The sequence below is a fragment of the Oryx dammah genome, unplaced genomic scaffold, assembly GCF_014754425.2.
Source record: "Oryx dammah isolate SB20612 unplaced genomic scaffold, SCBI_Odam_1.1 HiC_scaffold_23, whole genome shotgun sequence".
Classification (NCBI taxonomy): Eukaryota; Metazoa; Chordata; class Mammalia; order Artiodactyla; family Bovidae; genus Oryx; species Oryx dammah.
Window position 1 is genome coordinate 118,497,922 of NW_024070207.1, and position 52,735 is coordinate 118,550,656.

The 52,735-nt window shown below is 40.6% G+C and overlaps 2 protein-coding genes across 2 annotated transcripts; one reads left to right on the top strand and one right to left on the bottom strand.

The window, feature by feature from the left end:
* Positions 1 to 461: 461 nt before the first annotated feature.
* CA5B (carbonic anhydrase 5B) lies at positions 462 to 31,613 on the bottom strand. Its single transcript, XM_040266570.1, has 8 exons — positions 31,501 to 31,613; positions 18,892 to 19,086; positions 11,192 to 11,389; positions 8,432 to 8,550; positions 7,288 to 7,383; positions 6,692 to 6,754; positions 5,513 to 5,668; positions 462 to 2,757 (listed from the first exon to the last, which is right to left on the bottom strand). The coding sequence occupies exons 2-8, from the start codon at positions 19,031 to 19,033 to the stop codon at positions 2,578 to 2,580; spliced, it is 954 nt and encodes a 317-aa protein (XP_040122504.1). The 5' UTR covers positions 19,034 to 19,086; positions 31,501 to 31,613; the 3' UTR covers positions 462 to 2,577.
* LOC120881713 (F-box only protein 27-like) lies at positions 26,387 to 27,265 on the top strand. Its single transcript, XM_040265363.1, has one exon. It carries the CDS (start codon positions 26,387 to 26,389, stop codon positions 27,263 to 27,265), a length of 879 nt encoding a protein of 292 aa, XP_040121297.1.
* Positions 31,614 to 52,735: the final 21,122 nt, after the last annotated feature.

Sequence of the window (52,735 nt, forward strand, 5' to 3'; positions counted from 1 at the left end):
AAGTAGAATAGTTATCAAAATTTGAGTCTTCTAGTGAATAGAAAAACACCTAAAGTGATTACAGTACTGTGTTTTTGCTAATATTGTGCCAAAAGAATGTGTTCCCCCCGCCCCATCCCCCTACCCTGCCACCCTCCACTCCCCTGTAATCAAGAGAAGGGCATCTTCCTAAACTTTTTTGAGGTGGAAGCCTGGTTTTAGAATAACCAACCTCACCATAACCCATGTAGCCCTGGGAAAGGAGAATGGGGCTGGCAGCTTGCCCTACTGGTGATGTCAGCAGACTGTGCACTGGTTCCATAGAAATTGGAGCACTGGATGGATCTTTCCATTCCTGCTTCTCTGGTAAATCCCTCATGAGTTTTCCAGTCATTTTTTGATCTGCATGTTGTCTCACTAATTTTATAAACATCTTACATACGCAAAGAAACTAATAGGAACAAAAAGTCATTTAACAAATATTAACATTTTAAAGAAAAGGTTTTATTATATTAAGTAATGAAAATGAGCAGCAATTGTAATACAAAGAAGGACATGGTTGAGAGTGAAAGAGGGTACTGTTAAAAACTACACCAGAACACTAGATGTATGTTAATCAGGGGTGGCCAACCTGGACACACCCTATGAATATCTTCTATATCTCTAAGATGGAAGGGCAGGTCAGGCATTCTGTGCATTGGTTCTTCCTCCAATTTAGAAGACTCACTGCAATAGAATTTTACACCAAGAATTTGCAAGAAAGCTAGGAGGGAAGCCTGTACATATCTCATGTGTGTACCTGTTAAAGATAACTATGGTTTGCAATGGCTTCCCAGGTGATTCAGTGGGTAAAGAATCCACCTGCAATGCAGGAGACACAGGAGACGTGGGTTCGATCCCTGGGTCGGGAAGACCCCCTGGAGGAGGGCATGGCAACCCACTACAGTATTCTTACCTGGAGAATTCCATGGACAGAGGAGCCTAGCGGGCTACAGTCCATAGGGTCGCAAAGAGTTGGACACAACTGAAGTGACTGAGCATGCACGCAGGCATGGTTTAAAACAGATAAGAATAAAGTTAACATAGCTTTTTCCCCATATTAATCTTGTAAAGAATTTTATTCATTTCCTAGAGCATGTATGCTTCCATTTTCCAGAGAAAGCATGCACTGTAGAAGCAATGCCTTCACCCTCTTCCTTTTTTAAGAGCAGAGATATGCCCCTAAACTTAAACATACAACTCCAACCCTATTTTTTTCCCTACTGAATTTATTAGTTACTTTTACTTGTGGTAAAATACACATTAAAATGAAATTTACCATCTTAACCTTTTTCATTGTATAGTTCAGTAGTGTTAAGTATATTCATCCAATCTTATCTTACAGATCAGATGACTAGCATACTAATGAAACAAATATACTAGTAAATGCAGTATTGAGTTTGAATACAGGCTTATAGGCAATTAGAAACATTCCACATATTTACAAGCAAGGGTGACACTGGATTGGATTCCTCACAGTATGTAGAATTATCTAGGTTTTACCTATCTGATGAGTTTCTTTCCTTCTTATTATAGCAAAAGTCTTCTAAACCACTGTATAAATTAGGATATTTATGTTATCTCCTACCTTGCACAGAACCTCAACTAATGAAATAAAATACAGTTCAGATAGTTTTAAAGGGAAGTCAAGATAGTTTTTTCATTGTGGAAAATATGATTGTATTCTATGAATCAGTGTACATACAATGCAAAATAATATTGTAAACCATAGACTATTGTATTACTAGTCTTTTGAAAAATATTTCTGTAAAATAGATCATGAAAGCATTTCTAGGCACTCAAAGCATTTTCTTTAAAATGTTCTGCATATGCTTTTCTTTTTTCTTTTTGAGATGAACATATTTGTGGTTATATTTTCCTCAGAATGCATATGCTTTCTATATGATCAAGCCTTTAAGTAGAACATCTGGCTTTCAGAAATACAAAAGAATTTCCAGATATAAGTATACACTTGTGTTTTTAGGATTACAAAATATTTTTTATATATCATTAATTGATAGTAAGTAATCATATCATGTGTTAGTGATGACAGCTAAAAGTTGAGGCACATATATCCACTGAGAAGGCCTTATAAAAGAATACACAGTTATGTTTTAAAACCAAATATACCTAAAACATAGCCAGTGTTCAACCAAGAAGTGCCAATCTGGGTCCTGTGGCTGTTTCTGAAAACCCTGCATTCTGGATGGTCAGTGTCTGTGCCTTACCAGTTGTTAAATCTTTTGATTCTCATCCCTACTTATAACTCTAGAATCACCAATTGATAAACATAAGACAGCTCAAAAATGTTGCATGTAAAAAGATATTACAGTTACCAACAGGTTGCTATCTCTTACTGGTACTTCAGTGATAAACATCAGCAGCAATAAAAGTAAAAATTTGTTTACTAAAGAGCTTCCCTCAAAGACTAAGGAACACTGCCATACGAAGAAAGGCTCGTTTATAATTGTTAAATGCAGGCATTTAGAAGAGTCTAGTTAACAATATTTAAAGAAGTAGTATATATTTAAGCAAGATAACTACCTAGATAATGGCATCTTAGGGAGTCACTTGGCTGGTGGAAGGCTTGGGTTTTGCCTGTATGTTTAGCACATAGTCATGACGGAAGGATGAGCGGACAGTGCGGTTCATTAGGGGCTGAAGGGGGCGGAAGTTGTCCACCATTCTTTTCTCTTTCTCCCCCTCGGAAGTGAAGAGCAGGGTTCGAAATTGCTCAAGCTAGAAACGGAAACAGGAAGCATAAATATTTTCAATAGAAAGATAGCTTTACTTCATGAATAAATTGCTTTCATTTTTACTACTTTCATTTTAAACTTGTATATATTTATATAGCTAAAAGAACAGAAGGAATTATGTGCATCTGTATAAATAAAAGACCAGAAGGATTTATCCAAACAATGATTAACATGTAGTGGTAAGATTATAGGCAACTAGGATTATTGATGACAGCTAACATTTTTTCTTACTGAATTTTCTGTGTTGAAATTTCATTTGAAAAGTTCTCACATGGGCCACTGACCCTCTGATTTATTTTATTTTTCAATGTTATATCAATTTTTAAATATGAAGGATAGTAATAGACTAAATGCATAGGTCCCCAAGACCAGTCTTATGAGCAAACTCTGTATTGTCATTTATTTATAGTGGTTTTCACTACACAAATTTTTTTTTTAAATTATGTTGTCTACTAGGTGCTATCTCTGTGACTTCTGGTTTCAATATATGGTTAGAAAAGCTTCCTCCATTTGGACGTATGAAGAGATTTTCCTAGGCTTATCCTAGTACTTTTATGACAGTATTTTTAACACTTAATATGTCTGGAATATATTCTTGTCTAAGGTTTGAATGGTTGATCCAACTTTTTGTCCCCAAGTGTCTGCTCAATTATCCCCATTGATCTTACTGAATAATCTCATCTTTTCCCCCTACTGAGCTGAGATGCAACCTTTATCATAAACTAAATTCTCATATCTACATATGAGACATATTTCTGACATATTTCTGAATCTACATTTTTCATCCTATGATTGATCTCTTTATTTGTGTACCAGCACAACACTATTTGGGCTTCCTCAGTGGTAAAGAATCTGCCTGCTGATGCAGGAGATGCCGATTCAATCCCTGGGTTGGGAAGATCCCCTGGAGGAGGAAATGGCAACCCACTCCAGTATTCTTGCCTGGGAAATTCCATGGACAGAGGAGCTTGGTGGGCTATAGTCCATGGAGTCACAAAGAATCAGACAGGACTGAGTGACTGAGCACACAACACTATTTAACTATTGAGGCTTTGTAACTTGGTTGATTTAATTATCTTTCATTTTCTCTTTCACAATTTCCCTGGCTATTTATTTATACTTTTTTTTTTCCACGTGAGGCCAGAAGTAGCCTATTTTTAAAATCCTATTGGTATATTTATTGGGATTACATCAAATTTATGGAATTCATGGACAATAACAACTTAAGGAGAATTGACATTACAGGTATCTTTATGATATCTTCCTATTCAATCACATGGAAGTAATTTTTTATCAGTTCAAGTCTATTATGTCTTTCAGGAGTATTTAAGTTTTCTTGTTAAGCTGATTCCAAGATATTTTGTATTTTTTCTTTCCATTATAAATAGCATTCTTTCTTCCATTATATCTTTTAACTGACTGTGATTTCTGCATGTCAAAGGTACTGATTTCTAGAAATTAATATTTTGTACTCCACTAATTACTGAATTATCATATTTTTGTAGTAGTTCCTTTTATTGTTTCTCTAATTTATTTTTTCTTTTCTTGTCTAATTATACTACTTCCAGAATAAAACTTAATTTAAAATTTAATATAGTAATATTCTTTTCCATATTAAGCATCCTACTTACTTTAGAACTGAGATCAATCTATTTTATCAAATTAGAGAAGTCTCTATACATTCCTATTTTATTGAAAATTAAAAAGAAAAACATGAATGTTGAATTTTGCTAGTGCATTTTAAGAATCTATGGAAATGATAATTTTTATATTTAGATTCATTGATATGATAAATAATATTCCTAGTATTGAACCATCCTTGCATTACTAGAATAAATACTACTTGAACAGAGTATAATATATATTTCTTTTAGCACACTGCTGGATTCTGTTTCTGAAATACTATTTTAGTTTTTGTGTTTGTTTGTTTTTTAACCACAACCTCTGTGTTATGTGCAGGATCCTAGTTCCCTGACCAGGGATCAAACCCGAGTCCCTTGCATTGGGGGTGTGGAGTCTTAACCACTGAACCACCAAGGAAGTCTCTATTTTAGCTTTTTTAAAAATATATTCTTCAGAGATATCAGTCTGTAAATTTTTTTTTTTTTTGGTCGTATCTTTGGTGGATGTTGGTGTCAGTTATCCTGGCTTCATAAAAAAGGTTTTCGAACTTTTGTTCTTGTGAAAATGCTTTGTGATGAATTAAAATCCCATAAAGCAAGCATAAGCAAATACTACTACAGTTCACTTATGTTATGAATTAAATAGGATTTGTGTGTTAACATAGTAATTAACACCTATTTAGTTTCTAGGGAAAAATAAACTCCAGGGTCAAAACAATTGACTTAAAATTTCTGGACACATGCTGTTGGCTTCTGTTTTTATCCTGAGGTTCCATAGCAAAATTCCCTAAAAAATTTTGAAGAGTTTTGAGTACATCCAAGGGTCTTGTTTACATAAAGATTCATATTTACATATAAAATATATAATACATAAAACACATGTAATTGTCAAATATGGAAGTAAAAAGCTTATGTTTCCTAAGTTTTAACTCTTCTCTCTAGCCAATTTGAAGCATTCCCTAATTCATATCCAAAATAACACAAGATGTTAGCACATTTTAATAAAAATATATAAGTATTACAAGATAGTAAAAACTGATGCCAATGTTTGAGCTCAGCCTTGTTTTAAAGGCACACACTAAAATTTCTTTATATAGAAATGTGGAAAGAACATACCTGATCATGATCAACCTCTACAGGCTGCTTCTTAATGATCCAAGTGACAGACTCAGAGAGTGGTGGTGTAGTCAGGGACCCCGAGTAGGTCCAGTAATCTGGGCAAGTAGGCATCAGACAGGAAGGGTCGAATGACCCAAATTCTGCAAGTGTGTCCTAGCCAAGAGAAGGAGTCATTGAGTCATCATTTCATGATGAAAACAACTCAGGAATCATATGATGTGGTGATGATTCTAGGGGAGTCTGAGGACCTGCAGTGGTCCAGATGGGCTCCCAGTACCTCTGGTCACCTTAGGACAAAATGATACTCTTGCTTTGTTCTTACAATTAACCATGTATTTCTGAGAGTCCTCAGTGGGAACAGAGCAAAAGCCATTTTCTCCCTCAGTTCTAGTGAGGTTAGCGCAGCCTGGCTCCCCTGAACTCTTTGAGAGGCATTAGGTAGTAGCTGGTGCATAAACATGGAGGCTCTTCATTTTCAAGAGAGACTAAAAGAATTCAACTTTCTAAAATGCAGTGCATTAGGAGGAGACAGGATCCTGGATTGAGAACGGGAGAGGGAGGGATAGGGACAGGGGAAGGGGGGAGAAGAGTGAGAGAGAGAGGAAGAGGAAAAAGAGGGAGATGGAGAGGGAAGGAGTGGGGAGGAGGTGGGGGAGAGAGACAGAGGCAGGGAGGGGGAGGGAACAGAGAGAGAATAGACTTCCAGAGAGTAGCCCCATCTGGGATTCTGAATATTGAACAATTAGTCTTTGGGGCACACAGAAATATCCACCCTGAAGGATGTGGTAATTGTTCTGTAAGACTGGACAAACCAAGTTTCTATCAAACTTTGCTCCCTGCCTGTGGGAGGGTAGCTAGACTCCAGAAGGCTGCCCTGAGGATTTGCACAAGGACTGAGAAGAAGCAGGGATTGGGGCCGAGAAGGGGACTCGTTCTGTTCCTGAGTCCCTGAGTGCTCAGTGGCATGGCAACCAAAGCAGAGCCCTTCTGTCCCTTGCAGAGTGTCCCAGGGCCAGGGGCTCTCTCAACAGAAGTGTCTTAAAGGGAGACTTTCAAAGAGAACCTCGGTTGCACTGAGGTGAGTTACATTTCCCAATTCAAAGTGCCCTATTATTGTCTCCACTCAGAGATTGAAACATAAAGCATATCTCAAGTGATTTAGAGGGGAAAAATTACCTTGTGCTTAATTGATGGCAAAATATTCACCAGTTTCTGTAGCTCTTTGTGATGCTTGCCTAGCTAAAGAAACAATGAGAAAATACTAAAAAAAAAACAATAGAAATCTCACTTTTGAACCTGCAACAAAATGTAAATTAAAATTAACCACTTGGTGATTATATGAAAACAAACCAACCATACTACTTAAGCTACATTTAAACTGGTAATTTAGAATGTTTTAAACATCACTGAATTCCATTAGACACGGAAAACTGAGTAGGCTGTTTGTTGACAGGGTCAACGTGCCTATAGGCGAAGGTGCCCTGCTCCATTTAAGCATCATTTCTTTAATTAAAATTAAAAATTGTTCCACAAATGAGCCACATTTCTTTTTTTTTTAAGTGGTCACATTTCCAGTGCTCAGTTGCCACAGGTGGCTTGTGACTACCGTATTGGACTGGGCATTGCTATACCATTTGAAATATATTCATAACAACCTTGTCTTTTAAACATTTTTATCTCAATATTTTTAGAACTTAAAATTGCAGTGTTGTATCTTTTCATCCTAGGATACAATATATCATTTAAAGCTAGTAGGATTTTTTTTTTTTTACCTTTAAAAATACTCCTATCACAGCCAAACCATTTTCTTCCAGTGCTGCATCCTCAAAGTGTTCAAACTTGACTGCATTCCAATGCACCAAGTGCAGCTGAAACACCATTAAAAGATGGTTTCACACATGATCGTGTAGGATTGCTCAAAAACAGCCTTATTCACATATGATATTTACTGTGCTTCCTCACCCAAAATAAAGCCACTGAGAAAAGCATATGACAATCTGGTGCAAAATAAGACAGAATTAAAGAACAGGAAGAAATATATACAGGGGCAGTAATTAATACTACTTTGGAATAGGCTTTATTTGGGGTGAAAATTTTGTATATACATATATGTGTATATATCTATCTCCAAGTGAGTAACATTTCAGTGAGGGAGCAACATTTGTCTATTCCCATCCTGATTTGCATGAAACACTCATACAAAATCTATTTGCATCTAAAGGAGAAATGTTTATGTTGAGAGAAATAGATTCTCCCTATGTGGACTAGGAGTTTAGGACAAATTTGTTCGAGGCATAACCACTTAAAATGTGTTTCTTTTTAAGGTACCATTTAAAACTAAATTAGGTGGAAAGTTGTTAAGAAGAAATTCTATGTATTTTGGCCCCTTTTATTTCCCTACAAATCATTCCTTGTCCATCATTCATGAATCCTCACCCTGCCTCCCAAGTGACACTCTCAAGGTCATGTTTAACTTTTTCCTCTCCTTTCCTGAAGAGGACCCTGCCTCCAAGTCATTTTGCTTTAATTTCAAAAGTGCTTGTTAAGTCGTCCTCTTTTTCTCTATTTCTATTGCCACCACTTTCATTTAGGCTCCCAGCATCTCTCACTTGGGTTAATTTGACCTGGTGACCCTGCACTGTGCCTGTGTTATTAATTTAGGCTATTGTATGAGCCTAGCTTAGAATTCTAGACGAATTCTTTTTCAAGACCTTAAGGTTGATTTCTGTCATATTATTTGAAATGAGGGCAGTTATTATTTTTACATGTTTAAACTGGGAATCATCAAATATGACCCTGAGAGAGTTAGCATTTATAGGAATTACCTGATTCTTCTTGATAATTTCTTAGAACTGGAAACTCAGAACTATTCCTTCTTCTCCACTGTTGTCACTGTTTCCAAACTTCTCAACTTACCTCTGCCGGGTAACATTTGCTGTCCACGGTATGCTCAGAGCCCCAGGCATCAATGGCCCCCCAATGAAAATGGAACTGCTTTAATCGGTAGTTGTGTTCCAGGGGTCCTCCCTCGATCACTGAAATGGCACATCCAACAATTCAGGGGATTTGATGTTTTTGATGTCATGGAGAAATGCAGGGGAAAAGTAGACTCTGTGGGTTGACCTTCTCATGAACTGTCTTAAATGGAGCACACTGTATTATATACCAGTGTTTACAAACTTGATTTCCATGCAGTTAATATATGCATAAGGGCAAGACCTGCACTCGGAATGACACCAGGATTTAACTATACTCCAAGCTGCACACAATTATTAAAGGCTAATTCTTGCCTTAGTTTTATGGTCTATATTTACTATGCCCAGTGTTTTTTATGCACAATAAAATACAGATTTCTCTCAGCATATTTATCTAACATAGTCTTATAAAACTGAAATATGGGTACAAAAGAAACTTTCTTTTTTATGCGCCAGCACTTTGCTTTTCAATATTTGAAGATAACAGTGTTTCTTTTCCTTACATTGAAATGGAAAAGGAAATTTGCAAATCAAAAACTATCACCTATCTCCCTTTGGACAGAGTGAACAATGTGAGTCATCCACATACTTTACTTTCTGGAACTACTGAAATCAGTACATTATAGGGGAAATGTTCAGATATGAGTTTGAAAAGTCATCCTTCCTCAGGCTTTGGGTTGTGCAATTTTTTTTTTTTTGCTTGAATCTGCTGAAGCTGTTAGTTCCTCATTTCTGGCATCTGAGCAGACCCTGGCAATGTCTGTTCATGGTTAAACCATACAACAACAGGAAAACCAAACCTTCCATCTCATCCATATTAATTATTTTAGAGTTTATTGCCTCATTAGTTGAATTTTATGTATGCAAATGACTGAGTACAGTCATCCAGAGGTCCAAATACACTGGCTATGTCATGTAATGGTCTACTGTTTATCTTACTGGCTTTCATAAATGTTTTACATAATTTCCTTTTTTGAAAAAAGAAAGAGTTTTAAAAAAAGGAGTTTTGTAAGGGTGAGCAAAGACACTAATGACTACTTTTCTTTGATGGCTAGGGGAAGTACAGAGAATAATACCACATGATTCACTAAATTAGTAAGAGTATGATACTAAAGTGTAGTGAAATAGACATAAAATTGTCTTCTAAAAAATTCTTATTTTTCTATGCCAGCTCCATATTGTGAGCATGAATTTGGCAAATGTTCAGTCTAATCTGTTGGGTGAAATTGAAATCCTGCCCGGCCACATGTGGAATCTTCTCAGACCGAGGATTAAACCCATGTACCCTGCACTAGCAGGCAGATTCTTAATGACCAGACCACCAGGGAAGTTCTAAGATATACTTTTAACTTTATTCATTAACACTTTCATGGATGCATTTCACCTTCATGAGAGAAAATCAGAGCTTCTCAATCTTAGCTCTATTGATTTTCTTTTGCAGTAAAGAATGATTTAGGCCTAATAAAAATCAAATTTAATTACTGTATCAGTATTGGTAATAGAAAGAAACAAATGCAATCTAGTGAGTGCATCTATTGATATTTGAAGCTGGATAACTCTTCATAAATGCTGGTGATTGTGGCCTCGACCCACGAGATGCTGATAGCACACTCCTCCCAATGTGACAACCAAAATGCCTATAGATGTTGCTGCGTCCCTAGTCCCTGGGGAGGAAGGGGCAGCAAAATTGCCAGTGGCTGAGAACCATTCCTTAAGATGGATCATGTGCTTAGTTGCTCAGTCATGTCTGACTCTTTGCGACCCCACAGACTGTAGCCTGGCAGGGTCCTCTCTCCATGGGATCCTCCAGCCAGGAAGACTGGAGTGGGTTGCCATTTCCTCCTCAAGGGGATCTTCCTGACCTAGGGATCAAACCTGTGTCTCCTGCATTGCAGGCAGATTCTTTACCTGCTGAGCCATGGATCAATCATTGCTTAAGATACATTATTTCAAGTAACAATTATTTCAGACAAATTAAGATTATTTGATACTATCAAATTCAGTTTGAAAAAAGAATCCTGCATAGTATTAATCACATGGTTTTCCAAAGACACTAAAAGTTTCAGGTAAACTTTGAAGTCATTAGATTAGTTTATATCTGGGTAGGCTGAAAAAAAGTAGATTTAAAAGCAATATAATATTTGAATTTTAAAATCTCTTTTAAATTGTGCTTCATTTGCACTAGGTAATATTGTTAAACAAAATTAACAAAACATGAGTTTCCATTTTTCTTACATACCATTGGTCTCTTAACTAGTTTAGACTGTAACCTCATGCACACATGAATATGCTTTATGCCCCATTTCAATGGTATTGTAGTCTCATCAGTTAGATCTATTTAAATAATATTACAATCTAAATAAAAATGTCTTATAAAGTCAGCAAGCAGAGAAAATTTGTACATATGCAATACACATATGCAAAAGAAATTTCTAGCAAGGGTTTAATTTCAAAGCCTATCTTTTTATCACTTAACAAATTCTCTCTATAGAGATATTTGTTCACTAATGAAAAATACTACCGATACTAGACGAAAACGTTCATAAAAAAGAGAAGGGGCTTCTTCCATACATTATGAAAGTAAGTCCAATGAGTCCCATACCACTGCTACCAAGAGACTTCCCGGGGCTGTGTGATGTGGCCTGTGCTGACATGAAGCTGTCCCTTTAACTCCAGATGAGACCACGGGTCTGGCTCTCACCTGATTTATCTGCAGAGTCTTCAAATTCCACGAGGAAAGAGTACCCGTTATTCCAGACGTGGAGGCAGGTGGTCGGGTCATAAGAGATGGTGAGCGGTTGTAAGCCAGGATCATAGACACTGTCCCTCCACCGGATGTTGATGGGCGACTGGCGCTCACCCGCCGGGGCCAGGTCCACTTTCTCCCAGAGGGGGTGCACTAGGAGAAAGCACATCGGGGCTGTCATTGAGAGGCCCACTAGCTGGGATCCTCACTGCGGGGATCATATGGGCCCACGTAGGCGTGTCCTCTGAGTTCACCTCTTATGGGAGCCAGCTGTGAGGATTAGGCAGACATCCTGCAAAGCCTGGCCAGATGTTAGCATTGCTAAGGTCCCTGGAGTTCTGTCTGTCACATGTGTAGCTATGATACTGTAAGCTCGGGTACACGCACACTCTGACTCACACGGCATCACTGGTGCTGATTTTTCTACCAGACTAAAGTGCCAGGTCTTTGTGGGAAGTCTCTGATAAATCTCAACAAATTTCTTATAATAAAAAGAGCTATGCACATGTGATAGACAGACTCCATGTGTATAATTCAGGTTGTCCAGATCTCTGCCCTTTAGAAGCAGCATGGATGGGCAGAACCAAGACCAACAGGAAAACCAGACAAAATATGAATTGGGATAAATCATGACCAATGCCCCTCTGTACCTCATCCCACCGCTGAGAACGAGCCTGAGGACTTGAGAAAGTGACAAGGCAGCTGCTGCCCAGTCAGACCCCTCTGTGCATGGCAGGGTCAGTGGTACTCCACTTGTCAGAAAAAACAAGCTTGCCTCCGGTTTCCTCTTACACGGGAGATGATTCTCTTCCTGAGCCTGCTGCCCCAAGCGGGATCCTACAAGTGGCCCACAGAATAGACAAAGAGCGTGCCAAGGCAGTTTCTAGACCAGTGGTTCTCACAGGAGGGAGCTATGGGGACCCCAGGGGACATCTGGCAATGTCTGGAGACACTTTTCAGTTGTCCAACTGGAGGAGGGTGCTACTGACATCTAGTGGGTAGAGGCCAGAGATGCAGCTAAACATCCTCCACAGTAGCAGGACGAGCTTTCACAAGAATTATATGCCCCCAAACATCAGTAATGCCTAGTTGAGAAAGCTTGGTCTAGAGCCAAAAGCAACAGGCAAACTCAGGTATTCCCCTTTTTCTGCTCAGCTGTTCACGCACTGCAGACCATCTCTTCTCTAGAGAGGTCTGAACCCAACGTTCTGGGTTTTCTCCCTCGGTATAAAGTAACTTCTGAAGAACAAGAACTTACTTGAGAGCAGGAGAACTTTCTGTTTCAGAAATCTAACGTGAAAAATGGAGGGAACTGGCACCATATAATCATATTATTATTGGATTGGAATGCAGATTCCTTGCAGGCAGGAGCCATGTCTTCCTCCCCACTGTAGCTCCTAATTTGATAAATGCCCTTTAATCTGAGCATGGATTATCCAAATGCTATTGTTGGGTTAAAAGCTACATTTGATTAGTGTTTACTTTGGTATTTTAAAGCTTCCAGAAACCCCCAGAACAGGCCTGAGTCAGTCTTAAAGCTGACCGCCAGCAGAGGCCTGACAACATTTCCCCTGAGATGCCCAGAGGGAGGCTGAGGCTTTGAGCATTCACACCCTTCAAAACCAGCTGGTGAGGCTCTGTCTCCCATGGAGACTAGGGAAGACAGGAATGATGAGCAGATGCCTAAGACGATGCCCTGTTTCACCTTTAATTGGCCCCCACTTTGTTCAGGAAATGCCTAGAATCTTCTCCCTCACCCACAGAAACAGCAGCCTGAGGAAACCAGGCCTGTTCCTTCAGTGGCTCTTTTATGGTCATAACACTCCTATCAACTCACGCCCTTCAGTTCACAAGTTTAGCTTCCAGGCTTTCTCCCACTCACCTCCTCCTTTAGGAACCCAGACCATCCCCCCACAACTATCAGGGACCCTTTGGTCACCGTCCTCTTAGTGAAGCCAGCTTTTGCCCAGGGGTAGTTTTACTAAAGATAAATTCACATTTTTGTTCTCTTCTCTCTTCCTGCATTCTAACAAAGTAAAAGTTAAAATGATTTCTCGGCAATTGCTCAGACTTTCCCTCCAAGTAGGAAGGTGATTATATGCACTAATGGAGCCTGTGTTTTCAGCTTCTTCTGTGGGGAAAATGAAATAAACAGAGCTAGTGATTCCGTCAACCAAGGTTTACGGGGTGACACCACAGTCATTAGGAACAGTTCACTAATGTGCTAACAGCAACACAATCCCTCTAGATCCCATAGTGAAGATGTGCTCACCTTTAGTCCTTATGTACCTGACTGGTCCTGGCTTTGCTTTACTTTGTGCTTGTACCACCTTCGGCTCCTGCCTCTGAGGTGTCCGTCTTTCAGCATCATGCCTGCCTTAGCCCCTTTATTCCTCCTCAGAAATCAACTTCCCCTCATTCAGTTCAGGTTTGGCTTCTATTTTTGGCTTCTCACCTCTTCAGCAAGTGTCATTTCCATACCTCTGATTATCCTCTTAAACAATCCCCTTATTAATCATTGCATTCTGCTCTTTTCCTTCAAAACGTTTATTACACAGGTATAATGATAATTATATGCATGTATGCATACTTATCTGCTGCCCCTCTAGTTCCCCCCTAGCTGGCTTTTAATCAGTGCTTCTGGACTGAATGTACAAAATAAAAACCATTCTGGGAAGGGTTTGAGAGGGTAAGAGGCAGGAAGGCTAGGGGCCCCAAAACGGAGGAAATAGGCTGCAAGTGTCAGACATTTTTTCTCTCTCTTAAGCAGCAGGAAGAAACAAACTACAAGAGTCAGATGTTTTTCCCTTCTCTATACAAAATTAAAAGGTGGTTTCCTTTAAAATTCTGTGTTGCCATGACAACACCTGGTTCCATCAGAACTTTTTTTAACTTTTTTAACTTTTCTCAAACCTTGAGCTAAGCAAACAATGTGTTTTTCTTATGGAAATGTTTTTCTTAAGCTATGTTAATGAACTATGTATTTATCTTAGACTCCCTCTTTCTTCAGGTCTATTCTGCTTAAGACTCAGAACCCACTTGACAAACCAGTATGTTTTACTCATGCAAATGTTCTCTTGTATTTACTTGGAAACCTGCCTTCATGTCAGTCGTTTTAAGGCCTGGGATGACTCACCTTGTGCCAGTGCTATCTCAAAATGGATGTTGTGGGTGATGTGCCTGATGCCACTCGGTTTTGAGACATTTCCTTTCTCTATTAGCAGCCTGCTAGTAAGTATATAACTTCCTGCTAAAGACTAGCAGCGGGGCACTCTTTCTGCCCCTTTCTGATGTCTCCGTCAGAAGCTTTCTCTATCTCTTTTATATGTTAATAAAACTTTATTACACAAAAGCTCTGAGCAGTCAAGCCTCGTCACTGGCCCTGGATTAAATTTGTCTCCTCTGGAGGCCAAGAATCCTGGCGTCTTTCAAGGCTCAGCAACAACCTTTCAGGTTCATTCCTGTCTTACCTTTATTTCCTTTTACTCTGCTGAGCACATTGTTTTTTCCTTAAGGATCTTTGAGGTTTATCTCCTTTGCCCAGCCCATGACCACCAGCCTAGTTTAGGCCCCTACACCATATACTTTTCCTCGAAGAAAGTCCTTTTGCTCACTTTTCCTCCTCTGTTACTGTTAGGGGAAGCACACTGATTGAAACTGGCCAGGCACCATAGTAACCATTTGCATAAGTTGTTTTATGACAGGAGATCCTGATAAGGAATATGGAACTAATAAGCCACCACCAAACGGAAGAATTCGGGAAAGGTTGAAAGGAGACACCGGGTGTCCGTCCACTTTCCAGAATCCCTCTCGCTAGCATCCATCTTGGCTGAGCGATGCGTGCGCCACCAGGAAAGACTCTGAATTAGAATGATTGGCCAAAGACCACCAGGAAACTAATCCTATCACTATAAAACCTGAGATTGCGAGCCATGCGGCAGAGCAGTTCTCCTGGGTTCCATTACCCTTATTGCTCTCCACCCAGGTGCCCTTTCCCAATAAAATCTCTTGCTTTGTCAGCACATGTCTCCTCGGACAATTCTTTTCCACGTGTTAGACAAGAGCCCAGTTTCGGGCCCTGGAAGGGGTCCCCTTTCCTGCAACATTACTACCCTCTACTATGTTTTGCCATCCATCAATTTTCCTAAATTACCAGCTTTATTATGTTGTTCCCATGTTAAAGACTATGTGAAGTTCAAACTTCTGTGTCCAGGCACCAAGGTTTTCATATTAGGAACCCACCATGCCCATCTAATTTTATTTCTCATCCTTCCCAAACTCCGGTCTTGCCACGCTATTCCAGAACCTTGCCAGGTTACTCCCATTGGTCAGTCAGTGAGATGTGCTGAAAATGTAGGGTATAGGATACCCCACTGGGCTTTGAAGACTTACTCATGTAAACTACCTCACTAATAATTTTTATATTGATTACATGTTACAGTGATAATATTTTGGATATATTGAGTATATTATGCACATGTGTGCATGCTCAGTTGTGTCTCTTTGCGACACCATGGACTCAAGGCCCACCATACACCTCTGTCCATGGAATTTTCCACGCAAGAATACTAGAGTGGGTTGCCATTTACTACCCCAGAAGGTTCTTTCCTGGGACCAAACTTGCATCTCTTGTGGCTCCTACATTGGCAGGCAGATTCTTTACCACTGTGCCACCTCAGCATTTGACCTGTTTCTTTATCCCTCACTTAGTGTGACTATTAAATCAGAAGAGTACATGTGGCTTGCATTATATATCTTTTGGACATTACTGCTCTATACCGTCATTAACCTTTTCTCCTGGATCTTGCCCTGTACTGTCCTTTTTCTTGAGATATGCTATTTCCTCATCAAATTGAACACCATCCTAGCAGGCCTAGGTCTACTGCAGTGAGGGTATACACAGGGACCCTCCATGTGACTTTGTTGAGGATGGTCACAGAATCACAGACTGCCTTGTTAGAGCATCAGGGCTGTAAGAGGCACTTTGACACTGAGCCCAGGTAACCACAGCATCACATGCAGTTACCCACAACAGACTAAGGCCCCTGTTTCCTGGTGGTCAGTTTAGGGCTATTTGCTAGTGCACTGTAGCTGCAGATACCCCTGAGGCTGTTAATTAAATCCAAAAGGTTCTTAATGCATCCATTGTTTCTCAAGATGATTTGAAAGTTAATGGAAAACAATACAGTCTGGGTATCCCAGCCCATATTATCAGGGGAATAATGGAATTCTTTGTGAAGACACTGCAAAACAAGCTTTTCTCCAGGCTTTATTAGTGTTCTTCAAAATTAATTAGAGAAATAATAGAACAGTTTTCTAACATAGTTCAGTTATAAAATAGACCAGTCCTGTCAAATAGAAGTTTCTCTGCTAATGGAAATTTCCACAGGTGGCCATACAATCTGAATACATTATTTACATGTAAATATATACATGTGGCTAATAGCTACATTTTATACATTGCTATTCTATTCCAATTTGTTTTAAAAATAAATGTTCCTCTTCTGTCTAAAACTAGGGAGATCACAAATGTTAAGAATCAATAGAAGAGTAACAAATCTGTACCATTTTCATTCTAGATGGTACTTTTTATATTTCATTAAATTAAAAATTAGTATTATTAAACCTATTTCCCAATGGTCTAAGATCTCATACCTAAATGTCTTTTATCAGACAAAAAAATTAGGCTAAATTTCACTAGATGATACATGAAATGTAATTGATTTTCTTTTCATTTTGGGTAATTGGTGCAGGCTTTTGTCTTTATTTTATCATATTACCAGTCTGCAGAGTTAGGACTGTCAACATTTACTATCTGTAACTTGAGAGCACAGCAAATAGCAGTTTGAGTTGACACCAGTGATTCCCTGGGGCTGATGGGGAATGAAGGTAGAGCACGGGGCACAGGCCCCAGTGAAATGCTACTCCTCAATCTGCCATCACCCTCCTCCTCAGTCAGTCCTCGCTGTGCTCCCCAGATCCTAAAAATGGTCAGACATCTGAGGGGGCTGCTGAGCATATGACATGATGATGGTGGTGATGACATAACAACTGTGGTACTAAAGGTAGCTGCCAGCACTCAATTCTCACTCTGTGGGAGGCGCTCGCTAAGGACTTTGAACATTATCTTTTCTAACCCTCAACGATTTTGGATCATTCTTGGTCACTGGGCCTTATGTTGAGGTACTGAGTTTCTAGGAATAATGAGTATTGTCCTTACAGCTAAGCAGATAAGGGACCAGGACATGCTCAGTGGCTCAGGGCAGCAAAGACCAAATATTATCCTGGGTGAAACAAGAAGGGACAGTATAAACGTCTAAAGCAAAACCAAATTATGACTGTCATCAGTCTGTCTTAGTAAGCTACAAACAAGAACATGTGATACGGGAAATTAATCAAGGGTAGCCCCTCATCCCTACATCATTACCACTTTTTGTTTTTGTCGTTACCAAAAGGAGCAAACTGTTTTATGGGGTTTTTTTTTTTTTTTGGCCCCACCACTCGGCTTGTGGTATCTTGCTTCCCCAGCTAGGGATCAAACCACAGCCCTTGTCAGTGAAAGTGTGGAGTCCTAACTGCTTGATTACCAGGGAATTCCCTAGGAGCAAAGTATTCTAAAGACATGAGCATATTGAATATTAGACCCTTAACTTTCAAGTTTCTGTTAAAAAAAAAAAACCTTTCTGTTAGTAACTAGATAAATATGACTAATTTTTTTCCATTTTTAGCCTTAGACCACAAAGTGCCAGTGTTGAGAAGAAGCCATTCTGGGGAGGATGTGGGCTTGCTGGTAGGAAGCCACACCCAGCAACCAGAAATTTATTATGACTCAGGCCAGTTCAGTCTAATGAGAACATAGTCAATGATGGAAGAAACAAAATAAACTTAGAATAAAAAAATATATATGAAGCAGTTTCAAGGCAGTGGATTTAGCTAGATTGGCATTGCTCATAAATTCCTTTTTAATGTGCAAATAAGGTCAGAGAGAGTAAACCCAAGGAAGAAAAGTTGAGAAACCTACAATCTGGCAGCAAACCAACATTGGAAAACTGTGTGAATTCACTGTGAATGGTGGAAAATATAGAAAATAACTATTTGGCAGATACACTTAACCAGTGCATTAACTCGTGTCTCCACCATCACACGCATTGTCCTCTCCTGTCGTCCCAGGGGGTCTGTGCCAGTGTCACTCCTCCGGGGGACCTTTAGGGGGGTCTTGAGACAGTTAGAGATGCCATGCAACATCTGCAGCGCACAGTCCAGCCCCAACAGCTCGGAATGAGCCACCCCCATGGCAGCAGTGCCGTGGAGTCAGGGAAGACCATCTGCCACCTCCCCTGATCTGCGGGGTCACAGCGAAGCACACATGGGCCAGTTGGTCAGCGACAAGTAACTCTTCTGCAATTTCTAATGAGAGATGGAACGTTCCAGAGTACATCATCATGATGTGTACCTCAGACTTAGGTCAGCTGTAGCTCAATAAAGTTAGGGGAAAAACTTTCCATATTTTAACAAACAGAAATAATGGGGTATTCTCCTCAAGGCATCTAATCCCAGTCTGGAATGCCACTGACATCAGAGCTGCACACACTCAACACACGTGACTCTTAGGAAACAACCAGGCTTCCGCTCTGTCCAGGCAGCCGTGTACTCACAGACTCGGTTCCGGGATTTGTAAGTGCAGGTGTAGAGGCTGCAAGGCCTTGCAGGCATGGACCTTGGAATCTGGAACCTTCTCCACAGTGTCTTGCATGGAGAGGCTTGAAGAATGACCCTCAGGTAACTCATCATCGCCATCTTTAGCTTAAAATCTTGATCAGCTCTCCAGTAGCTTGCAGAAACCTAATAACCTAGAGGCAGGACAGAAGAGGCAAAGCCATAAATAATAGAGGTCCCGATCATGTAGAAAACATTCAGATTATTAGTACATAGGAGGGGAGGCCAAATGAGAGTCAGTCATTTATCCACTCTTATTCTTCAAACACATTGTTCACCTCATTGGCAGGTCCAGATGACTGACTCAGGCGCCTTGCCTTTACCTTATGGTTACTAAATATTAGCGGTTCAGAGAAAGGACTCTCTTAATCCACAAAATGAAAGAGTGTTAACAATACAGCTTCTTAAATTAAAAACAAAATTTTATTCCTTGAAATCCAGATTAATAGTCCAGCATGGTACTGATATTTAGGAGAAACCAAAGATTAACGTTTCCTCCAGGCAGCCTGAATTAAAAAAAAAAGAAATCAATCTGCATCTGGACTGCTTAAAAAAAAAAACAAAAACAAGATATATCCCCCCAAAATACTCATGGGTAGTTTTTGAAACACTTTTAAATGCTAGTGTGTCCTTTAAAGAGGTAGGTCTCATATCCCTACATGTAAGACCTGAAGGACTCCCAAAGTTCTGCCTGATCTAAAAGAGAAACCTTCCTGAATATGTGAACCTAACCTAACCTCACAGCTTGGGAATTCTGCCAGTAAACATTTTCGTTTCAACATTTTTTTGCTCTTAAACACTCTGTTGGGTGCTGGGAGGTAGTAAAGATGAAGTAGATCATAAAAAAGAATGAAGTTCTTGTACATGCTATAATGTGCTGAACCTCGAAAACAGTGTGCTAAGTGAAAGAAGCCAGACACAAAAGGTCACATATGGTATGATTTCATTCGTATGAAATACTCAGAATAGAGAAATCTACAGAGACAGAAAACAGGTTGAGCAGAGGGGGAAATGGGGAGTAACTGATGAATCGGTATAGGGTTTTCTTTTGGGTGATATAATTGTTTTGGAACTAGATAGAGGTAGTTGTTACATAACATTGGGACTATACTAAATGCCTCTGAATTGTACATTTTAAAATGGCTAATTTGGGGAATTCCCTGGTGATCCACTGATTAAGACTCCTCACTCCACTGCAGGGGACCTGGATTCAATCCCTGGTCAGGAACTGGGATCCCACAGGCCATGCACTGTGGCCAAAATATTGAAGATAAAATAGCTAATCTTATGTTGTGTGAATTTTGCCTCAATTAAATAATGCACATCATATGGGAAGGAAAACTCATACCAAACCAGTTCTCAGCAGGTATTGGTACCTCCCGAGTCTGCTTTCTCCTGCCAAAGGAGACCTCTCAGCAATTTGGCCTTGACTGGGGTGCAAGGGCACCAAAAGGGAAACTGAGGGGACAAGAAGACACGTCACTTACTGACCTGCACTTTATTCATTCATACCATGTTTCCCCAAGAAGAGTGTTAGATACAGAAAAAGCACATGACCACAAGCGATGCTGAGCAAGGAGGGACACATTCTCATTTCATCCTCCCTCTGTTCATATACTTCACTGCAATTAATTAGCCATGAACTAGCCCTTCTGCCTGTACTGCTGCCCTTGTCACTGCTAGCTCCGAGCTGGAGGAGACAAGGCTACACCCAAGGGAAAGGAGAGAAAAATCACACCTAAGGTGTGTCCAGTGAGCGCAGGACACAGAGAACAGAGTAATTCCTGTCACTGCCCTGCAAAGCACAAGTGAGGGCTCCAGACAGATCTCTATAACTGGCTCCCCACAAACCATGTGCCCACACCCGTATTGTAGCATGAAGCACAGCATGGTGACAAGCCAGCCTTTCAGCCCGGGGCCATGCCCTCTATTGTACACATCACTTTGCCAGTGACCACACTGAACTAAGGGAGTGGAGGTGCATGGTCACCACATTAAAGGGGACCGATAGGGAGCTCGTGACTCCCAGGGAGGCTCCTCTCCTGCAAGCCGAACTCCCTACCTAGGGTCTTTAGGCCAGTTACACCTAAAGTGTGTCTGCGTTGCCAAAGGGTATTTGATATTCTGATATTCTCAAACCAAGTTAAAATCACTTTTGTTCATAGTTTTATGTGTATGTTTGCATATATACATTTTAAGGGTGTGGGTATGTAAAAATATACCTTATTTAAGATATGCAAAGTCTGACACGATTTCAAATAGAGACTGATAATGAAATTTCAAGATATTATCTTGATAGTGCCTTGAGTCAAATGAGTACCTTGTTTTCAAAAATCTTAATATTTGAAATATCATTAACTGAATTAACTGAGCAAGGTTAAAGAGTGGACGATTTGCCACATCAGTTCAGAATCTATTTCTACTTTTTAAAATTTTTTTATTTTGGAAAACTTCAAACTTATAGAAATAGTGAAAATACTGTAATAAAACTACCTATGAACTTGCTACTGCATTTCAACAATTATCTCTTGGTGGCTAAGCAAGTTTTATTTGTGCCCAACCTACCACTTCCCCTCTCTGAATCATTTGAAACAAATCCAAGAAATCTTAGAAACTTATCCATGATTTTATTTTCCACATGAAAGTGAAAGTGAAAGTCACTCAGTCGTGTCCAACTCTTGTGACCCCATAGACTATCCATGGAATTCTCCAGGCCAGAATACTGGAGTGGGTAGCCTTTCCCTTCTCCAGGGGATCTTCCCAACCCAGGGATCGAACCCAGGTCTCCTACATTGCAGGTGGATTCTTTACCAACTGAGCTATCAGGGAAGCCAGGGAAAATATCCTCCAAATTCAGTTTGTTCTCCATGAAAATTATCTGTATGAAATAGCCCTTGGCAATAGTTTATTGCCAGAATATGAAAACTATCAATTTTTCAAACTTAAAAATAGCACAAAAGCACAGTAAGCAGATACTTTCTCAGTGCCTACCTATCCCTTAAAGTAAACACTTCATTTCTCTCTTGATATCTCCACTCTAATCTTGGATTAGCACTCAGGTTTAGAACTTTATGCTTCTAATTTATAAGACTATGTCTAGCATGAAACAGCTGGAGAAGGCAATGGCACCCCACTCCAGTACTCTTGCCTGGAAAATCCCATGGATGGAGGAGCCTGGTGGGCTGCAGTCCATGGAGTCCACAAAGAGTCAGACACGACTGAGCGACTTCACTTTCACTTTTCACTTTCCTGCATTGGAGAAGGAAATGGCAACCCACTCCAGTGTTCTTGCCTGGAGAATCCCAGGGATGGCGGAGCCTGGTGAGCTCTCATCTATGGGGTCGCACAGAGTTGGACACGACTGAAGCGACTTAGCAGCAGTAGCAGCAGCAGCATGAAACAGCATAATCTATAATCACGGGTCAGCAGGGTCAAAGGAGTATATGAACGGAATGTTTAAGATTAAGACTGAAGGGAGTTCCCTGGCAGTCCAGTGGTTAAGGCTCCCAATGCAGGGGGCATGGGTTCAGTCCCTGATCAGGTAACTAAGATCTTGCATGCCGCATGGCACAGCCTAAAAGAAAACAAAACAAAAAAGATTAAGATTTAATGTACGTCCTTCAATTTATGCAAGAAAGAATCCAGAACCAGAGGAGCAGGAAAAACAGTCATTCAGTAACGCTGCACAAGAAGTAAGAGTTTCTGTGACTTCAAATAGTGTAAGGTCTGAGAAAAGCCCAGAAAATCCTGTTAAGTATTACATAAATGAAAATTATTATTACTCAAATTGAATTTGCTAAAATGCTACCCATGATATAAGTACAAAATTTAAGAAAAATTACAAAATTTAGAAACTAGAAAGTACAAAAATTAAGAAACTAGAAAGCAGCTTTAGATGATTTTTAATGTCATTATTTTCTTTTTAAGACAGTATCATGAAGTAATTCCAACTAAATAGGATTCTCTCTGATAAAATCAATTTGTAAAATTTCAAAATTGCTAAGAGATATGGGGAAACCTTGCCTTAATTCTGTGCTTCTTGCCATTGACTTCCATTCCTGTATTGAAGCAATAATGAGTGATTATCTCAGGCAAAGCACTGTGCTAGGTTAAGATAATAAAGTTATGTTTTCTCCTTATTCTCACAAGCTTGCCATCTACAAAGAAAAACTATTTAAACAAATAACTTTTCTTTTTAAGTTACTTTTCATTGTAGTAAAATATACATATTTATTGTTTTCACCTTTTTAAAGTCTACAGTTCAGTGGCATTAAATACATTCATAATGTTGTGTAACCATCACCACCAAAACTTTTTCATCATCCTCAAAAACAAGCTCTGTACCCATTAAACAATAACTCCCCATTCCTTCCCACATCATAGCCCCTAGGAACCTCTATTTTTTCTGTCTCTATGTATTTGCCTATTCCACAGTGGACTCATAGAATATTTTTTTCCCTGAGTCTGGCTTATTTCACTTAGCATAATTAAATACTTCTTAATCAAAGTCAGATCTGATGACAGCCCTGACTTAATTCAATGAGAACATAGAGGGTAGAGGCTTTAACTTTCAGGAACAGGTATCATCTGGAACCATGGGTCAGAGGGGACAGTTTTAACAGGTGAGGCAAAGGCAGAGAGATGGCTGGGGAGGAATGATAAGGACATTTAGGCGATGGACGGACTGCTTAAGAGCCAAGGCCAGAGAGGATGACTGGGGTTGAGTTGAAATGGGAAGAGCTTTGGGTTTGTTCAGTAATCAATCTCAGTGTCAGAAGAGGTGGGCAAACATGTGAAAAAGGACTCCTTTCTTGCTTACAATCTGGATAGTAATGCCAAGGAAGACAGTGCCAAGTGTAAGATACTGGTTTGTCCTTCAAAGGGAAGGTCGTGATAAGACAAGGCCACAGACATGCCTGATGACTGAGGGAATTGTACAGAAAAATGGGCACACACTTGGCCCTGCCTGTGGAGCTGGGTGGGGAATCTGAGGCCTGTTGGCATGGCACCTGGAGAAGTCTGGGTAACTGATCCTTGGTCTAGCTCCACAGAGAGTAATCAGGAAAGCACGAGGCCAGGGTGAGCTGACATCATAGGCTGGGGCTGACTGCTGGGGCCATGGCCATTGGGGGACTGCCCTGCATGCTACAGTTGTGCTATCTGTGAACAGCACTGAGGCTAATGACACGTGGCCCAGAGGAAGTGTCTCCTGTCCACTTCGAGACTGGCTGTCTAGGGCTAGCGGGAAACAAGAGCTCCAGACGATCTAACATCACCCTCACTCAGGGTAGTCTCCCCAGGGCCCACTCAGGGGTGGGGTGCATGTAGTAGTCTGGAGAGCTGAACCTCTGTCCCCTAAGAATGCTGCTGATCTCACTGAAGGAGAACACTGACTCTGAAGATTACCTTTTGTGTTTTTAGACAAAAACAAAACCCAAATCCTTTTTTTGGTAACAGAGCCAAGTGTATCAGAACTTCCCATCATCCCAAGTCTTCTATGAGTATTTTTCAAGGTGTTGGCTAAGCAGATACTCAGGGAACACAGTGGAAGGTAGAGCTGGATAGAGATTTGAGATTAATTAAGGGAATATTAATTTCCGAGAGACAAGGTGACTTTCAGATGTTATTCCCTGTGTACAGGATGAAGCACTGATGGTTTCTGATGACTCTGTCAGCTCGGCACAGGATGGATGGGACTGGGCAAAGAGGGGAGCCAGGAAAGCCATTCAATCCATCACTCTTATTCTGTCATTCACGAGGACATCAACCAAATATGATAAATAGCAACGTTGTGGACAATTAAACTAAAATATGTTCAGTGAAAAGTAGAGCAGGCTAAGGTGAATTTGTAGTGCCACAGGGGAGGGGGTGTTGGGTTTTAAATAAATTGCTCAGGAGAGACCTTATTGAGAAGGTGAAATTTGAGCAAAGACCTTATTGAGAAGGTGAAATTGCTCAGGAGAGACCTTATTGAGGAGGTGAAAGAATTAGTTATACGGCTTTCAGGAGGAGGGTTATTCCAGGCAGAGGAAAATGCCTGTGCAAAAACCCTGAGGTGGGAGCTTGTCTGGCACATTCAGGGGACAGTGAGGAGGCCAATATGGCGGGAGTGCAGCAAAGCAGAAGTGAGGCAGTAGGAGATGAGGTCCAGAGGTAATGAATGCTAGGCAGATGTCTAGGCCATTGTAAAGGTTCCCCACTGTGGGACCACAGTAGAGTTTTTGGAGTAGAGGAGGAATTTAATCTGATATACATTTAAAAAATGTCAGTCAGGAAAATGGAAAATGACCAGAATGGAAGAAAGAAGCAGGGGCCCCATTCAGGATAATCCAGGGGCTGCAACTAAGGATGCTGCAGTGGACGTGGTGGGAAGTGGTTGGGCATTGGCCGGATCTTGGGGACAGAGCCTGTAAGATGTGAAAGAAAGCAGTCAAGGAAGACTGGCACATTCTTGGCCTAAACAACTGCAAGGATGGAGTTGCCATGAACTGAGATGGGAAGGCTGTTTGTGGAAAAGGTTTTCGGTGGGAAATCCGTAGATCAGATTTGGGTATGTGGAGTTTGAAATGAAATTCCAGTAGTTCGACAGAGAGAATATGGTAGAATAGTCTAACTCATGGTACAACGAGGATGAATTCCTGAACAGAAACAGAACCTGGCACAGCGGGTGAGGGAAAGATGGTGCTTTTATTGCTAACCCTACTGGATTTGAGGTGCTGAGGCGGGGGCAGGTGAGAGCAAAGGTCTAGGGTCAGTTGGCAATGCAGCGCTGCTGCTCAGGAGATGTGAGGCTAGAAAGAAAAACAAAATCCCCTCCCCCAGGGGTAACAGGTGTCTAGAGGGAGACTAACAAAATGGAGTGATTAGGGAGGCCTAGAGAAAGGGAAGTCAAATGCAATCAAGGAAGGAAGGGAGCATGAAAGGTCAGGGGCAAGGAGGGTTCCAGGGAAATCCGAATAGAAAGAAAACTTAGCTAATGCTCAGTTACAATACCTGTAACAATACATGAGATTATTTATGCTAAAGCCAAAGGCCAATCCCTTCTGTTACATTAAAAGGTAGAATTTATTGAGAGGTGAGGTGGTTATTTAAATTTACCCGTGGGTCTTATAAAGCCCAAGCTAGTGAAACCACAAATGTTTAATTATCAACCATAATATGTAACAGTAAACTACTAGCAGACATTACTGGGTGTCACAGAAAATCTGTCCTTATTTATGTGTGTCCTTAAAGATGGGACCATGGGATGAAGGGGCCCCAGAAGAGCCTTTGTTATTGCTAATTATTTATGTATGTCCCTGGATCTTACTGTTACATCCCTTATCTGTTTTGCAGATTTGGAAATGTGTGACGGAAAAAAAAGATTCTGAAAGCCTTTAAAAAATTATTCATAGAGACAAGGTGAAGGCCCACTGGTGAGGAGCACTGGCTGAGATGCAGGCAGCCGCAGCCGCAGGGCCTGGCGAGGAGACCACGGGGGCCTCAGCCTCCCAGGGCCTGCCCGCCTGTGTTCTCGCTTCCGACCCCGAATCCAAGGAGGCGCCCGGCTTCAGCCAACTGCCCATCGAGATGCTCCTGGAAGTGCTGAGCTACCTTCCCACAAGGGTGCTGCTCGGGCAGTGCCGCCACGTGTGCCGGTACTGGCGCTACTTGGTGGACACCCGGGCCGTGTGGCTGAGCATCTTACCCTACAGCCACGCTAAGCTGTGGCCCGTCTTCCGATCCTGCCTCCCCCGAGACGACGACGACGACCCCAGGCCCTGCCTCCTGGGCCGCTTCTGCGAGCGCAGACCCTTAGGACACAATCTCTACCCAAACCCCCATGGCATAGACTCCTTCCTGCCTTGGAGGGCAGTCAACTGTAGAAGCTGGACAAAGGAGGAAAGCTGGGAGGACAACGACTGCAGGCTAGTTCTCAAGGACTCTTTCCAGCCTTTCTACAGGTGGTGTTACAAGAAGCAAGTGTTGGACCTGGAGGAGGAGGGTCTGTGGCCAGAACTCCTGGACAGTGGAAAGATTGAGATTTGTGTCTCTGCCTGGTGGGCAGACCAAGGAGCCTCGGTCTGTCTGTATGAGCTAATTGTCCAACTTCTAGATGCCAAGCAGGCCAAGCTACATCATTTCTCTCCTAGGCCAATCCATCAAGGTACAACCAGTATCCCTTTTAAGACCGACCACCTGTTCTGCAACCTCAAGAAGGGCATCCGTTTTGTGTCTCTGGAACACTGCATTTGGGACATGAGGTTCCTGCCTGAGGACTATGGAATCGTCGTGCCCAAGGCCAGTGTGATTGTACAGGTCCGTCAACTCTAGTAGAGGACTGTCCTTGTTAAACAACCTGACTGTGCCTTCCAGCACCATTGGCTGGGCCACCTCAATAATCAAGGGCTCGTAGTTCCTGGCATCCTGGGATCTCATGGGTCCAATCAAGGGTTCTACTGAGCCCTGTCTTTAAATGCTATGAGAAGCTATGAGAACATTTTTACATCAGGTCTACTGGCTGCTGCTGCTCTAATACAGCCCCTGTTCTACAGAGCGGAGACACACAGGTGAGCACGGGGAAATAGTGAGAGGGCTCCTCACCCTCCCCCACACGCCAGGCCCCTCCGACTCTGCCCCCGTACTCTCTGCCCTTCTGTTCCTGCTGCAGAGGCTTCATTGGTCACTTCCAAGAAGCCCTCTCCTCACCTCCGAACTAGAAGCTCAATCCCTGTGGCTGAGTAATTCCAGCCCCTAAACTGTGATTTCAAACCTGGGACCAAGACTCAAGAGCTGAAAGTAAAACTAGCTCAAAAAATGTTTGGAGGCAGAGGGTTCTGCCCACCCTGTGAGCAATGAATTGGTCCCCTATATACAACTGCTCTGAGTTGTATAGTGTATAAAATTATTTTGTTACTTTGAAATTCTTTTTAAATACAGAGAGAGGAATGTATCTGTCAATCATAGGTAATACAGTTTTGCCAAAGCTGAATAGAAATACAGTGTTAACAGCTTGATGACTACTCAGTTCAGAGTAAGGTGTTGTTTCAGTTGAGAGAAAATTGTACAGAAGAAAACAACTGTAGAAGGCATTCTCCAGCCAAGAGAATGGAAGAGTCAGAACCCGATTTCCCAAGCTCTAAAGAAATCATGGGATTAGAGATGATCAGTCAGGGTTAGAAGTTTAGGCAGGTGGTGGACGTGGGCACAGTGTCACAGTGACACCACATTTGAACATTCTGGTCATGAGGATAAGAGAGAACCTTGCAACAGCAGGATCCGGCTGTCCCCACCCCAGTCCAGGGGTCATGGCTGCCCCCTTCCTGCTGCAGGATCCCTAAGGAGCTCCAGGTCTCTGGATGGAAAGCAGATGAAGCCGCTGCTGCCTTTGATGTGCCCACCCTGAAGTGTCCCTCCCACGTGCAGTAGAAGCTGGGACACACCCCAAGGGGAGGGTGTTTTGTCAGTTTCATCCAAAGGGAAGTGTGATAGGTTGAAACTGGCCTGAGAGTCATGACCACATGTAGTGTGTGGTTCTGGAGTAGATATACTGGTTTGGACAGTGAAGCTCTGGAGGATATTTTTGGGTCAGCTGGAGGACTTTGGATAGAAGGAATAGGAAACAAGCATTTACAGGAAGGGAAAGGTGGACACCATTGCCTGAAAAAAGAACCATATAATTTAATTTTGATGTATATATACTGCAGTCTGGCGTGCTGCAGTCCATTGGGTCGCAAAGAGTTGGACATGACTTAGGGACTGAACAATATATACTTCTGTCTACACTGTGCATATATGCATTTATACACAGGTGTTTGTATATATGCCACATTAAAATAGAGTACGTATATATCCTTGTATTTGTATTCTTGATTGCCTTCTGGATATATACAGAAGAACTAAAGCACTGCAGGGTTACTGCAATGGTGATAGGCGCATAGTTGTGATTTTTGTAGTTATTGATTATGTTTATCTAAATTTCTCATTTTCTATAGTGTTATACACAAATAAGTATTCTCCAGTGCAATTTCACTTTCCATAAATAACCACATTTAGAAATCGTCTTTGCTGACAAAGTTGTTTCGTGTGTGTATATGATTCTAATTCTTTTTTTTCCCAAAAAAACTTTAAACTTTTTATTTTGTTTTGGGGTGTAGCCAATTAGCAATGCTGTGTTCATTTCAGGTGAACAGCGGAGGGACTCAGCCGTACATATACACGTATCCGTTCTCCCAATTCTAATTCTTTGTGTTAGTGATGGCCCTTAGTGTGTGGAAGAGGACTCTGAGGTTCTCAGTGCTCTCATCTGTTTGCACACATGAAATAGAGTCCATGATGGTCACATCCTCCGTGGCCATTCTCACCTCCAGTGTTCACTTGGGCCGTGATCACATTAAAAGTGGTGCCCCTTTTAATGTGGCACACCGTTAACCAGGATGCACTGGTAAGGAGCCATAGCTTCTACAATGCCACTTGGCCAGCCTGGAAGCGTTCATTTCTTAGTAGAGTTCTAACCATTTACGAAACTTGGTTCACCCTGAAATTTCCGTTGGAAAATTTTCACCGCAGAAACAGCTGCCAGTTTTTTATTTATTTTCTACAGTCCCTGTCTGTCCCTCTTGTATGGTCATTACTGTGCGTGCCAAAGTATCTTTCCATTTAAGTGTGTTTAATTTTGTCCTTATATGTTGCTTACTTCTCTTGGGCTGGGACTTCTTTATCTTCCCAGGGACCAAGTAGCCCAAAGTCACTGCTTTTTTTATGACGATCATGATTAGCTGTTGGGTTATTCTATGTAAAATAGAATTTTTCTCCTACAAGTCACTGGAATCTTATATTATTCTTAAATATATGATTATTCTTTTGTGTGTATTGTTTAGATTTAAGACAAACTAATAAAGAATTTTAAAAAGTTTAAAAATAAATAAATAAAGAAATAATTATTCATAAATCATGTATTAAACGACAGTAATTTGAACTCTGCCTGATTAAGCAATTTATAATACATGCAAAACAGCAAGAAAAAGGTACTGTGACTAAAGGTTATAATTACATTGAAAAAAAATTCCTGATTCTCATCAGATTCACTTTTCTGTTTCTCACCTCCTCATTTCCAAAGGAAGCAAGCCTTTTGCAGTTCCCTGACATAGAAATTAGGGGTTATGTTGCCATGTCTTGACTGAAAAAGCTGAGTTTCTTCTCACCCACTTCTCTGATAGCAGGATCCCAATCTGGGATTGCCAAAGGTTTCAGAATACATTTCTAGTAGCTGTTTTGTGTGCTGCAATTAACTTCCCCAGTGTGGCCAATGAGATGAAATGCATTTCCCTCCTTCCATCAGATTTCCAAAATACTCATTTCCTCATAAGTCACTCAGTCTTTATTGAGTTCTGACTGTGAGCAGTCACAGCCTTTTGCCTTGCTCCTAGGACAGCAAGGCAGGAGTGTACAGAGAGAATGGTATCCTGCTGCTCTTGACCTTTTGGTGAATTTTAGTCCTGGTACTATGTAAAAATTGTCTGAGTAAAGGAAGAAAGCTCCAGATAGCTGAAAGGTTTTCCATTCCTCCAAATGTGCAAAAACAGTGATCCTTCTGTAGGATGTGCAAGGGAGGGGGTAGGGTCTGGGACAGCTTCCCTCAGAGAAATCTAGCTACTCCCTTGCATATTCCAGCAAGGGTTTTAATAGCAGAGTGAAGATGGCCAGCCAGATGAGTAGTAAAGGAGGAAGAAGGGGAAGCAGAAAGCAATGTGGTTTTCAGTGGCTGGGTGAGAACAAGTTCTGTCCGAATTAAGGTGTACACATTAACTTCTCAAATTTCTGTTTCCCAGTGAAAATACGCCAGAGGGGAGGGCACTTATATTAACAAGTTGGCACCAGCCTCAGGGCAGTAGCATTTAACACTGAATTTTAACACTGAATGCCACAAAGACTCAAAACAGACATCAACAATGTTTGTACTACGGAGGTTCTCCTCCAGTTCTGGGGCGGGGCACGAAACAAAAAGGCAAGAGGGAATTGTGGAATGGAGAACGCTCAGATTTATCCACGTGACACAGCTGTGAGGCAGATACCCTGCCCTGGGGGTGGCTATGACTCCGTTCTCAGACCCGGACATTTGGGGGGCAGGGGTGGGGGGAAGGGGAGAAATGCAGGGAAGACCCAAGTCATTCCCAGTTTGCTGCGCCTCGGTTTTCGGAACTGCAATCTCAGATTTGTAGTCCTTATTCCAATTTCAAGCTATTTCACAGCAGGTTGGACTTTCTTGAGTTATTCACATCCAACCACCCCTAGCAAAACTCCCTCCCAAGTAACTACCCTTATGCCCCGACAAGTTCCCTGAGACAGCTGTTTACCCGACGACTGCAAATAATCCTAAAGGAGTTGCAGCCATCTGGTTGGTGACTCCCACAGAAGAGGTCTCCGGGGCAAGGAGAACAGGCGGGGGAGATGCCCTACGGGCCTCCGCAGTCCCTCGGCAACTGTTCGCAGGACCAACAGCTGTCCGGGCTCCGAGACCCGGCCTGCCTCCGGTATAGTCCCCAGTCTACGTGGCTACCCATCCTTACCTGAGCCTTTCCCCAGAGAACGAACCGTGCGGCTCGCTCCAGTCCCCGACTCGCAGCAGGAGCGCTTGGCCATCGTAGCCACGCCTCCATCTCGCCCACAGCCCTGACCAAGCTTGTACCCCTCTAGGTCACGCCCCATATGGGATAGCCACGCCCCTCCAGGCCGATCCTGTCCCTGCCGGTTGGCCTGGCCATGTCCCTCACTCCAAAGCCACTCCCTTTTCTTTAGGACCCCACCCTGAGTTCCGCCCGGGCCCTCCCCCTCCACCTTGGTAACGCCCCTGCATTCCGCTCTGGTCCCGCCCCTCGAGCCCTGCTTAGCGGTTCAAGCTCCCGTCTTGGAGCAGGACTTTGTTGCGGGAATTCGAGGTCGCGTAGGCGGCCCTCACCTTGAGTCTAGAGAAGCCCTCTTGGGTCCTGGGACTTGAGTTCTGGCAAAGTTTTGTCGCGTGAGGTCAGATGGAGGGTCTAAGTGCCTCGTCTAAAAAGTTGCTTTTCTCAAGTTTCTCCCATTTCCAAACATCAAGACTAGATATACTGAGAACAGGTGATTCAGGGAAACGCAAACACTGGACAGATCTTGCAACCGTGATTCTTTCCTCTAGCTTGCATTTCCACTTTACCCCAGTTTCTTTGACCCAGTTTTCATGTCCTCCAGACTGGAAGTAAGGAACCGTGCTATCCCCAGTCACTTTTCACGTTCTTTAAACCAGAACTGTCACCCACGTTCTTTCTAGTCCCTTGTGCATGCTTGCTAAGTCACATCAGTAGTATCCGACTCTTTGTGACCCTGTGGGCCGTAACCCACTAGGCTCCTCTGTCCATGTGATTCTCCACGCAAGAATACTAAAGTGGGTTGCCATGGCCTCTTCAGGAGATCTTCCTAACCCAGGGATAGAACCCGCATCTCTTATGTCTCCTGCATTGGCAGACAGGTTCTTTACCACTAGCGCCACCTGGGAAGCCCCTTCTAGTCCCTCATGGGACCTTAAAGGCTAGGAGATCAATGGAGTAATAGAACTCATGTATTTCCTGGTGTCTCTGGCTCCAGTGAGCTCTTGCTGTCTAGGGCCTGTCAAGACATCACATTTAGACTGAAACTCAGGTTGCCACCCTGAGTGCGTTGAGATTGTTCTGCCAGTCTCATTCTCTCCATTTACAACTCTGGGTCCACAAGGAAAGTGTATAGAGGTGATAACAAGCTTTCCCACCCCTGTACAGAAATGTTTGATTCATTCATTCAAATCATATTTATTGAGTACATGTTCCCCTCAAGGAGTTGCAGAATGAAGTAGTTCCAACTTGGATTGGGACATGACAAGAAATGATGAGAAAAAGGTGTGGCAATAAATTGATAGGTAGAAAAGGATTTGGTAATCACAGGTCTTCCTGATTTGATTAATAGAAATATTTTTGGGGAGCAAACATAGAAGCAAACTTTTATAGGACTTAGTACACTTCGTTACACAATAAATTCTCAGTAAATCTTCACTGAAACCCTTTTGTGTAGAAAGATAACATTTCCCCTTCTAACCAGTAAAATTTGCTACTTGTATATCTTCAAATATATAAGGGCTTCCCTTGTGGCTCAACTGGTAAAGAATCCACCTGCAATGTGGGAGACCTAGGTTCGATCCCTGGGCTGGGAAGATCCCCTGGAGAAGGGAAAGGCTACCCATTCCGGTATTCTGGCCGGGAGAATTCCATGGACTGTATAGTCCATGGGGTCACAAAGAGTCAGACACGACTGAGCAACTTTCACTATATCTTCAAATGCCAACAAATAAAGATTTTATTGGTTACTTTTTGTTCTCTTCCCACCCTCCACTGCATTTCTGGCTTGAAGATAGTGGGAATGTTCACAGTATTGTGCTAGAAGGAACACAGAGAAAAGAACACTTTTCATCTGAACGCTTTCATTAAGCTCACCCTGACCCTGAAAACTGTGTCTCATTTATAAAATACTTCAACTATCAGTCATTTTTTGCCCTAAAAAAGAACTCACAGAAACTGGTCCAAATACCAGCTGTACAAATTAATGAGTCGATTTTTATACAGTTAGTCATACTTCACCTCCTTCCACAAATGATTTGAAGTAGTTTACTAAAATATAGGTATTACTGGATAAATGAAATAGTTGAAGGAACCAGGGAAAGTGGAACTTAATGGAAGGAGAATAATGCAGCTGATGATAAGATTAGCTTTTAAGTGAATAGGCCATCAAATCCAAAATAGTTGTTTAAGATCAATCAGAGATTTGCCCCCCAAGCTTATGAATGGCAATAGAAACAAGGAAATAGCTATCATTTAAAGGTCTTCCAATGTTCACAAGACAAAAATCAACCTTTTGTTCTTTTAGAAATGCAGTGTTTCTTGAATTTTAGTCCTGGAAGAAATCCCATTTCTCTGTGTAGATGATGTAGTGACCTAAGTGGGAAATACGGAATTAAACACAGGTCCCCTCAATGTAAACTGTTGGCATAATCACTAAGCACAGTGCATTAATCAATCCTATGAACCATCAAAACTTTTCTGTTCATCCAAATATACAGACCCTTAATGGTCTGACTTAATTCAGGGTAGCAATTTGATAATTTCTCCCCAGGATGGCAAATATGTTTCAACTCATATGTCAACTTGGAGTCATTTGTAGTGGCTGCTTGAATAACTGTGTTGACTTTTGTGGCTTTGTCTAGGCTCAGAGGGAAGAAGTTTTGTGATTGATTAGCAATGTCTATCATGGGTGCAGAATAGGTGAGTGGCTGCATGCAAAACCCTATCTGGTGTCCCTGATTTGTAGAAAGGAGGTCTTGATCCAGGGCTTTTGTATCAGTTCAGTTCAGTTCAGTCATTCAGTCATGTCTGACTCTTTGTGACCCCATGAACCACAGCACACCAGGCCTCCCTGTCCATCACCAACTCCTGGAGTTTACCTAAACTCATGTCCATTGAGTTGATGCCATCCAACCATCTCATCCTCTGTTGGCCCCTTCTCCTCCCACCCTCAATCTTTCCCAGCATCAGGGTCTTTTCAAATGAGTCAGCTCTTTGCATCAGGTGGCCAAAGTATTGGAGTTTCAGCTTCAACATCAGTCCTTCCAATGAACACCCAGGACTGATCTCCTTTAGGATGGACTGGTTGGATCTCTTTGCAGTCCAAGGGACTCTCAAGAGTCTTCTCCAACATCACAGTTCAAAAGCATCAATTCTTTGGCTCTCAGCTTTCTTTATGGTCCAACTCTCAGATCCATACATGACTACTGGAAAAACCATAGCCTTGACTATATGGACCTTTGTTGGTAAAGTAATGTCTCTGCTTTTTAATATGCTGTCTAGGTTGGTCATAACTTTTCTTCAAAGGAGTAAGCGTCTTTTAATTTCATGGCTGCAATCACCATCTGCAGTGATTTTGGAGCCCCAAAACATAAAGTCCTATCACCTCACAGCAAATAGATGGGGAAACAGTGGAAACAGGGCTTTTGTATAGTCACTCCAAATCTGCAGTTCTCTAGACGTAGTCGCTCAGTCATGTCTGACTCTTTGCAACCCCATGGACTGTAGCCTGCCAGGCTCCTCTGTCCATAGGATTCTCCAGGCAAGAATACTGGAGTGGGTAGCCATTCCCTTCTTCAAGAGATCTTCCTGAACCAGGAATTGAACCCGGGTCTCCCTCATCACAGGCAGATTCTTTCGCCTGAGCCACCAGGGAAACCCACAGTTCTCTAGGGCTTTTGATAAATACCTGACAGTAGAGAGTTCAAGGTCCCTCTCTCAAACTCTGTCCCATCCACAGTGGTCTTCCCCTGTCCACTCCTATCTCAGAACATTTTCCTTCACCTTTCCCTTTGTTTGGACTATTCTTTGCCTAGATTGGCTTTTTCTCATCTTTCAGGGTTCAGCTAAAATGCCATCTCTTTAGAGGTGTCTCTCTTAACATCCATGAAAGTGAAAGTGAAAGTGAAGTTGCTCAGCCGTGTCCAACTCTTTGCGACCCCATGGACTATAGCCTACCAGGCTCCTCCCTCCATGGGATTCTCCAGGCAAGAGTACTGGAGTGGGTTGCCATTTCCTTCTCCAGGGGATCTTCCCGACCCAGGGATCGATTCCGGGTCTCCTGCATTCCAGGCAGACGCTTTAACCTCTGAGCCACCAGGGAAGCCCATATCTGATGTTATATCCAGAGCCTCTCAGTCTGTACTGGGTGTATGGATCGCCTGGAGATCTTGTTAAAGTGGAGACTCTCAGTGGTTCTGGGATGTGCACTGAAGTTTTGCCTTTCAAGGAGTCTCCCAGGAGGTATAAACTTGATATTTACAAAAGACACTTTGAATAGCAGCCTAACTTCTCCTTCTCTGTCACATTATTTGTTTCATTTTCTTCATGTTATATCTCACTATTTGAAATTATACACACACACACACACACACACACACACACACATATCTATCTGTTTGTGTTTTGGATTGTTTGTTGATTGTTTATTAAATGTAAATTCCATGAGAGCAGGGACTTTGACCAGTTGATTCAACTTTGTATCCCCAGCACTTAACACAGTACCTGGCACATCTGTGGATGCTCTTTCAGTGTTGCTGGATGAACGATGTTATTCAAGATTCACCAATTTCTTTATCTCTTCAGTGCCCATGTATCAACTACTGAGTGACTGTTTATTTATACACCAGGAACTAGATTATAAATGGAAAAAAGGCAGTGCTTCTCAGGTACCAGTAAGTGAACTGTTAGTTACTGGTCCAAACTGAGATAAGTAACTTGAACTAGAATGTAAATCTGATCTGTCACTAAGGACAATGTTTAGTTAGGATAACATTTTCTTTTCTTCACAGCAAGACTTTACTGATGAAGCAAGCAATGAATGAGTTGTTTTCCCTTCTGGGGCAAGTTCCTCTTCTCATTCTGGTAACTGTCAGAATTGGCACCTGGTGGTAGGATACATTTTGAGTAGTGCTGATATAGAGGAGAGAACTATGTAGTCTGTTATATGAAATGTATGATTTTCCATCTTCACAGAATTTATAGGCAGGTAGAAATACACATTTAAAGATAGAAGATTTTTAGTGACTTGCTATAATAAACAATTGTATGAGAGAACAGAGACTTGTGAGAGAGAATGAACACTTTTTTAGGAGAAAAAATTGCCCAATTTAGGAGCAAATGGGGAATTGTGGGACAGAACAGAAAATTGTGAGAGAAAGGGATAATTATAGAAGAGAATGGAGAAGTGTGGGAGACAATGGGGAATTTTGTAAGTAAAGGAAGAATTGTGGGAGAAAAATAATTATTTGATAGAAAAGAATGATGAAAGAAAGGACTCTGGGAGGGAGTGAAAGATTGTGGACAAGAACAGAGAACTGTGGGAGAGACAAGAAATTTGGGGTGACAAGGTGTAAGAGTTGAGTTTCTGTGTTACTTTGTTGGGCTACAGTGCTCAGTGTCACTCAAACATTATTCTGGATGCTTCTGTGAAGGTGGGTTGTGGAGGGATGATATTAACATTAACATCAGTGGACTCTGAGTAAAGTATCAGTCAGTTCAGTCACCCAATCATGTCTGACTCTTTGTGACCCCATGGACTGTAGCCCACCAGGCTCCTCTATCCATGGGGGTTCTCCAGACAAGAATAGTGGAGTGGGTTGTCGTGCCCTCCTCCAGGGGATCTTCCCAACCCAGGGATCAAACCCAGGTATCCTGCATTGCAGGTGTATTCTTTACCATCTGAGCCACCAGGGAAGCCCAAGAACACTGGAGTGGGTAGCCTATCCCTTCTCCAGGGTTCTTCCTGACCCAGGAACTGAACTGGGGTCTCCTGCATTGCAGGTGGATTCTTTACCAGCTGAGCTACCAAGGAAACCCCACATGCCACTAGGCATGGCCAAAAAAAAAAAAAAAAAGAATTTTGGCCTGGAAAAACAAGCATTATAGGACAAGAACATGAAAAAAATTTCAATATAACATCCAAGAAGCAGTGTAGATAATTGAATATCTAAGAGAAAATATCAGAAGACTTAGCCCATCCTTGCTTTTACTGCATGGGACTTAATATAATTTATTTGTCTTAATTCATAGACACACAGGTACACATGCACCCCTTTCAAGAAAATGTTCTTTAGATCCCCACTTTAGGAATACAACTTGGGCAAAATTGCAGTTACTCAGTTTGTTTAGTTTTCGTTTCCCAGCAGTAGTGATTAACTTTCACTGAAATAAAATAATGTTAGACTGTGAAAAATAAGTCAAAGTTTATAATAGTTGTGACTGTTAACCTATAAAATTTGATGAGTCTTTTGAATATCCTAGGATTGAATATCATGAGATTTTCTCATTGTAAAGTAGAGCATAGAATATAAGGATAAAGACAAAAACAATTTAAAAGTCTAGTTTATGACAAATGCTATCATAAAGTTGGTTTTCTTTTTACCCGTCTAGGAAGTTTTTTTCTTCTATCTAGAAATGAGAAAAAAATTATCATGCACCCAAGACACTTCATTTCCAACAATTTGGAGCTTAGAAATCCAGTTTATGATAAGAATTAGTCAATTCAGCAGTCAAATATTCATGGACCATGAGAAATGCAAAAAAAAAAAAGAACCAAATATAGTTCTTGCCCTCTAGGAAGTTTCAATTTTGTAGGATACAAAAGTAAATCATCTTGGCTATAGCTGCATGTATGAATGTGAAAAAAATACTATGAGAATACAGGAGGAAAGGATAAAAAGTTAGATTGGACTATTATAAAACTTTACCCAAAAAAGGATAAGAAAGGTTTCTCAAAGAAAGTGATAGTAGAGGTAGACCTGGAATTATGGCTAAGACATTTAAAGGTTAAAAAAAAAAGAAAAATTTCATAGTATTCAAATAAAACTGTAGTATAAATATGCAAAGAACAAAGGTAGCTGGTGCTGGCTGGTAGAATGGCTCAGAAGGGGGCAATAGTGTAGGTGCATCTGACCACTGGGTTCAGACCTCAGAGGCCAGAGAGTTCGGATTCTCTGGATTCTCTGTCACAGGCCCTGGTGCTAACGTTGTTGTTGTTTACTCGCTCAGTCATGTCGGACTCTTTACCACCGCATGAACTATGACCCACTAGGCTCCCCTGTTCATGGGATTCCCCAGGTGAGAATACTGGAGTAGGTTGCCATTTCCTTCTCCAGGGGATCTTCCCTACCCAGGGATCAAACCCGTGTCTCCTGCATTAGCAGGCGGATTCTTTACCATTGAGCCACCAGGGAAGCCGGATGACCTCAACATAAACGACAAAGAGAACAAGGAAGGTAGAACAGGACTCATGACTGAGTTTTTAGTGTGGCAGCTCATAGTCCCTCTAACAACCAGGGGGCGCCAGTGAGGCTCTGTAGGGAGGGGAAAAAGGACAAGAATTAGTAGAACAAAAGAATGAAAAGCGGAAGCAGAAGGGGAGTTTGAGCCTAATAGGTGACATTAACTTTATGCCACCCTCTCTGGACCTAAGTTATTGTTTCCACTTATAAAGTGACACCCTGGACTGAAGGATATTTCAGTTTTCATTCAGGTTTACTAATTCTGCAGTGTTCTGTGGGGTTGAGGTAGGTGCTATGTAATCTGAAAAACCAGTTCCTGAGGTAAGTGATGTGACCAGAAAAGCCCAGAAAAAGAAAGCTTTCTCAGGATGGGAGTGAGGAGGAGGTGGTTGCCCTGGTGGAGGATCAGATCCACAGGGTCTTAATCCAGGGGACTTTGGGAACAAGTTTTGACTTAGAACAGATGAGTGGATTCCAAGAACACAAGGAGCAGAAGAGCTGAGCACATCAGCTGTCTCCTTGCTCCCCGTTGTAGGTCTCTCAACCTTAATGCGCCTCCTACTGACCTCACTCTCCTTCCTTCTGGCCCCTTCTGATCTGCGAGCAGAGTAACACTGTTTCCTTCTACTCAGTTTTCCCAGGCTAGACATCCCTGTGGTTCTTGACTGCCTTCACATCCACACTCTCCATAATCAGTCGTAATCAGTGACTGTGAGGCCCTGTAGTTTCTGCCTCCTAAAGGTCTCTTGCATCTGTCCCCACTTCTCCACACCAATTGGCACTGTCATCACTGATGCACCACCACTTCCTCCCTGACTTGTTACAGCTGGCTTGTGGCTAACATCTTAGCTCTGGTCTCTCCCACACTATGCACCATACTGGTCCTATAGGCAGATCTTAGCATGTCTCTACTAACCTAAGCACATTAACTTGCTTTTCAGTGGCCACCAGATAAAGTCCACACTCCTTGGTAGAGTCTGTAAAAGCACTTATTACCTGGTCCCAACCCTTCCCTCCAGCTTCCCACAACCTATCCACACCATCCCATGCACATACAGACATTCTGCCCTGCGTCTCCACACAGGACCTTCTCTCTCTGGGTTCTTTCTCCTCTCTGATGCTGATCTATTGTACAAGGCTCAGCCTGAACATCGCCTCCTCCAGAAACTTTCACCAAAGCTCCAAAAATCATTGTAGCACTGCATTTTTGTGTGTTCCTTTGTCAGTTTACAAATTTTTAAAAAGTAAAAAACTAGTATTGTCCTTTCTTACTTGTTAGTTCTATACTTTATGCTTCTCAAGGACATTCACCATCTCTGACTGCAGTACTGCTGACCATATAGCTGATGCTCAATGAATATTTGGTTAAGATCAAATCCAGTTCACTTGTGTAAAATTCCTAGCAAGTGCCAGACACCATGTCAGAGTTAATAATGGAAGTTCAGCAAGAGCTCAGTGAATCATAAAGCAGTAAAGGCTTAAGGATATGATGACTCAGTCAGGCTTCATCATGACGGTTTACAAAAGGAGAAGCCTAATTCTGTTTGCTGTACTTAGTTTGTAACTCTGGACATTTTTCCCCACATGTCGAAAAGTAGTTCTTGCATTATGAATATCGCCTTTAGTGAAGAGGCCAAAATTGAAGCAGCTGGAAAGAAGGGGAAAGACTAACCTATATCTTGGTCCCAAGATTGCTATTTCAGAAAAGAGGGCTGCCTGTTTGTTTGGGTTCTAGCAGCAGTGTAATATCTGTGGTGATATAACAGGAGTCTGCTGTTCAGGGGTCATACCCTGGACTAGTTTCCTTATGTATATCCACATCGTTAGCCCAGATTCCTGTACCTTCATATTTTAAATGCCAATTGGAAATTTTCACTTGCCGAGTTTGTCTTTTATATCTACCCCTCACCAACATTTGCCCCATTTTCCCCTCAAAATATGAACATGTTATATAATTTATTATTAATAGTAGTATAGTTAGCATTGATTGAATGACTACTACATGCCAGGAATTGTTTAAGCATAAAGCATATAGATCTTATTTGACACTCACAAAGGCTTATGAGATAAATACTGTTAAGTAACTAAGTGAAATTTGCAAAGAGGGCTAGTCCTTAGCTTACTTCACTTCAGTTCAGTTCAGTTGGTCAGTCATGTCTGACTCTTTGCGACCCCATGGACTACAGCATGCCAGGCCTCCCTGTCCATCACCAACTCCCAGAGTTTACTCAAACTCATGCCCATTGAGTTGGTGATGCCATCCAACCATCTCATCCTCTGTTGGCCCCTTCTCCTCCCACCCTCAATCTTTCCCAGCATCAAGGTCTTTTCAAATGAGAAGCTCTTCTCATCAGGTGGCCAAAGTACTGGAGTTTCAGCTTCAACATCAGTCTTTCCAATGAATATTCAGGATTGATTTCCTTTAGGATGGACTGGTTTGAGCTCCTTGTAGTCTAAGGGACTCTCAAGAGTCTTCTCCAACACCACAGTTCAAAAGCATCAATTCTTCGGCTCTCAGCTTTCTTTATAGTCCAACTCTCACATCCATACGTGACCACTGGAAGAACCATAGCCTTGACAAGACGGACCTTTGTTGGCAAAGTAATGTCTCTGCTTTTTAATATGCTGTCTAGGTTGGTCATAACTTTTCTTCCAAGGAGTAAGTGTCTTTTAATTTCATGGCTGCAGTCACCATCTGCAGTGATTTTGGAGCTCCCCAAAATAAAGTCAGCCACTGTTTCCACTGTTTACTCATCTATTTGCCATGAAGTGATGGGACCGGATGCCATGGTCTTAGTTTTCTGAATGTTGAGCTTTAAGCGAACTCTTTCACTTTCATCAAGAGGCTCTTTAGTTCTTCACTTTCTGCCATAAGGGTGGTGTTATCTGCATATCTGAGGTTATTGATATTTCTCCCAGCAGTCTTGATTCCAGCTTGTGGTTCATCCAGCCTAGCGTTTCTCATGATGTACTCTGCATATAAGCTGACTTGGATGAAGCCAAAATGAGGAGCCTTATGCCCAGATGCCACTAACTCATGAGGTTATCCTGATGGCTCTTGCATGGCAAGTCCATTCCTTAAATTTAAATTATATGTCACCCAGCCTTTAATACATTTAACAAGTGTTGTCATTGCTTGTATCTTGCTTAAAAAGTGATTAGGAAGACCTCAACTCATTTATTACTACTAAGTTTTAAAATTCCATTATTAATTATTCTTATTTCCCAGCTAGATCTTATAGAACCATTCAGTACATCCAAAGCTATACACAGACTCCAACTTTCCATCAAAAATCTGTAGTTTAACATTATTATTAAAACCAACCTTTGAGTAATTATTAAATGCATGGGCCAAGCATTAGGTATGAGCACAAGATGGTGCATGAAATGCACAGTGATACTGGCAGTGCATGAGTTTTAGTTAAAGGTGTTTTTGACCAAGTTCCAAGGTAATAAACTGGAGGATGTTGTGGAAAGTGAGGGCCTGCAGGACCCCAATGGGGACACAAGGAGGGGTGAGGTGGCTTCCTCCTCAGACACCATTTGTTGGAATCAGCTCATTGGTCTCTAGAGGAAGATGCTGCCAGCATGTGGTCTCTTCTTATAAAGCATTTTCAATCTTGTTACTTAATATTAACAGTTAAATGTTTATTCAAGGAGGGGATATTTAAGAGGAACAAAATCTAGCCACAAAATACATACTAAAAATTGAAGCATGATTTTTCCCCATAAGCCTTAAACAGAAAAATAAAATGAAATTTTAATTAGGCAAGTCAGATAAAGTAGGTGAGGTAAGGTAAAATTAATCAGTTATAGTAACAATGATATTAACTGAGGTTTAATTAGAAATAAAGATCATAGGTTTTACTCTTCTACATTCTCATTAGCCATCTTAACAAGATAAATGAGCTTATTGAAATAGTAAATTCAGAATATAGAGCAAGTGATAAATTATAAGCTTATAGTACATATGATGAAAAAATTATATAATATATATTATACAAAATGAGAGGTATATAATTATATATTATAATACATATTATATGTTATATAAAATAAGATACCAGTATCCCATAAGTTTATGAAATGATAATCTTTAGAGAAATATTATTTAGGTCTTTAACTGGTTCTTTTTTCCTACTTATTAGTTATGTTAATGGAATAACCCCAAATATAAAGTATGGGAGTTAGTAAAATTGATAAGTCAGGCTAATGATAATATGAAGTTGGGGGGAGGCTTCATTAGAATATACCAAAATGCTACGGTCACCACAGAGGAAAACAGAGTTTTAAAGATTCAAGTCTAAGTAAAAGCTCATCTGCACCAGCAATGGAAAAAGTTAGTGCAAATTCTGTATTCTTTTCCACATAAAAGCGACGTGTCCAAGTTGAGAGCTCTTTAAAGTAGACTGTGCAGTCCTAAGAAGCAGCTTCTACAGAGGAGTCAAGGCTGAACCTGGTCATTGAACCCAATCGCATATCTAAGCAGATAATGAGAAAACAAACCACATATACAGCTAGGAGGTTTTCCTCAGAATATGACATATAACTTATTTATTTGTACAGTAAACAATAAAAGCAATGATGCCAGTTACCAAGGTGTCAGTGCCAAATATTGTCTCCAATATACTAGAGCCCAAAGTGGCTGTTTCTGATATGGTAGGAAGGAATTGCATGGTCCATCACCCAAAAGCATCTGCACATGAAAGTGGCATCATTAGGTTAAAACAGGGTTCCTCAGCCTTGCGTTATTGACATTTGAGGTCAGATAACTCTTTGTTATGGAGTGGGGTGGAGCAGGGTGTCCTGTGCATTGCAGGATGTTTAGCAGCATCCCTGGTCTCTACCTACCCATTCAATGCCATAGAACTCTCTATCCCTGGCCCCCATATTTGTAACAACTGAAAATGCCTCCAGATATTTCTGAATGTTCTCTGGGGAAAAATCACCCCTGATTGAGAACCACTGGGTAAAAGATAATAGATTTGCACAGAGGGAAACATCTCTTACCTCCATATGTATCTTAACCCAATGATAGCTTTTTTTGTCACCTTTCTCATTATTCTGAAAATATTTTGTAATTATTAGAAACTTCTTGAAATTGTTTATTATATAGATATATAAATTTCACTCTAATTTAACTATGAAGGATCACATTTCATTAAAAATGTACAACTTCTAGAAAGTGGGTGACTCTAAATGTAATTGAGATGCTAACTTTTATTTTTAATTTAATTTAATTTTTTTATTTTTATTTTTTTTAATTTGAGATGCTAATTTTTAAAGTGTAGAGTTTTTTCTTACAAAAGATTTCCATAATCCGTGATTAAAGGTTTCATTTGGTTTCTTTTAAGTGTGGCATAGCCAGATACATTATGCAAAAACCATTAAAAATATATAAAGTAATGTATTTTAAATGGTTTTACAGTTTGCTGTAGTAGATTTAGGTACTCTAGGTTTAGTAAATTTGTGACAATGAAGCAGAATAATCAGGGTCAAATTCAAAAGGGACATTGGCCCCCTACTACATCTTGTTTTATCGCAGGTAAATGGAGCATATATCCGCCACATGCATTTACAGCTCTGATGAACTTTAAAAGGCATCTTATGTGAGTCAAAAGACCAACTCATGTGTTTTCTTTTTGTCTGATCTCATATTTAATTCATTCTCCAGATCAATAGTTATGTGCTGAGAAACTGCTTTCCAGTAGTGGTGTGGAGTATGAAAAAGCATGGAGAAATCAATTTTTCTTTCCTGTCTCAGGAGACTCAGTGCCTTTTGTATTGCTCATGGCAATAGTAGTCTCAACTCTTTATCTGCATTCTTGAAACTCTAAACACTGGCAGTAATAGGACCATATTCTGAATGTTTGAAAGTGCTTTGTCATCATTACCACTGTTACTATTAAGTTATTAAGCTGCTATATGTGGAATTGCTGAAATGAGCACTGTGTGAAGCAAGTTACAATACAGTATTGTAAAGTAAAATAAAGTAAAAATAAAAATAAAAAAAATAAAATGAAGAAAAAAAAAGAGTCCTCTGGAAGTTCATTACTTAAAATTTGCACATCAAAACAAACCCAAACTTTGTGTAAGATTTTGAGAAGTGTAAGAAAGTAAAGACAGTATGCTGAGAAGTAAGAATTCTAGTATTTAATTCTGTTTTCCGTCTGTTTCATTGAAATCTTCATCAAACTATTTAATAATTTATTTTTAGTACTTTCTATTCATGGGGTCACAAACAGTCAGACACGACTGAGCAACTGAACTGAACTGAACTGATGTGATGTGTATGTAACTTGTGGCATCTCTGGATTTGGAGTGGAGTTATTGACAGTGTCTCATAATAGTTACTTGAGCTTTTGTCTTTCTATTCACCTGACAGGATCTATAAAAGTCAATTTATTTTCAGTCATGTCATTTTGGGCCACACATCTACCGATTCCTTTTGCTAATATCAAACAAATCCAAACATATGAGCACATCAGCTCGTAGTCAGGAATTTGCTTGATCCTGATATAAAAATCTTACTACCTTAAGAAATTTCCCTTTGCATAGCATTTTAATATTTTGATATGCTTGCTTTAAAACAATATGAAATAGTTACCTATGATACCTTTATTGTAAAAAGGGAAATTTACTCAGCACAGTGTTCTCACAATTCCTTTAAAAAGAATATTGTTAGATACTCATTTGAAGTTATTAATGAAATATCCTTGGCTACTAATGGATCAATTTTAAGACTTTCTTTTATAAATCCTAAGATTAAAAACAAGTTAATGTACTTGAGATTAACAAGAATACTATTTAAAATATAGCATATACATAGATACTTATAGTTAAATCTGAGAAAGACTTAGAAATTTAGAAAACACTTCTCAAAATAATTACTGAGTTATAGAATAAATGAAACTATGATTATAACTTCCCTGGTAGCTCAGCTGGTAAAGAATCTGCCTGCAATGCAGGAGACCCTGCTTTGATTCCTGGGTTGGGAAGATCCCCTGGAGAAGGGATAGGCTAGTACTCTTGCCTGGAAAATTCCATGGACGGAGGAGCCTGGTAGGCTGCAGTCCATGGGGTCGCTAAGAGTCTGACACAACTGAGCGACTTCACTTTCACTTTTCACTTTCCTGCATTGGAGAAGGAAATGGCAACCCACTCCAGTGTTCTTGCCTGGAGAATCCCAGGGATGGGGGAGCCTGTTGGGCTGCCGTCTCTGGGGTCGCACAGAATCGGACACGACTGAAGCGACTTAGCAGCAGCCACTCCAGTATTCTTGGGCTTCCCTAGTGGCTCAGCTGGTAAAGAATCCACCTGCAATGTGGGAGACCTGGGTTTGATCCCTGGGTTGGGAAGATCCCCTGGAGAAGGGAAAGGCTACCCACTCTAGTATTCTGGCCTGGAGAATGCCATGGACTGTATAGTACATGGGGTTGCAAAGAGTCAGACATGACTGAGTGACTTTCACTTTCACCCTTTCATTTTTCATGATTATAACTATTTTGAGAATTAATCATAATGAGGCCACTGTACATCTACACTTCTTATGTCATGTGGCCAGAGCAGAACTCAGAGTAAAATTCATAGCCATAGATGTTTTCATTGTCAACTAAGAATAAAAATGGGGCTGGTGCACTGAGACGACCCAGAGAGATGGTACAGGGAGGGAGGAGGGAGGGGGTTCAGGATGGGGAACACGTGTATACCTGTGGCAGATTCATGTTGATGTATGGCAAAACCAATACAATATTGTAAAGTAATTAACCTCCAATTAAAATAAATAAATTTATATTAAAAAATTAAAAAATGAGCTTCTTAATTCGAGTTATAAAAAGAACAGCAAAACAAGTATAACAAATAAAAGAAGGACTTAATAAATGTAAATAAGATGGATCAGTCAGAAAACAGGAAGAAGAGAAATGAAAATTAAGAACATGATCTTTGAAAAAGATAATAAAACTTCTGACAAGTCTAATGGAAAAATGAGAAGAAAATTAATGTATTCTGGATTAAATATGTAGGAAACATAGTAACAAATATAGATATTTTATGGGAAATTTTCTATAAAGCTCAAGAGAGTTACTAGAAAATCTGAAAGAATGAAATTAAAATTAATGTATTCTGTATTAAATATGTAGGAAACATAGTAACATATAGATATTTTATGAGAAATTTTCTATAAAGCTCAAGAGAGTTATAGAAAATCTGAAACAATGAATTTCTTTTCTTAGAAATTGTAAGGAACCTAAATTGATTAAGAAAAAAGTATGAAATCTTAAATAACAATGGAAGAAATGGAAAGTTTTCAGAGAACTCCTCGTGCCAAATATGTATGTATGGTCCAGATTATTTACCTGTTACATTTTAATTTCTTATGCTTTTAAAGTATTTCTATACATAGAAAATGTTGGAAATATTTCTGTTTTTCAAGGTGGCAATATAATGATCAAAATAGCCTCTTCGAGAATGATCACCAGAAAAGGAACTCACATGCTTTTCGTCTTATAAAAGTAAGTCTAAAAATCCAAGGGGAAAAGAAGCAAAGTCAGTTCAGTTCAGTTCAGTTCAGTCACTCAGTCATGTCTGACTCTTTGCGACACCATGGACTGAAGGACACCAGGCTTCCTTGTCCATCATACACTCCCGGAGCTTGCTCAAACTCATGTCCATTGAGTCAGTGATGCCATCCAACCATCTCATCCTCTGTCGGCCCCTTCTCCTCCCACCTTCAATCTTTCCCAGAATCAGGGTCTTTTCCAATGAGTCAGTTCTTCACATCAGGAGGCCAAGGTATTGGAGTTTCAGCTTCAGCATCAGTACTTCCAATGAATATTCAGGACTGATTTTCTTTAGAATGGACTGGTTGGCTCTCCTTGCAGTCCAAGAGACTCTCAAGAGTCTTCTCCAACACCACAGTTCAAAAGCATCAATTCTTCGGCACTCAGCTTTCTTTATAGTCCAACTCACATCCATACATGATTACTGGAAAAACCACAGCTTTGACTAGATGGACCTTTGTCAGCAAAGTAATGTCTCTGCTTTTTAATATTTTGTCTAGGTTGGTCATAGCTTTTCTTGCAAATGTCTTTTAATTTCATGGCTGCAGTCACCATCTGCAGTGATTTTGGAGCCCAAGAAAATAAAGTTTGTCACTGTTTCCATTGTTTCCCCATCTATCTGCCATGAAGTGATGGGACCAGATGCCATGATCTTCGTTTTCTGAATCTTGAGTTTTAAGCCAGCTTTTTCCCTCTCCTCTTTCACTTTTATCAAGAGGCTCTTTAGTTCCTCTTTGCTTTCTGCCATGAGGGTTGTGTCATCTGTATATCTGAGGTCATTGATATTTCTCCCAGCAATCTTGATTCCAGCTTGTGCTTCTTCCAGCCCAGCATTTCACATGATGTACTCTGCATATAAGGTAAATAAGCAGGGTGACAATATACAGCCTTGATGTACTCCTTTCCCAATTTGGAATCAGTCTGTTGTTCCATGTCCAGTTCTAACTGTCACTTCTTGACCTGCATACAGATTCCTCAGGAAGCAGGTCAGGTGGTCTGGTATTCCCATCTCTTGAAGAATTTTTCACAGTTTTTTCTGATCTACACGAAGGCTTTGGTGTAATCAATAAAGCAGAAGTAGATGTTTTTCTGGAATTCTCTTGCTTTTTCTGTGATCCAGCAGATATTGTCAATTTGATCTCTGGTTCCTCTGCCTTTTCTAAATCCAGCTTGAACATCTGGAAGTTCACGGTTCACGTACTGTTGAAGCCTGGCTTGGAGAATTCTGACCATTACTTTGCTAGCGTGTTGTGAGATGAGTACAATTATGTGGTAGTTTGAACATTCTTTGGCATTGCCTTTCTTTGGGATTGGAATGAAAACTGACCTTTTCTAGTCCTGTGGCTACTGCTGAGTTTTCCAAATTTGCTGGCATATTGAGTGCAGCACTTTCACAACATCATCTTTCAGGATTTGAAATAGCTCAACTGGAATGCCATCACCTCCATGAGCTTTGTTTGTAGTGATGCTTCCTAAGGCCCTTAGTTACTGATGCTTCCTTACTTACTAAAGTAAGTTCAGTACCGTGTTAAATATAATCAACTGAGTTTATCTAAGGATTGGATTAATGTAAAGAAATTTACTAGTATAATGCACCAAGTGGTAAAACCCCAATAATAGATGCTGAAAAGACAGTTGATAAAATTCAACAATTATCATTAAAAGGAATTTTCAGTAAACTAGGAATAAAAAAGATACTTTTATCTCTATGGCAAAACAGGATCAACAGCTAAGTATTACTATTGAAAAGTAAGAGAAAATTTTAAATCATGTTTGCTGCTAAGTCGCTTCAGTCGTGTCCGACTCTATGCGACCCCATAGACGGCAGCCCACCAGGCTCCCCCGTCCCTGGGATTCTCCAGGCAAGAATACTGGAGTGGGTTGCCATTCCCTTCTCCAATGCATGAAAGTAAAAAGTGAAAGTGAAGTCGCTCAGTCGTGTCCGACTCTTAGCGACTCCACGGACTGTAGCCTACCAGGTTCTTCCATCCATGGGATTTTCCAGGCAAGAGTACTGGAGTGGGTTGCCACTGCCTTCTCCAAATCATGTTTAGATGACATGAAATATAGGATTGCTTCCTGGAAAATACAAGAGAAAGGGGGAAACTAACAACTGACAGTGTCTGTGCACACATAAATTCATGCCAAAAAAATGTGAGAAAAGTGAACACTTTGCCAGTAAAATCGGCAAAGGATCAAATAAGCAATTTATTGAAAAAAGAACTACAAATGTCCATTCAACATATAAAACTTAAACTTTACTATGAAACAAAGAATTGCAAATCAAAGCAGTATTTATGTACTGCTGTAGCATTTGTTTTGCCAAGAGTTTTGAGCACTGTAATATCTGGTTCAGGATACTAGAAAACGAACATGTAAATACTGCAAAAAAATATGTACACTGACATGTACTTTTGAAAGGAAATTAGCATGTATAAAAACATTACATTTTTGCATAACTTTTAAAAAATTGAAGTAGAGTTAATTTACAATATTTTATTAGTCTAGGTATACAGTATAGTGACTGTATTCAGTATTTCATTATTATACTCCAGTAAAGTTATTATAAGATAATGGCTATAATTACCTGTACTATATATTTTACACATATTAGTTTATAAATTTTTTAATTGCAGTATAGTTGATTTACAGTATTATATTAGTTTGTTTTTATATAATGTTTAACTTCAAAATTTAGATTTTAATAATTTATACCAAAGATATTATTACAAATGAGCAAAAATTGTTACCTTACAGAATATTTATTACAATGTTTTATATTATAGTAAAAAAGAAAAGAAGAAATTACATTGAAAAGCATATGACATATCTATAAAATGAATGCAGTATTAAACCATCATTAACAACTGTGTTAATAAAGAAGACTTAATGATGTGGACGGAGAAGGCAATGGCACCCCACTCCAGTACTCTTGCCTGGAAAATCCCATGGGCGGAGGAGCCTGGTAGGTAAGAGTCAGACACGACTGAGTGACTTCACTTTCACTTTTCACTTTCATGTATTGGAGAAGGAAATGGCAACCCACTCCAGTATTCTTGCCTGGAGAATCCCAGGGACAGGAGAGCCTGGTGGGCTGCCCTCTATGGGGTCGCACAGAGTCGGACACGACTGAAGCGACTTAGCAGCAGCATAGCATCAATGATGTGGACGTATATTCAAAATAAACTGTTAAATTCAAGAAACAAGGTGACAAAGCCTAATAATAGTATAATCCCAGGTTTTCTGAGACATAGCTCATAAATCGTTTAATTTAAGGTTGATCTGATACAATTTTATGCTACAGTATGATTACCACTATAGCATTAGCTAATACCTCTCTGTCATTATGTGCTGAGAATAATTAAGATCTAATATCTTAGCAGCTTTGAATTTTATAAGGCAGTATTGTTGACTATAGTCACTATGCTGTACATTAGATCTCCAGAACTTATTTATCTCCTAGTTGCCGCTTTGTACCCTTCAACATCTCCTTAATTCCCCCACCTCCTGGTAACCGCCATTCTACTCCCAGTTTTGTTTGTAGGAAGAAATGAATCTGTATTTACACACACCCACACCCACACAGTAACACCCAAAACTAAGAAAGATATGTTCCAAATATTTAGAAAACATTACCGATGGTCATTGATGCTGGTAGAATTACAGGCGACTTCTACTTTTCTCTTTTGATTTCTCTATTATTTTCTATAGAGAACTTGTATTGCTCTTTTTTCTATCTTTAAAAAAATGATACAACGACGATTGGGAAATCATAATTCAAAAGAGAAGAGATTTTCTTTTCTTTTCAAATGAGTGACTTAACACTGACAAAACCTCAGCATTTTACTGTCTTTAATCTTCATCACATAAGTGACTAAGTAAAAGCAAAAGAGAGACATTTGATACTTCTATAAAGTTTTAAGGCTAAAAGAAAGCTGAATCAGATCTTTATCTTTTAACTCAGCTTTGTTCCTTGATGCAAATAATTAACTTTGTTATAATCTCTATTTATTGTCTCCCCCACCCCCACCTGCCATGATGCTTTTATAAGGCATAACTAAGATAAGCTAAGAGTTGGGCACGACTGAGCGACTTCACTTTCATTTTCACTTTCATGCATTGGAGAAGGAAATGGCAACCCACTCCAGTATTCTTGCCTGGAGAATCCCAGAGACAGAGGAGCCTAGTGGGCTGCCGTCTGTGGGGTCGCACAGAGTCGGACACAATAAGCTCTTCTAGTCTGACTTTGTGTTCAGGGGTTAGTTATGCAGGCCCTTCCTTCTAGGAAATTTCCCCTAATAGTGAAATTTCTGGAATGACTGGGTTAACTTTTGGCCACGTCTCTCTCTGGTACAACTTTTCCCGACTCTGTGCCCTGGCAACCGAGGTGAAGGAGATGAAGAAAAGCTCCTTAAGTGGAGTTAGCTGACAGCAGTGTGTCATCTATAATAAACTATCACCATAACCAGGAACGGGAAATGAGAAGTGTAGTTGTTGTTATTTTTCTTGTTGTTTCTTTAAAAATCCAAATTTTCTCTTTAACAGTGGGGTCATCCAATCTGATTTTTCCATTCATGGTTTTTAAGCAACAAGGTAGCATTTGGGGACTGAACTCATGCAGAGGTGGCGAGAGAGGAAAGCCTGCTGGGGGCTTGATTGGCATCTGTAGAATGCCCATGAGGGCACGGTTCTTCTCTACTCACTGCCACAGTCCTCAGAGCATCTCTGAGATTTTGTTACAATGTCCGTTTTGACCAGTGATGACCCAAAACACAGTCTGGTTCAGCATGGTGGAGATAGGGTTCAGGTGTAAGTCATCCAGGCTGGTAAAGCGACACCCATTCCACTCCTCCTGTTGCCACCAATGCCTTAAACACTGAATCCTCAGTTTTCTCGTATGTAAGTTGATTATAACACAGCAATGTGGGGTGCTCTTTTGAGGATTAGAGGAATAGTCTAGCAAAGCTAGTTCATGCTTAAAGTGAAAGTTGCTTAGTCGTGTCCAACTCTTTGCAACCCCAAGGAATTCTCCAGGCCAGAATACTGGAGTGGGTAGCCTTTCCCTTCTCCAGGGGATCTTCCCAACCCAGGAATCAAACCAGGGTTTCTTGATTCTTTAGCGACCAAGCTATCAGAGAAGCCCCAGCTCATGGTAGGTAGTTCCTAATTACTGTTGTATAACTGCACTGACCATCGTAGTCACTAGCCACATATTTTTACATTACATTAATACAAATTCAGTTTCTCAGCAGCAGTAGCCCCATTTCAGGTGCTGAACAGCCACCTATGCCTAGTGGCTAGTACATTATATGTGCTGTATACATACTATATATGGCAGATATAGAACATTTCCATCATCACAGAATGTTCCATTGGATA

Coding starts and splice junctions, on each gene's coding strand:
- CA5B (XM_040266570.1), bottom strand. CDS start 19,033: ATGGCGATGATGAGTTACCTGAGGGTCATTCTTCAAGCCTCTCCATGC. Junction 8,551..11,191: donor AGACTCTGCAGATAAATCAG/GTGAGAGCCAGA, acceptor GTGCCATTTCAG/TGATCGAGGGAGGACCCCTG. Junction 6,755..7,287: donor TGATAGGAGTATTTTTAAAG/GTAAAAAAAAAA, acceptor TTGTTTCTTTAG/CTAGGCAAGCATCACAAAGA.
- LOC120881713 (XM_040265363.1), top strand. CDS start 26,387: ATGCAGGCAGCCGCAGCCGCAGGGCCTGGCGAGGAGACCACGGGGGCC.